This window comes from Apodemus sylvaticus, chromosome 13 (assembly GCF_947179515.1).
Source record: "Apodemus sylvaticus chromosome 13, mApoSyl1.1, whole genome shotgun sequence".
Lineage (NCBI taxonomy): Eukaryota > Metazoa > Chordata > Mammalia > Rodentia > Muridae > Apodemus > Apodemus sylvaticus.
This window is the reverse complement of record NC_067484.1, coordinates 92,142,694-92,214,782: the sequence shown is the minus strand read 5'-3', so window position 1 is coordinate 92,214,782 and position 72,089 is coordinate 92,142,694.

Sequence of the window (72,089 nt, the reverse complement as noted above, 5' to 3'; positions counted from 1 at the left end):
GAATGCCCCATTTTTTAAAACTATTTCTGTATTTGGTATGATCAGTCAAAACTATTTTTTCAATATAATTAATCCCATGGTAAGCATTTTTATATGTAATACTTTTCCATATAGGAGATTATTCCTTTAGAATAAATCTCAGATATTTCTCAGTATCAGTGAAAGTTGTGTGGCTCTTCATGTTTCTTGTTGCTCTTCACAACTCCGATGTGAGTTATCTGAGATGCCCGAGGGACTGTGCTTTTAAAGGGTGCCATGTAGGTCGCATGTGCTGCGCCATGAGCGCTTTATGCTGATAGTTCTGTCATGCAAGGGAATTGCCCAGAGACCATCATTTTCAAACCTAAAGGTGTCCTTTGCCAACTGTGGCTGACACCTCAAAGTCACTTCATTATAAGCTATTTTTTTCCGTGTATTCTTTACTGCCTATAATGTTCTATTTCATCAAACCTTAGAAAAATAATTTGCACCGCAGCCCCTTGGTTGAGCTCTGAGTTTGAAGAGGTTGTGTATCTCTCTCTTCCATGCTCCACAGAATTTCATGGGCATGCCTGTGCTGGGAATAACACCTTTGGCAAATAGAAACATTCTGAGTGGAAAGAAAGTACACTTTCTAGGAAGACTGCGAGCCTAGAGAGCGGAGGGAGAAGGGTACCAAGGAGTCCCAGCAGCAGATGTTCTGGGTGTTGAAACTCCCACCAGAACAGCTGCGGCAATGTAGAATCACATCTGGGCATGTGACGTGGCTGCATCATTACCTACCAACAGCAAAACAGCCAGATGCTTCCAATTCATTTTAAGGATCAAGCTTAAGGTCAGAACCTGTGAAAAGTCCCCACTTCCCAACCAAGAGCTTATCAATTGCCATGACAGTTCCTGCAAACGCATCCTCATGGGCACCTTAAGGGCAGATCTGGCTGCGCAGGTAGAGAGCACAGCTGCTGTGCACCCAGACCCAGGGCTCCAGGCTCCCGCTGTCTGCCTAGAGAATGAAGTCATCAAAATCCTGCCACACAATGGCTGCAGCGTGGCTTGTCACAGTGTGTGAAGCTTCCCGGGGTGGTTGTGATTTATTTCTCCTCTAGATCTTGAGGCTCCATCTCTCTCTCTCTCTATCTCTCTGTATATCTCTATCCTTGTCTGTCTCTGTCTCTCTGTCTCTGTCTCTCTGTCTCTCTCTGAGGTAAAGAGGGAAAACACACCTCTTTCTCACACCTTTTGCCTTTTGCTCCAATCTCCTACTCACAAATTTCTTCTAGGTCACTTGAGCATCTAAACACTTTCTGTTAGCAGAAAGTCGTGTGGAGCAGAAAGTTCTTTGCTCTTGGAGGTGACTACTGTGGGCTTTGACTGCATGTCTCCTGTCTCCTGTCATTGTTCTAGTGTTATTATGGATGCAGAAGTCATTGAAAACGATACCTAGGAGTTGGGAAGACAGTGCTTTCCTTGAGAGTAAAAAGACACAAATTTTATGCCCTAGAGTCCATGAAAAATTGTCAAGGTGTGACATCATGCGCCTATAAGCTCCATGCTGGAGCGGGAGAGGCAGGGTCTCTGGGGCTTGTTGGACAGCTTCTCTTGCCTGGTCAGAGAAAGGGACCAATGAGAGACTGTCTCAAAGGAGGTAGGTAGCATTTTTGAGTCAAAGCTGCCTTCTAGATACCACATACATGGACACTCATGTACACATACACATTAAGGAAAGAAGTGGCTCTTGGGGCAGGGCTCCAAGCATCAACCTATGACTGATGAGAGCCTTCAGGCATCTCCCTCACACCCTGTTCATGTTAGGAGGACAGGTCCTTGAGGGAGGACCATTCCACAGATATATCTCAGTCTCATGTGTTTCCATGTGAGCAGCCCCTTTCTAAGGTTAAAGGCTTCTCTCAGGAACAGCCTGTGTACCGGCTACCTCGACGGCGTAAGGAGAAGCTGACTAGAAACATTTGGTGACAGAAGACTCATCCTCTTGTGCTGATCTTCAGTGATCACAAGTGCCCAGAGAAACAATAGTTGCATTAGACTTGCACATAGAACAGTGCATAGAACCTTTGAATTTTGAAGTTGCTCACCTTTTTAAAGATTTGTTTTTGTTAAGTTGTGTGTACTTGAGTCTCTCTGCACAGATCAGCGAAAGAGCATCAGATTCTCTGGAACTGGTGTGACAGGCCATTGTGGGGCATCTGAGGTGGGAGCTGAGAACCAAACTTGTTCTCTGCAAGAGCAGCGTGAGCTCTTAACCTCTGAGCTTTTCCCACCCTTCACATTCTGAAAAATGCCGTACCCACTTAATCACCACATCCCCAAAGCTGTGTCTTTAAGACAGCAGCTTCGGTTTTTAGAATTGGAGGCAAAACCCTCCACATAGAGCTTGTAAATGAGAGCGGATAAGGCCTGGTCCCATCCCGTGCTTTAGATCCATCTCTTGCCTTGACGTTCAGAGAACTTCACACTGGGTGTCCTACCATAGAGACAAAATCCTGAAGAGAGATCCCATGTGGTGGTGCAGGTCCATTACCTAAGTTACTGGGGAGCCTAGGCAGAAGGGCCATCTTGTGTGACTTGGGGAGACCCTGTCTTCAAATAAAAAGCAAATGAAGACTGGAGGTGTAGCCTCCTGGTATAGCATGTGCCTAGCATGCTTGAGGCCTTGGGTCCAGTTCCCAGAATCGGGAGCAGGTGGTGAGGAGAGTAATATCAAAGACACTTAATGTGCTTTTGTGTGTGTGTGTGTGTGTGTTTCTTTTTCTTCAATTTTTGAAAAAGTCCTAATGGAGCAAAAGAATAGTCATATTAATATTGAGTTGGATCAACTCTATATATAGAAGAGAAAAGGTTCTGAAACAGTCTGAACTGGGCCGTGCTCACAGCCTGCAGGGTTATGAGTTTCCCTCACATTCAAATCTAAGTCTTTTGATCCATGCCCCCACCTCCACCCCAGTTCATTCTGGATATCTGCTTTCACCGGCAGGGCTAACCACGATTCCACCAAATCCTGGGTGTATGTTACTCAGGGCAGCCACTATCTGGCCATGGCTTTCTTCTCGTCCTCATGCTTTTCCTCTAAGCTCCAAGTCCTTGGGATATTTCTCTCTCATTCTTTCTAGAGTCTTTTGAACCTTTCTAAATACATCCAGAATTCTCACTCCTAAACCAGTTCATTGCTGAGGAAGGGCCAGCCCTGACTGTTGAACTTTAAGGCACTGATTTCTGTAGAACTCCACGTCATCGGTAATATCATATGTTAAAGCCTCAGAGTTCTTCTCTGTTCCTTGCATATTGCTTAATTCCACCTTCATTCCATGCTAGTTTCTCAATGCCCCTGCGGCTGTTGGTACACAACTCCTAAAATACTCTTCACTGTTAATTATTATTACTATAGAATAAGAAAATGCTCACCACAAGTTATGTGTTAATGCTTTAGAAATGAGTTTGTCCAACCCTGAGATTTCACCTCACACCAGTCAGAATGGCTAAGATTAAAAACTCAGGAGACAGCAGGTGTTGGCAAGGATATGGAGAAAGAGGAACACTCCTCCACTGCTGGTGGGTTACAAGGTGGTACAACCACTCTGGAAGTCAGTCTGGTGGTTCTGCAGAAAACTGGGCATGACACTTCCAGAGGACCCTGTTATACCACTCCTGGGCATATACCTAGAGGATTCCCTGGCATGCAGTAAGGACACATACTCCACTATGTTCACAGCAGCCTTATTTATAATAGCCAGAAGCTGGAAAGAACCCAGATGTCCTTCAGTGGAGGAATGGATACAGAAAATGTGGTATATTTACACAATGGAATACTACTCAGCAATTTAAAACAATGAATTCATGAAATTCTTAAGCAAATGGATAGAAATGGAAAATATCATCCTAAGTGAGGTAACCCAATCATAAAAGAACACATATGGTATGCACTCACTGATAAATGGATGTTAACCCAGAAGTTCTGAATACCCAAGACACAATTCACATATCAAATGATTCCCACGAAGAAGGAAGGAAAGGGCCCTGGTTCTGGAAAGGCTTGATGCAGCAGTGTAGGGGATTACCAGGACAGAGAAGTAGGAGGGGGTTGATTGGGGAATGGGCAGAGGGAAGAGGGCTTAGGGAACTTATGGGGAGGGGGGAACTGGGAAAGGAGAAATCATTTGTAATGTAAACAAAGAATATAGAAAATAAATAAAAAAATAAATAAAAAGAAATGAGTCAAGACTAAGAGTCTCACAATTTCTCAGTTGACAGTCTGTGGCCCTCGCAGATAGAGCAGAAGGCAGGGAAATAGCCTAACAGGTTAAATATGATTTAGAAGCTTACAGATGTGCTTAAGACGTCAAATCTCAGTCCTGGATCTCAACCCACAGGCTGGCTGCATACACCCATGTCTTTCCAGGGATCAGCAGGATGAGTCTGCAGAACCCTTCTCACCTGTAGCTGTTTAATGGGACTTGGCTTGTGACCATCTCAGGTTTGTGTTGCCCCACAGAAGGAAAGAGATTTTCCTTAGTTTTAATGTTATTTTTCTCAGTTCTGACTTTTTATTACATTGTCTGGCAAGAAATGTCTTTCACCTGCTTTCTTAAATGCCCAACTTACATTTTTGGCAAAAGAGCAGCCATGCCTGACTTCTGCAGCCTTCTTTCACTGTTCCGACTGTCACCATATGGTTCAAAGTTGTCCACTCTCCACTCTGTGTATCTATTCTTCTGTCTGGCTTTCCTTCCCCTGTACATTTATACATTTACTATATTTTTTTCTTGTGTGTGTGTGTGTGTGTGTGTGCATGATGCATGGGTATTGTGTATGGTGTAAGTTGTGCACAAAGATGTGTTCTCCCATGCAGTGGCATTTGGAAGCCAAGAGGTGACTTCAGACTGTCTCAATTGCTTCTACCCTCTTTTATTGAGAAACATTCCTCTTCCCTTCTTTTGGCTAGGCTGGTCAGCCAGCAGGGCTCATGGCAATGCCTGTCTCCTAGGGTTATGGGCTCACAGCTGCATGGCTGGCTCTAGTGTGCATCCTCAGATCTGAATCCAGTTCACCATGCTCGCACACTTTACCCACCGAGCCATCTTCCATCTTCATAGCCCTTCTTTATCTATGTTTCCACATTCATTTACTTAGTATGAAGTTACTTTCTTAAAGTATAGTCATCTACCATGTTCCCTGGCTACACACACACACACACACACACACACACACACACAGGGTATGCCCATGTATACACACAGAGAGAATAAAAACATGAAAATATTTTAAAATTATGTACAGAATTTATATTGACTTGCATCCAAAAATAGAGAATTCTTTTATAGTACTTACCTAGCATTTGGTATTATAAGGAATGTAAAGGTGACTTAAATAGGAAGATGTAGATAGATTATACACAATAATATACCCCATTACATGAGGGACCCCAGAATCTTGGTTGGGGGTAGTGTTATCAATTCCCCATAGATGTTAAGGACAAATTACAAAAAGAAATTATATAAACACAATGGAAAGCGGGCCAGGCAGAAGCTCAGACCCAGCAGCACCCTCTCTCTCCTCCCTCATTCTCTCTCTGCACTGTAAGAATGTCCTCCTGTTCTTGAAGCTATTTGCCTCAGGGCCTGCCCAGTTATAACACTTTGCTCAGATTCCCACCTTATCTAGTTTAGACAGCGAAGCCATGTGTGATGCAGACTCTGCTACAGGTCTTGCCCTACCCGCCTCCCACGGGATGCTGAGTGTCTGAGGACCCAACACCTCCATGGTCTGCAGGTGAATCAAATGTTCTTGGATTCCAGACAGCTGCGCTCTGCTCCACTCCACTCTGCTCTTGTTGTTTCTCCATTACGTTTTCTTTCTTTCTTTTTTTATTCGATATATTCTTTATTTACATTTCAAATGATTCCCCCTTTCCAGGATCCCCCCTCCCTGAAAGTCCCATAAGCCCTCTTCCCTCCCCCTATTCCCCAATCCACCCCTTCCTGCTTCCCGGTATTCCCCTACACTGCTGCACTGAGCCTTTCCAGGACCAGGGGCCACTCCTCCCTTCTTCTTGGGCATCATTTGACATGTGAATTGTGTCTTGGGTATTTCAAGCATCGAGGCTAATATCCATTTATCAGGGAGTGCATACCATGTGTGTTGTTTTATGACTGGGTCGCCTCACTCAGGATGACATTCTCCAGTTGTAACCACTTGCCTAAGAATTTCATGAATGCATTGTTTTTAATTGCTGTGTAGTATTCCATTGTGTAAATATACCACATTTTCTGTATCCATTTCTCTGTTGAGGGACATCTGGGATCTTTCCAGCTTCTGGCTATTATAAACAGGGCTGTTATGTGGAGCATGTATCCTTATTACATGCCGGGGAATCCTCTGGGTATATGCTCAGGAGTGGTATAGTGGTAGTATTATGCTCAGTTTTCTGAGGAGCCGCCAGACTGATTTCCAGAGTGGTTGTACCAGCTTGCAATCCCACCAGCAGTGGAGGAGTGTTCCTCTTTCTCTACATCCTTGCCAGCACCTGTTTTCTTCTGAGATTTTGATCTTAGCCATTCTGACTGGTATGAGGTGAAATCTCAGATGAAATCTTGTTTTGATTTGCATTTCCCTGATGAGTAAGGATGTTGAACATTTCTTTATCTCTATTACGTTTTCTTCCCCCAAATGTTTTGACAGTTGCCCAGTTGCCTGCTGTTGTTTTCCCTTTCATGTATGCATTTATAAGCATTTTGAGAATATTTAATTTCTCTCTTGTTTCAGAAAGGTCTTAGATGGGAGACTAGACTAACAGGTTTACTCTAGCAGATTTAAGAAAAATATTCTTTTCTATATGGTCCAGAAATGGAGGTGATGTGTGTGTGTGTGTGGGTGTGTGTGTGTGTGTGTGTGTGTGTGAGAGAGAGAGAGAGAGAGAGAGAGAGAGAGAGAGAGAGAGAAGAAGAGAGTGCACCAAGGTACAGACAATGCCATAGGGTTCATATTCAATTTATTGTAACTAAGAACTTCACATACTTCCAAGTCACTATGCCAGGAGTGGCCACTTGAGTTTCTGGCCTCTACGAATCCTTCACTGTGCCAGGCTCCAGTGTGGCTGGGCTAAGAGACCTCAGAGAATTGTCTCCCCTCGAGCAGCTGCTGCAACATCAGGAGTCTGGAAGGCCAGCTTCTGGGAGGGCTTTGTATAATTAATTGGGGTCTGGAGTTGGACTCCTCCTCTCTCTCTGTGATATTCACACTCACCCAAGCTGCTGGTGATGTTCTTAAGGGAAGAAAATAAATGAAAAGACAAAGACTCCTTGTCCTAGAAATCTTTTCACACAGGAATGGACTCCAGAGACCCTACTTCCCTCCACCAGCTGTGACTTGAGGGGGTCTGTCAATAGCCAACATTTTAGAAGTTTCACAGACTTTTTTTTTGAAGAGAGTAGAAGTGATACTTGTTAAAAAAAAAAAAACAAATAAAAACAGGCAAGGATCAAGCAATTGAGAAACTACCATGCACACTCTCCAGAAAAGCTGTGCTATAGGCTCAGCCTAGGATAAAGAGGAACGGCTCAGGAAAACATGGTAGGCAAACACAATGGAATACTATTTAGCATCAAAGAAAAATTCAGTTGCATAGTTTTCAGTAAAATGAGTGACATTGGCAGATATGATGTTGAACAGAATGAATGGACAAGTGGCACACGGTTTCTCTCCTGTCACAGCTGAACGCTGTCAACCTGAAGGTAGAGTGGAGAACATTTATAAGAGATTGGGAAGCTTGGGCAGCAGGAAAGGAAGGATGGGGTTGATCAGGACTCGGCGCATGTGTGTGTAGAAATGCCATACCGAGCCCCAGAATATTAGTACATATATAATACATGCTTAAGTAATTAAATATTATAGTGCCATACAAAACATATTAAAATCAAAATAGTAATATCTTTCCCTTCAAATAAAACTTCACAACATACACAACTTGCCACAGAGAAGACCCCCTTTCTTTATTTAAGTTGAGTGAAATCCCCTTGCTTGTTAGCAGCTGGATTTCAAAAATCAATTAAGGATATATCAGGAACGGATTTGTCACCACTCTTATGCTCTTTCAAACTGGTGTGCTAGTAACCATCGGTGTTGACTTGTGGGAAATGTGACATCAGAGAATTAAGGTTAAGACTTCTGTATTAGTTCAGGCAAAATGTGGCAGGAATACAGATGCTACTTAATACAAGGATACCAGTCGCTGGGTCATCCAACTTCTAACTCCCAGAGTCTCAGCATGTGACCCCTGTTGAAGTTAAGACTTTAAAGGGGAAATTGGGACCCATGATGTCAAATGGGTGGGGACCTCCTGCTGTCTCTGCTCATAAGAGGAGGAGATTTAGACATGCTGTGTGACACCAGGGATGTGGCAGCTTGTGAAGGCATGTCAGGAAGGGAGTCACCAGCAATCCAGAGGATGGATGCTACCTTCTGCCCTCCACATGTATACACCCATGTGTGCATGTGTACCTTGTACCACATGTGCATCCATATACATATATTCTGTCCTACAGAATGAAACTGAAGCAGAATTACAAACTCAGGCTGAAAGGATAAAAATATATCCACACTGGCACACATATACATACATTCTCACACATGTGTATGAACATGTTCATACATACGTGAACACAGAGAGTCACAGATATACACAGACACAGACACAGAGAGACACACAGATATACACAGACACAGATACACAGAGAGACACAGATATACACAGACACAGACACACAGAGACACACAGATATACACAGACACAGATACACAGAGACACACAGATACACACACAGACACACAGAGACACACAGAGAGACACAGATGCACACACAGACACACACAGACATACACAGACACACAGACACACACACACAGATACACAGACACACACACAGGAGCAAGGGTGGGAAAGAAAGCAGTAGAGTGAAGGAGAGTGTGTTCTGTAAGACAGTCATTTCCCAGGAGAGCTTGGGTACCACGGGATTGTCATTCATGTCATTTGAGTTTGCCCTTACCTCCTCTGGTACTGTTTAAACCCAGAGATTGTGAGAGACTCTAAGGAAGCCCATGTGTGCTTACAAATGTGATATGCTTTCTAATGGATATTCATGAATTCACTGAAATGGAACAAAAGGGATATGGAACAAGTTAATATTTCCATGTTTGATTTAACTAGCAGGTTGTACCTGAGACTCATTCAGCTGTAAGCTGGAGGCCTCATCAGGCAGAAGAAGCAGTGCAAGAACTCAAGTCTGGAGGTGGATGGCCACGCTGAGGCAGGGGTGCTCGTGCTTGTAGGGTGAGTCTTTCCTGCAAGCATGAAGCTTCTCTGGTGCTTGTTAAATACCGTATTTATGCCATGTGTTTGTATACAGTGGGATTAGGGGACCAAACTGAATCACTGCTGATAGTTGCTTGAAGGGATGTTTGACTAGGAGATTTACACAGTGTTCTTAATAATCTTTTTTATTTATTTATAGAATGTTATCATTCCAAACATCCAGAGCTGCCATCCCCAAGGAGAGATGCTTTCTATTTGAGGATCACCAGCTCTGCATGTTGATTTTCGAAGAGATAAAAAGAGCATCTGGCCACCACAGCACAGACTCACTTCCCCTCCCTCTTCATTATGCGAAGAGCGGAGGAGATTTTTTTTTTTGCTTCCTTCCTATTTACACAAATAGACAGCAGTCTGGGAGATATGTCACACTGGCATGAAGCGCCACTGATCTTGCTGGGTCGAAATGTACATGTTCCATTAACAACAATTATAGTGTGTAATTAAGGTTTGGGTTCCCAAGTGGGACTCTGTAGCTTCCTCAAATAGTCATGGGGTTAGAAAAGACATGGGAAAGTAAATATATAACTCTGTCATTCTCCCAATAGTTGCCCAACTCTTGCCTTACCCCAGAGCATCACCAGTTTGTGTGTCAAAGAATGTCTACAAAGAGCATAGCGTTCAAGTGCCCTCTACTGTAGACAGGGGCGATGCTACTATGTAAATAGACATGATTTTAGAAGAAAGACACAGGCAAGAAAAGCTATCTGAATATTCCTACACATTTATGGGGTCCCTATGTCGTGGGGTCCATAGAGCTGAATGAGGTTCAGGTTGAGATGATTTCAAATGACAACTCCTGCATGAGGCTGTTTGTGGAAGAGGTCTTTTGTAGACCTCCATTTTTAGGTTTAGATGGAAATTCTCTGAGGCATTTGTAATTTTAGTACACCCATTCATATGTATAAACAATCACAGAGAAAGGGTTAATGACTTTCAGGTCTTTTGCCTGGGAGGGTCTCTGGACACCTCTCTTCCTACTCTTCAGCCTCTAAAACTATGGTTTTCAACCTGTAGGTCTTGACTTTTTTGGAAGGTGAATGACTCTTCTTCGGGGATCACCTAAGACCATCAGAAAACCTAGATATTTACATCAATTTATAACAGTAGCAACATTACAGCTATGAAGTAGCAATAAAATAATTTTATGGTTGGGGGAGGGTCACCACAACAGAAGGGTATTAAAAGGTTTCAGTGTTAGGAAGCCTAAGAACCAGTGCTTTGGAGAGGGCTCTGACTCTGTGACAGCCATGACTGCTGATTATGACTGATACATTTTATGAACAATTATCACAGTGGCAGGGTTATAAATTATAGATTGTGATGACGCCTCCCTGGAATGAGGCAATTTCTACTGATGACAAGGTGGTTCTCAATAGTGGTCTCAACAGCCAAATCCTGAATTTCTAACTGTAGTTCAGACGCAGAGGAACAAACCCCTGAGAATCCCACAGCAGGCTCACATGGCCAGAATAGCTGTTGATAGAGAACTTCAGGACTGAGACAGGCCAGGTATAGAGGGGTAAGGAGACTGTCTGGGGGCACATTTGTATCCTCTGTGCCTGAGTGACGCATTCTCCTCTAGATTTCTTCGGTAGGAGACTAAGGTTACAACAAGGGCGATTAAGCAATGCTAATTTTTGTTACTTTTCATTTTCTAGGGGGAGATGGAATGGAAGTTTGTGTTAGATCACTGCTCCATCCAGTCAGGTGGGCAGCACCTTGATGTGTGCTTCCTTGCTGAGGGACCAAAATGGAGTAGATATTGTCTACAAGAGTGCATGGCTTTGAAGAGTTAGATGCAAATAGTACATGATCTTTATTAAGTTACTTTTCTTTTCTTTGTTTGTTTTTTCGAGACAGGGTTTCTCTGTGTAGCCCTGGCTGTCCTGGAACTCACTCTGTAAACCAGGCTGGCCTCAAACTCAGTAATCTGCCTGCCTCTGCCTCCCAAGTGCTGGGATTAAAGGCATGCGCCACCACTGCCTGTCTTTTTTCAAAATCCATGAAAGGACAATGGCTCTGGACAGAAAAGTCTGTGGATGATTTATGTAAATTTCCTTGATACCTGGAAGTGTGACTGAGGAGTGTGTTCAAAATAAAACTAAACAAACAGAGACCAAAACATAATAAGCTCATGAATCCTGACATAGGAGGTAATGTGGGAGTAATTTTGTTGAACTTCTGGTTTGAACTTACTGATGACTCTCAAATCGGCCATCTCCTTTCCCTGTTTTGCAGAGAACTTAATTTATTTAGAATATGGACTCCCAGAGAGGTAACAAATATCTTTCTCTAGTTGGAATGGTCAGAAATATCCAAGAAAATGCTTTTCTTGAAATACACAAAGAGGCATAGAATGTTTTCATCCTGCTGGATGCAATATTTGTGCACCATATGTATGCACTGGCTGTGAATGCTGTAGCCAACTGCCAGACAGAGGAAGACTTATCCCGTGGTGGAAAACAGAAGACACCAAGTCACTCGCCTCTCGCGAGCTGACCACTTCAGACTTGCTGATCCGTCAGAGTGTATCGCACACAAGCTGGTACGCTCTGGTGATGATGTAAAATGTTTTCCTCACTCTTAGATGCTTTCAGATGGATTTTCTGTTGCTCTCACATGAAAGCAGCAGGGATGGGCCCAACACTACTCAGAGCAGTGCGTCAGTGTGACAAGTCACTGTGATGTGCTTGGACAGCCAACAGTCCAGAGCGCCCGTACTGACAAGACAAACATGACATTTGGGGGTCTTCGGGATTTAGTTCTGAAGAGAGCTCAATGCCTCTGTCCTTCTGAAACTGGAGAAACTAGAATAACATAGTCTATGAAAATTAAAAAAATGGACTGTATTCTTTGACAATGTCATATATGTAAACAATGTATCTAAAATTTATCTACCACAGCACCCTCCCCTCCTTCAGGCACTCAATAACACATCCCTTCTCTTCATTTCCTGTCCTTATTTTTTGTAAGTCACTGAGTCTAGACTGTGCTGCCTATGGAGAAGTTGACTGACACTGTTGATGTGATGTGGGGCAGGAGGCCCTAACTACAGAGAGCTCATGAGTGCAGTGATGTCATGTCATATCCAGAAGGTGACATTTCACATCCCCAGTTCTCATGTTTCTTCAGCTCCCTTTTCCTTGGTGTTCCCGTTCAGTGGCAAGCACTCCATAGTCCCTTAATCTCAGCACTTTGGCCAATTCTGAGTCTGTGTTAGCTGCTCCCTTCTGTAGGGGAAAGTTTTCTAGAAACACTTGAGGGCAGAACTAATGTATGGGTAAGAACTTACACATTTAAAAGGCAGTTGGACGACACATCCACTTAGTAAGATGACACTAGGTCCTCCCTTAGGGCTTATGACCTTCCAAACCATAAAATTTTGACCAGGTTTACAGAACTCCCTCCTGAGGGGCCTCAAATTTGATACAAAAGTAACTTGTCCCTTTGTGTCAGTATTACACCAGTGAGCACACTTTGTTTGGCAGTCTGGGATCACATCTACGCAGAGTTCATTGCTAGATAAATCTACTGACGTTTTTCTCTCCCAGTGACCTCCATAGCACCTTATGAAACTCTGAAAGCTTGCCAGCACGGACGGTGGAACTTTTAAAGCTCAATTTCTCTACGTCCTACAACTAAAGTGTGCTGTGTTTTCAGACCTCACCTTCTTCCTCCAGAAGGAAACAGAGTAATGGCGGCGACCTGAGTTATTCTGGATGCCCCTGGCACATCCCCGACTCGCAGCTCATGGGGATCCCACTATCTCTCTATTCTTGTCTTGCTTTATAGCTAAGCTGCTCTTGAATAATCCTCCTGCCTCAGCCTCTCAAGTACTAGAATTACAGTTATATACCACCATGCCCAGCTGTCTTTATGTCAGCAATGGCAGCCTTTGGTAAATGAGAAAAAAGTCATGCAATCTATACATATTTATATAAATAGCATTTATTATTTTAATAAAGTATAATTTAGGAAAGTTTAATTAGATGTTTTTAATTATTGACAAATTGATTGCAAGTAATAAGCAGCTCACAAAACATAATTATTCACAGATTTTCCAACTCTGTAAATTACTGTGATGGTTTGTATATGCTCGGCCCAGGGAGTGGCACTATTAGAAGGTGTGGCCTTGTTGGATTAAGTATGTCACTGTGGGGTTGGGCTTAGAGATCTTCCTTCTAGATGCCTGAGGATGCCCAGTCTGTTCCTTGCTTCCTTTAGATAAAGATGTAGAACCCTCAGCTCCTCCTGCACCATGCCTGCCTGGATGCTGCCATGCTTCTGCCTTGATGACAATGGACTGGACCTCTGAACCTATAAGCCAGCCCCAAGTAAATGTTGTCTTTTATAAAACTTGCATTGATCATGGTGTCTGTTCACAGCAGTAAAACCCTAACTAATACAATTATCAACACCCCATTGTATTGCCAGGGTGCTTGCTGTGTATAGTTGTCTGTAGAAGACATGTCTGGCCATAAGACAGCACACACTCCATCCTGTGTCCAGCCTGTGTGTGAAGAGGTAGAGGGAGGCAAGACTCAGTGTATTGAGTATGAGATGTGAGATGTCTCCCACAGGCTCATGTATTTGGTCCCCAGCTGGTGCTTAAGTTTGGGAAGGTGTGGCACCTTTAAGAGTTGGAGTCCAATTGGAGAAAGAGGTCGCAGGGGCAGGTCTTGGGACTTTATAGCCCAGTCCGCTTCCTTCTTACTCTCTGCTCCCTGGGTGTGGATGCGGTCAGTGGCCTGAGCCTGTGACCATGCCTTCTCTGCCATGATAGACTGTATCCCTTTGGAACTGATGCTGACCCTTTTTCTCCCTTAAGGCAGTGTATTTAATCACAGTTCAGGAAAGGAAACGAAGACACCTTCTGTCAATAGCCCTGCAATGTGCTCATTTTTCTCAGTCATCATCTTTGACTTTAAATTCAGGGGAAAAGTGGTAGGGTAAACTTAACATCTTTCTTGACCCCTGCCAATGTACCCTTAGACAGGTATATCATTGTTTTGTGGGCATGAATAATACATGGAAGAAAATTTTGAAGAAATATATATTCTAAGAGCTCAGAAAAATTGCCTTGAAATACATTCACAAGAACTGAACTGGCGTACTTTTCCGTGTCCTTGGAAGAAGTGGTTGGTACCAGGAGATGTTTCACGTGGCGAATATGATACCTTGCTCAGAAGGACTAGGGTTGAAAGGTAGCCGGTCCTACCTTTACATGCCTGGTTGTGCAACTGTGACCTGGATACTTGAAATCTGATGACAAGGCTGGCTGTGACCTGCAGGATGGAGACTGAGGAAGAATACCACATAGCGCTCAGTCCACAGTCAGAATCCAATCACTGCTAAAGCATAAGCCAAGGACATGCTTCCAAGAGCATAATCCTTGGAGAACAGAGAGTGACATGAAAAATATTCTCTAAAAGAGTCATGGAGTGAAGAAGAGCTATGCTCTGATAAAACACAGTCAAGATCCTATTGGATAATACAATGAATTAAAGGAGCAAGTCCAAGGATCTAATTTGGATGAAACTTTTATAGGTGTAGTGCCCTGAGTTAGGATGCTTATTGATTAAAGTCTTGGGAAGGTGGCTTTTTGAACTTCAGTTAGGATTTCCTAGCAATGTCATGGAAGTGTTACTGTCCATTCACCTTTGGCATCTCGCTTGGACCGTGAGTTCTGTACTGAGAATCCTCACCTAGAAAGCACCTTTTCAGGCATTAAACTCAAGATCTTTCCAGATAGCAATATGGAAGGCAGATGGGCCCTGCCCTTCTTCAGTTTTCCCTTCAGCGTTGTATGTGCCTATCTCTGTAGTGAGCTCCCTGACAGAGATGAGATTCATGTGTGACTTTTTTGGTTCTTTCTTCTCTCACATCTCTTATTAGATCATTTTAGAAAAACGGGGTACTTTAACTTCACAGCTCAAGTTGTCATAGTGGTTGCCTTGTTCTTACAGAACTCACATCAGGATATACCAAGTGTCACTCCAGAGTGAAGATGAAACTGCTTGAGAGATACATTGAGATTCATCCTGAGGCTCCAGGGAGAGAGAGAGAGAGAGAGAGAGAGAGAGAGAGAGAGAGAGAGAGAGAGAGAGAGAGAGAGTCTCACATAGGACATGGCATTGACACTCATCCTGAAGCCACAGGAGGGGACAGAGAGTGGCCCCCCATACTCACACATAGGAAGGTGACAGAGAGTGACCCCACAGGACCATATTATAAATTGCATCCATATGGACTTAAACAGAAATGTTCTAGTATTATTTTTGTTCCCTTTCAAGAAGGGCCTTTCCTAATTGAGTCTGTAGAGGTGTCCAATTTATCAGAAGGAGATTCATTCTTTCTTTCTACTTCAGCCACAGAGCGCTTGAACTGTCGGCATGTGTATATCACCATTGATTAAAACAACAACTGCAGCAGATGAAATCAAGTGGAATTTGTCCTTGGAGTCAGACCACTGAGCCCCTAGCTTCCCATTTGGAAGACGTACCCATGGCTCCTTGAATTTGCTCAGTGCTTCGGTGATGTTAGACTTCTGAATTTGGGCTTCTTATTTTCAAATTTCTGAGGATGGTTGATATAGTGTTAGGGGGAAAAGCACCAACATAAAACTTCAGATTCAATGAACACATTTGTATTGTGCAGTGAATCTCTATGACTACCAGTTGTCCTCTCTGATGCCCATCCAAATGAACAGAATGTTGAATAAACTTGTCCTGTGATGACTTTCCATGACATCTCCCATGGCATGGCTGCAGCCACTCCAGGTCAAAGAGGCACTTGATCTGGTGCCACGCCTCCTAATAGTGCCACTCTCAGTGGCCAAGCATTCAAACACATGAGTCTATGAAGGCCATACCTATTCAAACCACATAGCACCATTTTTTTTTTGATGTTGGGAACTGACAAAAGTCTTTCACATGGAGGAAAGGTGGGGTAGGCATTGATGGGTGAAGGTGCACTCAGGCATAACCAACAAGCCTGAGGGAGAGAGGAGGGCAAGAGTCCTTTCTAGACTAATGTTTACTTGCTGCCCAAGTTGTCACTGATTTTGGTTTTCTGTGAAGGCGATCACTCTGCCTGTGTTAAATACTTCACCATAACTGTAGTGCTAGCTGCTGGGTTTTGTTCCCATTTACACAAATGGCTACAAATACTTATACTCTTTCATGTCCATGTTCATATAAATATTCATAACTATACATTTTAAATAATGTGCTTAATGTTTCTGAAAGATATTAATGACAAAAGGATTTTGAGAAAACTTTAACTTAATTCTCTAGAAATGAGAACAAAATTTAATGACTAAAGACACTAATCTGCCTTTTGGTGAATATTTATGCAATCTTATCTGTATTTCATGTATTATGCCCTGGGATATAGAAAAATGGGATCATGGGTAAGTCATGGGCCACCATTAGGGCACCCACAGTCCAAAAGAGCGGATCTAGTGTCATAGAATTATGGCCAGCTGAGTTGGCCATAATGCTATGACAAGTTGACAACAGGACAATGACAGGGTTGGACATGAAGCCTGCACTAAGGCTGCTGAGTGTAGGCGCTGCTCACAGGACTTCTGCAGGAAACGAACACTTTGTGTTATTCTGCCCATATGAAGAGCTTTAGCAATGCTCCTATACATTCCTCAAATACTGCCTGATTCTAACATTTCTAAATAACCTACCACAGTTAAATGTTTTATTCTGTGATATCTTTTATTGATACCAAAGCATTTGTATGCATTTTCAGATGAGCAGTTGACCTTGAAGGGACTGAGGTACTCGCCCTAAGTCATGGAGCTGGCTCGTTGACAGACAGAAGGTTGTGAGTAAGGCCACCCTAGGTAAGGTTTGTGGTTTTCTACATCACTGTGCTGAGAAGCCCCCTGATGCCATTTCGCAAGTGCACTTATTAGGGATATTGCATTGGCCATTGAGCTATTTGGATCCTCTTTCTGCATATTTCTTGTCTATTACAGACCATTCCTTCCCTGTGTATATCCTCTGTCTGTTAGGCAAGTGCTGCTGTCCCCAGCTCTTCCCTGTCCCACTCTCTCTGGGAGAACACACTGATGCTCAAGGTATGCCTTTGATGTAAGAGACAAAATCTACATCCAACTCTAAGCTCTCCCTCTGGTGGCATCTGACAGATATACCAACTAAATGTTTGGCCTCTCTTCTGGATGCTCTCAAGTACCACATAGACTCAATTCACTTTTCTCTCTCCCACTCAAAGCTGGAATTGTCTTTGTGATCTTAACCCACTTGATATTGGCACCGTCTGTCCAGACAAGCAGCATTAAAGCCACTGAGTTGACTTTTGTCTCTTCATGCACTACCTCAAACTGGACCAACATGTCTTCTTGAATTGGTGTCCTAAATCTACTTTTTGAAATTTGTTCTCTTTCTCATTCTTGCTGCCAGTGCCTTGTGTATTTAAATAGTGTCTCGAGTGTGTCTCCAGATTTCTTGAGAACACAGTGAGAACATGGGCAAGTGATTTATCTATGCATGCATTCACATATCAGTTAAACTCCACAAAAAACTTAGGGAGATAGGATTTTATCACCTCAGGAAAAAGTCCCTTTTCCTGTACCATCTCGATTAATCACTTTATAGCTCTTGAGTCATAGAATCTTCATAGAATCTTTAGTTGTTATATGGCTGAAGTATAAACATTAAACAATGAATTTTACCAATAGTCTGTAAAGAGTTAAACTTCCCCCAAACTACTGCAGTTCTACTAAATAGGAGCCTACAGTTGGATGTCTGGGTCATTTGCATAGATATAATTTATTAGACTTTTCTAGAATTAACTGTGGTAATGTCTCAGCAACAGTATCTCTGATAATTCTGATAGACTTTTTACTTTTTGTTAACTGCATGAAATGTTTGTAATTTATAAAAGGAGTTCTTATTTCCTGAAATGTTTATAAATATGGTTAATGTCCCATTTATCAAATAGCCTTTAATGAAATGAATAAAGATGAGCTGAATAGGTACCATTTTGGAAATTAACAAGAAAAAAAATCCCCAAGAAAAGAACATATTTCTTTTTGAATTTGAGTTTGAATTTGAATATGTTTGTATGGTGTCTGTATATGTTTTTTACATGCTTGTATGTGAGAGTGTAAGTGTGGGTGTGTACATTTCATTCCTCAGTGCACACGTAGAAGCTGAGGACAACCTCAGATTGGTCCTCACCTTCGTCTCCGAGGATGGATCTCTTGTCAGCCACTGACTCATCTGCATCATGACTGACATCCACCACTTGGAGTGGAACTGTTCAACCTGTCCCCATCTGCGTGTTCCAGACTCAGAATGTCTAACAGAAGTACAATTGCTAGTTTTTGATTATATGTACTTCAGAGGAGTGGGTTTTTTAAAATAGCAATAGATAAAACAGTTGTCTCTGAAACCAAAACAAGCTAGTGAGCTTCCTGGTATTTACTTGCCTCTGCTTTATATAGATGTGCCCCTGTGTTCATGGACTCAAGTGTGAGTGGCAAGCGGTTGACCCACTGAGCCATCTCCTCAGCCCCACCCAATCACCCTTTGAGGGTCCTACCTTTCCACACTGTTGCCTAGAGAATGAAGTTTCTCATGTGAATTTGGGGGGACACAGTCAAACTAATATGAGTAAGGTATTTGTTGAATTGGGTGCCTGCAAGGGGCTAATCTGGTAGACTAACGATTAGATGAGATTGGAAAGGGATCTGATTAATGGGTCTCTGGTTCATCCTTAGCCAAGGAGTGAGGACCTTGCTTCTAACCCTGGTGGTTAGAAGGGTTGAAGTGAAGGGTGTGTTCATACTCTGTTAGCTGTTAGTGGATTTTCTACTTCCGCTACCGAGTACACCGGACCCTTTGTTCTTGCCATGCTGGTGATCTTAAGTAATTGTCCATATCGTGTTGGATGGATGAGGAAAGTAGGCAACTGGAAAGCCCGGGGTTACAGGAAGGCTGCTTCTTGATCTGAGAAAAGCTAATGACTTTACCAACTAAAAGCAGAAGAAACCCATTCTGATTTTGTTTGTCCAACTCTAAGAAAGCTTACAGCTTGGAGAGACCAAGGAAATGTGACTTCAGGGGGAATGTTTACCTGAGTCCCAAAGAAGAGAGCAGAGACAGTTCCTAAAATGCTCTGAAAAAATTTTTATTGTGGAAGAAATCTGCAGTTTCTCTCAACCTGTGTTGTGTGCCAGGGGCAATTTCATCTTCTCCAAGTAACGAGTTAAGCACACTTCTTGGCAAGTGTTCCCCCTTTTGCTTGAGTTTGTCAGTGTGGAATTCTCTGAGGTCATGGTAAATTGCATTTACTTAAGTTTCTGAGGTATGGAGACTGACAGGAAAAGTCCTCTTGTTGGCTGTGTTTCTGTGTGAGTTGCTAAGAGGTGGAAAATGAGGCCAGTCACCTAGGCTTTGCACCTCAGGTGATAAATAGTGAAGTCACATTTGCAGTAGGCTTATTGGGTGACAAAAATGAAGGACACTATCCTTGAACAGCACACGGAAGGAGAAAGATGGAATTGTAGAGAACCAATAGAAGGATCTAGAATGTTTCCTCTCCTACATGTAAGGCTATATGTCTTCTTGTGATAATAATTTTGAGTTTTCATATAATTTCATGGTAACTTTGTAAAATCCAAAAAGGTGTACCATATAATGCCTTTGAAGCAGCTGCATGTCACAGCTATAGTGAGAAAAAAGAACAGTGAACACATGCCTGCTTGTGAGCTGGCTGTCTCCATTTTACAGTGTTAGATATCAGGCTGGAAATGCATGTCACCCACAGCAGACAGCACTTCCCACTGTAATTATTGTAATAAAGACACACCCTATCCCACTTTGGGTGGTCCCCAAGAATACCCAGGGGCCTGCTTCCAGGTGATTCCTGATACTAGATTCTGTCAAGTTCACAATATAAACCATCACAATCAAAGAAAATGCACAATGCAAACTGCAGATGTTATACAGACCCTAAGAGAACACAAATGCCAGCCCAGGCTACTATACACAGCAAAACTCTCAATTATCATAGATGAAGAAACCAAGATATTCTATGACAAAACAAATTTACACAATAACTTTCCACAAATCTAGTGCTACAAAGGATAATAGATGGAAAATGCCAACACAAGTAGAGAAACTAAAAAAAGGAAAAGCAAGAAAATAATCTTTTTTCAACAAACCCAAAATAAAATAGCCACACAAACATAAAAATAACATCAAAAATAACAGGAAGCAACAATCATTATTCCTTAATGTCTCTTAACATCAATGGACTCAACTTCCCAATAAAAAGACAAAGACTTACAGCCTGGATACATAAACAGGACCCAGCATTTTGCTGTATACAATAAATATACCTCAGGGTCAAAGATAAATACTACCTGAGAGGAAAATTGGAAAACAATTTTCTATGCAAATGGTCTCAAGAAACAAGCTGGAGTAGCCATTCTAATATCAAATAAAATCAACTTTCAACCAAAAGTTATCAAAAAGGATAAGGAAGGACACTTCATACTCATCAAAGGAAAAATCAACCAAGAAGAACTCTCAATTCTGAACATCTATGCTCCAAATGCAAGGGCACCCATATTCATAAAAGAAACTTTACTAAAGCTCAAAGTACACATTGTACCTCACACAATAAAAGTGGGAGAATTCAACACCCCATCTCATCAATGGACAGATCATGGAAACACAAAGTAAACAGAGACACAGTGAAGCTAACAGAAGATATGGACCAAATGGATCTAACAGATATCTATAGAACATTTTATCCTAAAATAAAAGAATATACCTTCTTCTCAGCACCTCATGGTTCCTTCTCCAAAACTGACTATGTAATTGGTTACAAAACAGGCCTCAACATATACAAGAAGACTGGAATAATCCAGCATCCTATCAGATCACCACAAAGGCTGGTCTAAAAACAAAAACAAACAAACAAAAAACCCCAGAAAGCCCACATATACATGGACACTGAACAATGCCCTACTCAATGATAACTTGGCCAAGGAAGAAATACAGAAATTAAAGGAATTAATTTTTTAGAATTTAATGAAAATGAAAGCACAACATAGCCAAACCTATGGGACACAATGCAAACAATACTAAGAGGAAAACTCAGCTTTGAGTGCCTCCAAAAAGACACGGGAGTGAGCATGCACTAGCAACTTAACAACACACCTGAAAAGTCTAGAACAAAAAGAATCTAATACACCCAAGAGAAGTAGAAGGCAGGAAATCATCAAACTCAGGGATGAAATCAACCAAACAGAAAAAAAAAAGAACTATACAAAGAATCAACAAAACCAGGATCTGGTTCTTTGAGAAAATCAACAAGATAGATAAACCCTCAGCCAGACTAACCAGAAGGAGATACAACAACAGAAATAGAGGAAATTCAAAAAATCATCAGCTCTTACTACAAAAGCCTATACTCAACACAACTAGAATATCTGGATGAAATGGACAATTTTCTAGGCAGATACCAAATACCCAAGTTAAATCAGGATCAGATAAACCATCTAAACAGTCTTATAACCCCTAAAGAAATACAAGCAGTCATTAAAAGTCTCCCAAGCAAAAAAAAGAAAAAAAAAAGCCCAGGGCAAGTTGGGTTTAGTACAGCATTCTATCAGACCTTCAATGAAACCTAATATTAATACTCTTCAAACTATTCCACAAAATAGAAACAGAAGGAACTCTACCCAATTCATTGTATGAAGCCACAGTTACACTGCATATCCTCTCTTGGAGATGGAATGGTTTCTTTCTAATCAGGAACCTGTCACAATTTCCTTTCATAGAGGACTTCATAAGAGATTTTTTTTTCCTACTTCTATCATGTTTAATGTTCCAAATAGATTTTAAAAACTGGTTAAGTGCATATTACTTTTAGCTTCAGAAGAAATCATGTATATTTTAGAGGCATTCAACTATTATAAATTATTTTGATGACTAAAAAAAAAAAAGAATGCACGTGGTATGTACTCATTGATAAGTTGATATTAGCCAAAAAACCAAAACAAACAAACAAACAAACAAAAAACTCAGAATACCTATCATATACATATGATACATCACAGACCATATGAAATCCCAGAAGACCAAAGTGTGGATGCTTCAGTCCTACTCAGAAGGGGGAAGAAAATAATCACTGGAGGTAGAGGGAGGGGTCTGGCAATGAAAGAGGAGGGGGAGGGGAAAAGGGGGCAGGACCAGGTGTGGGAGGAGATGGGGGAGATGTACAGAGGGTCAGGAAATTGAATGGAGACATGTGGCAATGGGGGATGGGTAACTGGGAGTAACTTAGCTGTCCAGCAGCCACGGATGAACTGTGCTACCTGAAAGGGGGGCTGGAAATCAAAAAGGATGGGGAGGGGCAGCTGTATTGAGAGAAGGATGAAGCCAAGACAAACGTTTCTGATTAAGGCTCAAAGTCTAATATTCAGCACTGAATTTGCATAGGGAGAGCCCATGGACCCATCCGTTGTTTCAGCTGGATTATGTTGCAAAGCAAGCTCAGAGGGCAGTCTGCTCCTGCAGGAAATTTCAGGTGCTGCAAGGCTGAAGACTCCGCCACATCATTAAGGTCCAACTGTGGCAAACACTTAAGGTCTATTTAGCCTGCTCAAGGTTGGGGAAAGGCACAAGTAGCCACTAGAAAGTCCCAGATGCCAGGGACCCAAAAGGTTCTCAGGACCCAACAGGGATGACATTAGCTAAAATACCCAACAAAGGGGAGAAAGAACCTGTAGAGACCATATCTAGTGGACAGGCACCGCCCTAGGTTGAGGGTTGGGGCCACCCACCCATCTCAAAAATACTAATACAGAATTGCTCCTGTCTAAAGGAAATACAGGGACAGAGAGTGGAACAGAGACTGAAGGAAAGGCCATCCAGAGACTGCTCAATCTAGGGATCCATCCCACATGCAGACACCAAACCCAGACACTATTGCTGATGCCATGAAGTGCTTGCTGACAGGAGCCTGATACAGCTGTCCCCTGAGAGGCTCTGCTGGATCCTGACCAATACAGATGCAGATGCTCACAGCCGACCATCAGACTGAGCACAGGGACCACAATGGAGGAGTTAGGGGAAGGACTGTAGGCTGAAGGAGTTTGCAACCCCATAGGAAGAACAACAATATCAACTGATCAGACCCACCCCCAGAGCTCCCAGGGACTAAACCACCAATCAAAGAGTACACACGGAGCGACCCATGGCTCCAGTTGCATATGTAGCAGAGGATGGCCTTGTTGGACATCAATGGGAAGGGAGCCCCTTGGTCCTCTGGAGGCAAGATGCCCCAGTGTAGGGGAACGTTAGGGCAATGAGGTGGGAGGGGTGGGTGGATGAAGGAACACCTTCATAGAAGCAGGGGGGGGACAGGAAAGGGGATAGGGGGTTTAACTGGGGAGGGGGATAATATTTAAAATGTAAATACAGAAAATAGCCAATAAAAGAAAAAAAGTTTTCTGCCAGCACCAGCATTTCAATTGGAGGGTTTTAGTTACAGAAACTCCTTATGATCACAGGGTATAGAAATTTTCTAGAATTTTCTCTTATATCTACTTTAGTTGTGGTTTTCATGTTTCTCACTTCCCTTGACTTTTAATAATTGATTCAATTTTGACCCCTTTCTGTGATTTGGACACAATTTTATTCTGTAAGCATAACTCTGGTAACTTTACTATATCTAGATAGTCTAACAAGTTCAAATTTATCTTATTTCTAAAATCTCCCCTTTATCAAAACATACAGACTTTAGAATTCTTTAATTCCATGCTCTTATACTTATTTTATTTGGGGGTGGGGTGAATTCCATACACAAATACTGTATTTACCTCATTTCACCCTGCCAAATCCTCCTATGTCTTCCCCAAGCCCTCCCAAATTCATGACCTTTCTTCTTTAATTCTGATTGTTGTATTACATGCACATATACATATATAAATGCCACCAGCCGAGTCCATTTTGGGTTTCTCATATGTATATGTGGTTAGATAAGCTATCAGGAGCCTTGTCTCTGAGCCTCTTTCTCAGCAGCGTTCTTTGCCTGTAGCTCTTCATCTAGGGGTAGGGCCATGGGAGATTTTTCTCCCCCATGGTGGCAAGTCAGCTGGGGTTGTTATTCTGGCAACCACATTGTTGGGGTTTCACGTGCACAGCATCCTGTTGTGCACAGAAGATGCTTTCTCCGTAGCAGACCGCCTGGTCCTGTGGCTATTACAGTCTTCCCACCTCCTCTTCAACATTCCCAGAGCCTTACTGTTTTAGTTCTTTGGGAATTTCATATGCATCTCCCATGTTTAGATCATATTCACAAATGCCCACCCACGCCTTTAAGACTATCGATCAATACTGATAAAAAGATTTATAAGCACAGGGTGCTAAGGTTGCCTGGTGACTGGCTTTCTTCCTTAGATTTCACACTGCTGAACTCTGAGGCAGGGATGCTGCAGGCCAGCATCCAGCACATCCTCTCTCCCCTCCCTGCTGGACTATGTCTGTGAACAGTTTCTGGTGCAAGCTGAGACTCATCAGCAGCTTTTCCTCATCTTCCTAGCCTCGTGATTTCTGACTAACGTACAATGTTACTACAGGAGAGACCGGTCTGCTATTCTGTTTCTGTATTTTGTTCTTAGCAGAGATAAAATAGAAAGTAAAATAAAAAAAATTACAAAAAGTAACTAATTTTTAAAATTCTCTATGAAATTAAAATGATTGCCCCAAGGAATTGAGCTGTGACCCTCCTTCTGTTAACATTTATGTAGGCCATTAGGTAATGTACTGGCTGGTTTTGTGTGTCAACTTGACACAGGTTGGAGTTATCACAGAGAAAGGAGCTTCAGTTGGGGAAGTGCCTCCATGAGATCCAGTTGTGGGGCATTTTCTCAGTGATCAAGGGTGGAGGGCCCATGGTGGGTGGTGCCATCTCTGGGCTGGTTGTCTTGGGTTCTATAAGAGAGCAGGGGAAGCAAACTAGTAAGGAACATCCCTCCATGGCCTCTGCATCAGCTCCTGCTTCCTGACCTGCTTGAGTTCCAGTCCTGACTTCCTTTGGTGATGAACAGCAGTGTGGAAATGTAAGCTGAATAAACCCTTTTCTCCCCAGTTTGTTTCTTGGTTATGATGTTTGTGCAGGAATAGAAACCCTGACTGAGACACTGACAAACACGGGATTATCCAGAGTGATTAGTGGCAACATTACGTAACAAGGCCAGCCTGCTTTATTTACCTGAAAGCTCGCTGACGACTGTCTGCATCATGTTATCATCTTCATGGCAAAGTCCTTTAAAGACTGGTAGACTCAGAGCGCTGCAGTGCCCCGCTGCTTAGACAATAGTTTGTCAACAATTAGTCAGAGCAGAAATAGGGGCTATGGAAAAACAAAGCTTTAAGGAAACCTATGCTACTAAGTTGAATTTTAATAGAAATGCAAACTCTTTTAATACAAACTCTTGAAATCAGAGCTTGGTTCACAATGGTCTTACAAAAATTAACGTGTGAAATCAGAGTTCAGAGGCTACCACTCCTGCAAAATGCATAGAGAGTTTCTAGTGGGAAGGAGGAGGAAGGGTGCTCTTGGGCTTTTCTAACAGCTTGCATCCATCTTCCTCTTCTTGAGGGAAAGTGTGCAAGCTAAACTCTTCCATCAGCTCCTCCAAGAACCATCTCTAGGTATGTGTGAGCTCTAATAACATTTGTGGTGTTGCTTTGCAGGGTCTCTCTCCTTAGCTGTAGCTGAGTCCCATGAATAGATAGCAGGCCTTGCCTCTTCCTATCCTATCAAATGTGTCTCTACCATCCTTAAGGGCTCACTGAGAACCTACCACAATGAAGGGCTGGGATCCAGATGCTGTATCTTTCACAGATGTTTTCAAAGACTGTAGGGCTTACCAGTGAAAAACAAATTAAGGATATACATATTTACAGAAAGGATGGTGAGGGTATGATCACATACCTTCACAACCTTCCTATTAGCTATATGGCATGAGTTCAACAGACTGGTTTTCTTTCTTTCTTTTTTCCAATCTATTCTTTATTTACATTTAAATGATTTCCCCTTTCCTGGATCCCCCCCTCCCTGAAAGTCCCATAAGCCCTCTTCCCTCTCCCTGTTCCCCCATCTACCCCTTCCTACTTCCCTGTTCTGGTATTCCCCTATGCTGCTGCACTGAGCCTTTCCAGAACCAGGGGCCACTCCTTCCTTATTCTTGGACATCATTTGATATGTGGATTGTGTCTTGAGTATTCCACATTTCTAGGCTAATATCCACTTACCAGTGAGTGCATACCATGAGTGTTCTTTTGAGACTGGGTTACCTCACTTAGGATGATGTTCTCTAGCTCCATCCATTTGTCTAAGAATTTCATGAATTCATTGTTTCTAATGGCTGAATAGTACTCCATTGTGTATATATACCACATTTTTTGTATCCATTCCTGCGTTGAGGGACATCTGAGTTCTTTCCAGCTTCTGGTTATTATAAATAGGGCTGCTATGAACATAGTGAAACATGTATCCTTATGACAAATGGGACCTCATAAAATTACAAAGTTTCTTTAAGGCAAAGGACACTGTCCAAATGACAAAACAGCAACCAAAAAAATTGGGAAAAGATCTTCACCAACCCTACATCCGACAGAGGGCTAATATCCAATATATACAAAGAACTCAAGAACTTAGACGCCAGAAAACCAAATAACCCTATTAAAAAATGGGGTACAGAGCTAAACAAAGAATTTTCACCTGAAGAACTTCAGATGGCTGAGAAGCACCTTAGGAAATGTTCAACATCTCAAAACAACCCTGAGATTTTACCTCACACCAGTCAGAATGGTTAAGGTTAAAAACTCAGGAGACAGTAGGTGTTGGCAAGGATGTGGAGAAAGAGGAACACTTCTCCACTGCTGGTGGGATTGCAAGCTGGTACAACCACTCTGGAAATCAGTCTGGCAGTTCCTCAGAAAACTGAGCACGACACTTCTGGAGGACCCTGCCATAACACTCCTGGGCATATACCCAGAGGATTCAACAGACTGGTTTTCTATCTACCATAATACTGTCCGGAATGTTGTCAAAGACCATGGAGGGATGCTCTGTAGGAGGAGTACTGGTTGACTGTAAGGTTGGGTAGAGCACATTGGTCACCAGAAGGGTTCAGGGTGATGTCGCAAAAAGATCTAGAGTTACGGTTCCAAGGCCAGGATCTTGATCCCACTTCTATCATGTGCATAAATCTGTGACTATTGGCATGCCGTTTTGAACCACTTATTCAGTAGCTCTGAATGAAAGATAGTAACACCAGAGCCATTACAAAGGGTAAACAGAAACAAAGGAGGTGAGTCAGCTTGCAAACCAGGACATGAGTATGGCCCATGTGATAAGCGTGTGCTGAGAGGCACATCAGGCTTTATAAGGCCAAAGGTCACTTTCCAGACACCCTTCAATGGCACATACCGTTTTAATATACCAATTGCGGAGTTTATAAGAAAAAGCTTTTTTGAAAAATGTCTATTTTGTGTAGTAATACCTTTTTGGCTCATTGATAGGATTTTTTAAAGGTAGGATTTTAAATGCATATTTTAAAAAATTTGTTTTCATTTTGAATTGTGTGTCTGGGTCAGGGGATGTGAGGGTTGTATGTGCATGGGAGTTCAGGAGCCTTCCGAGGCCGGAAGAAAGTGTCCGATCTCCTAGAGCTGGTGACCGTGAGCTGCCTAACCTGGCTTCTGAGAACCAAACTCAGGTCTTCAGCAAGAGCAGTACATGCTCCTAACCTCTAATCCATCTCTCAATCCAAATAAGCTAGGATTTAAAAAAAAAATCAAGAAGCACAGAGATTTTTCAACACTTGCTCCTTGAGTTTATTAATAATGAGAGAACTGTGCCAAAGGTGTATGCTTCAGTTAGAAATAATGAGAGAAAATTGTTTGCAAGGCCTACTTCGTTAAGTGCAATTAAGATAGCCTGTAATTTTTGTATTAGACTGCTGGTAGTTGGAAGCCAAATATTTGGAGCTACTCATTAAATAAATTACCTAGATTAAGGAGGTCTCCATTACTGTAAACATTGGAGGGAAAGGTGTCTGTGAAACCTGTGGTCTTCTAAAATACAGGCTAATACAAGTTGATCAACAGGTCATCCTAGACCTTGTCTGTAAGGCCCATGGGACCTCTAATTATGGGAGGGACTATTGCAAGGTTTGTAGTTAGGTTGCTGCTGTAGCTTATGGCTCCTCTGAAAGGGTGATTATCAGACAACATTAAAAGTCCTTAAAGGTCAGCTTCTTCATGTCTAGAGATTCTGAACTGGGCAAGGATGCTGTGGTAGCAGATTCAGGTTAGAAGCAAGCAATGAGCAAAACTACTCAGAAAAGCTTGTGAGTTCTCAGATGACTAAGTATTGTACGGGGACTTCATTCAAATATACATTCTGATTTGGGAGGACCTACAATCAGTGTGGTCCCCAGTGTGATGTCAATGGTGCCAGCCTACATATCTCACTAAGTGATGAGGGTATCGGCAGTAACGAAAACTTCAGTCCATTTAATTAGCTAAATAAAGAACAGAAAACGGGACAAGTACTGGTCTCAGACAATGTTTGTTCTCATTGCTTGTCCTAGTCAGCATCAGCTGTCAAATTGACACAGTCCAGAATTACCTGGGACAGGAGAAACAGTCTTAAATGAGTAATTGTTTCTACTTGGTTTGTCTCTAAGGGACTGCTCTGATGGTTAACTAATACGGGAGGGCCCAGTCCACTGTGAGCTGTACCATTCCCCAGATATGGTCTTGGGCTATATAAGGAAGCTAGCTGAGGAGGAGCTTGACCATAAGCCAGCATGAGCTGGAGAGTAGACCAGCAAGTAGCAGTGCATGGTTTCTGCTTCATATTACTGCTTGAGTTCCTGCCCTGAGCTAATTCAGTGATGGAGTGTGGCCTTAAAGTATAAGCCAATGCCAAATAAGCTCCTCCGCTAAATTGTTTTTGTTCGGCTGTTTTATCATAGTCACAGAAAGGCTACAAAGGCACTTCTCTGGAGTCAAGGCTACACTGCTTGATGTGGGCATTTCTGGTGGTCTCCAAGTTAGTGTCACCTCGAGGCTAGCTGTGCTTCATGTGTGAAGACGTGGCTGTGCTTGGTGTGAAGACATGGTTGTGCTTGGTGTGTAGGCATGACTGTGTTTCATGTGTGAAGACGTGGCTGTGCTTCATGTGTGAAGACATGGCTGTGCTTGGTGTGAAGACATGACTGTGCTTGGTGTGAAGACATGGCTGTGCTTCATGTGTGAAGACGTGGCTGTGCTTCATGTGTGAAGATGTGGCTGTGCTTGGTGTGAAGATATGGCTGTGCTTCATGTGTGAAGACATGGCTGTGCTTGGTGTGAAGACATGGCTGTGCTTCATGTGTGAAGACATGGCTGTGCTTATGTGTGAAGACATGGCTGTGCTTGGTGTGAAGACATGGTTGTGCTTGGTGTGTAGGCATGACTGTGTTTCATGTGTGAAGACGTGGCTGTGCTTCATGTGTGAAGACATGGCTGTGCTTGGTGTGAAGACATGGCTGTGCTTGGTGTGAAGACATGGCTGTGCTTGGTGTGAAGACATGGCTGTGCTTCATGTGTGAAGACGTGGCTGTGCTTCATGTGGGAAGATGTGGCTGTGCTTGGTGTGAAGATATGGCTGTGCTTCATTGTGAAGACGTGGCTGTGCTTCATGTGTGAAGACGTGGCTGTGCTTGGTGTGAAGACATGACTGTGCTTCATGTGTGAAGACGTGGCTGTGCTTCATGTGTGAAGACGTGGCTGTGCTTGGTGTGAAGATATGGCTGTGCTTCAAGTGTGAAGAGGTGGCTGTGTTTCATGTGTGAAGACGTGGCTGTGCTTGGTGTGAAGACATGGCTGTGTGCTTGGTGTGAAGAAGTGACTATGCTTGGTGTGAAGACAGCCACATGTAATTTCTTGGTCTTAATTCATACTTCTTACTTTTTCTGTTTCAAGCAGAAAATCTTCCTCAGTATTACACAGAAAATTCCTAGTATTATTTTTTCCAATTATATGCATGAAAATAAATGACTGACTTAATAACAACGGAACCTAAAAGTAAGTAAAATTCTACAACCATTGGGAAAAATGGATGCTGGAAAGATGACCCAAGAATGCTTAATAAGGAATATAACAATCATGTCTACTTTTAGAAATGTGATATGTGTATCTTTCCTGCTGTAGATTTCAATAGAGCAAGGCAATGTCAGTGTTGAACACATTGGTGATAACTGGGTGTGGGCATGGGTGCCCTGTAGTAGGCAAAGCATTATGAATATGTGTGTTAGATCTGAAAATTCTAAGAAAACCTTCTTGCTGACATGTTGTCTAAGGTTTCATATTACCCTCCAAATAAGATTGTTTTGTTGAAATTAAATGTGGTCTGGAGAACACCTGAATTTGTATTTCATGTCAAAAATAAGGGTAGTCCTGTAGACTTAACCCCGAAACTTCATAGTTGGTGCTAAAAATTGTAATTCTACAGCATGAACTCAGCTCACTGCCATATGCTTTATAACAAAGGAAGGAAGGGTGTGGTTGATGCACCACAGACTCTTAAGGGAAAGGTTGAACATTAAATCCCTTAGCACTCAATGCAGAATTACTGTGTTGGCTCAGCGCATCATCCACACAGGGGGCGCTGACAATGCAGACATGGGACCCTACTGTATTCATCTGCAGCTGGAGAACAGTTACAATAGGTAAGAATTGTCATTGGAACTTAGAGATGGATCTGGTTCTCAAGGAGTTAAGGTCTTAGACAAACAGTACAATGATATAGTATAAGCTAAATATAAACCCTCTGGGCTATTATTATCTTAATTGGCTAAAATAAAAAAGAGTAGGGAGAGCAGATAAGAATGTTGGCAAGATATTGATTGCAAATCAAGAGCGATATCTTTCTGATTTGAGCTGAGGCCACTAGGGATACTTCAGACCAAAGCAAAGTGTTGGGACCTCAGATGGAACTTCTAGGATCAGTTGTTAGTGAGAGGGTCTATTTGGGGAGGGCAAAGTCAAAGGACTGAGAGAACCAGCGATGTGCCATGACAGAATCGTTCCCTTTCTGCACTGGTGCCACCAGTGTCTTGAAGAAGCTTTACTGAAATGGCATAAGAGCCAGTTTAAGAGATGAACATTTGGTTTTGAATACTGCAGAATGAAAGAGGTTGTGTGGGTTCATCCAAGGCTCCACTGACTGCCAGGTCAGTGTAATCAAGGCACACAGTAAAGAATGGTTTTCTACATAATGAATAAAAGTCACTAAAATGTTGGTTTTCCCTGAGAGGGGGGACCATTGTTTTATATGTCAGATAGAACACTATAGGTGAAAATGCTATTGCACTGTGTGTGCAAGCCCTGCTGGCTCACTTTTTATGACTAGGATGTCCACTCATGGAATAAATGTACCTTTTCAAGCTGTGGCAAGTTCTGTGGCTCAGGCGCTCCTTTGTGTTGGTGATCTATGTAACATGACAACTCCAGTATCAAGGGCCAGTCTGAGAATATTGATCAGATTTGTGTCTCATCTTGTCTTACAGGTTTTTTCCAGATACTGAAAACTTAGAATGATTTATAAGAAAATGGGAAAGGGCAAAGGCAAGTGACTACCCACCTGAAAATCTTTCCAGCTTTTAAGAAACAGAAGGATGTACCTGAGGCCAGGGAGTGGAAGGAAGGGGCGGAAGGAAGATTGTAAGAAGGTCAGGGACTTTGCTGTGAGATTATGTCCTCATAGTATCAGACGCCACACCCATAAAGTGTCACCAACACTAGTGACTAAATGTAAGCTGAATGAGGGTGACACCAGTGACCGTGCCAAACTGGGTGGACAAAAGTCCTACATAAACAACTATAGGCAACAAGGAAAGCTGGTAGTTGTAGGAGTGGCCTTCCTGGAAGAGGGACATACCAACGACTTCCCAGTGCCGAATTATCAGCACTGAAGATAATTATAAATATCATTATATAATATCAATTTAGTCCATGTAATGATATCTAAGGACTAAATAGATTATACACACACACACACACACACACACACACACACACACACACACTACTTCTTATGTGCATGCAATAATAGTAAAAAAAAATTAGGAGCCATGGATTTGAAGGAGAGTGGGGAGGTATATATGGGACTTTTTGGAGAGAGAAAAGGGAAGAGAGAAATGTAATCAAATTATAATCAGAGAAATAAAAATTTTCAAAGAAAAAGAGAAACTTAAGAAAAAGAATGAGAAAGAATAGAATAGACATTAACTGATTGAAACAGTGGCCTTTAGGCAGCACAGCTGAAGTTTAAGGGGCCCATGGCAGTTCTTACTGCTTCTCCAATATTAAAAGACCTCAAACATGTCTGCTCTCTCTGCCCCACATCCTGGTTAGTGTTAACTCTCAATGCAACACAGCCCAGAGGCATCTTATAGAAGCCACAGTTAAACCACTGTAAGCAGCTTGGTCTGCAGATGTCTGTGAGGGATTGCTTTGACTGTTAATGCAGGAGGGCACAGCCTAATTTAACCACACAATTTCTTGGACAGTTTCTAGGTTTCATATAAAGCTATCTAACCATGAGTTAAACAGCAAGTCAGCAGATAGTGTTGCTCTGTGATTTCTGTGTCAGTTCCTTGCCCTGATCTCCCTCCATGATGAATTGTGACCTGGAACTATAAGTCAAATAACCCTTTTCTTCTGCAGGTTACTTTTCATCAGTTTTAACACAATAGAAAAGCAGCTAATACTGGTTTTAAGGAATCAGGAATGCTGGGAGGCAAACACACCAATCAGAATCACAATCAAAATTGTGCTTCACCACAATTGCCGACATGAATGTTTATGGGAGTAAGATCTTCTGGCTGAGTCCCTAGCAGAGGTCCCAAAGTCATATTCATACAAGTGTGTAAATGGCCGATGGGGTTGGAAGAGGGAAAGAAATTTGGGGGCCTATTAATATGTGAATTGTGCTTCCAAATCTGTGGATGAAGTCATCAGTTAGGCTGGGAAGATAGAGGCATGCAGAGATATGAATGACTGAGATAATCTAGACTAGTTTGGAATGTCTGAGCAGATTTGATATGAAGTGCTTACATGACTTTCTGGAACATTCCTTGAAGAAGCAGAAAGTTCATGTAAAAACATGTGACCAATGGAGAGAAGGCAGTATAGCAGTGGGGTTATGTATATGTGAACAAATGTGTTAAATAAGGGATATCCAATACTGTCCTGTACCACACAACAGCATCTGGCCAAGGATAGAGTGCTTTCTGTGTTATCCATGTAATTATAACAGACCTAAAACGTCCTACCACCTAAGTAATACTACAGAGCAACAGCTGTAGTGACAATTGTAGAATTTTAGTTTCTTAGAAAAAACACAGAAACATTGTAAGAATATGTTTTCGTTTGAATCCCAGTTATGGGATGTGGGGCCTACTTTAGACTGTCCACAGCAGCTCCACGCTCTGGCGAGGTGTGATTTTGCCAGCTGCAGATAGTTTCTATGATTTCATTACATTTGAAATTCTGGGGACTTTTTGGAGGGTACATAAATACTAGGGCACCAAGAAGTGGGGTGGGTGTGGATTTGTGTTGGTCTCAGTTTGTTGAGTAGTTGTGCACAAAGAAGAAACAAGAAGAAATTAGCTATCCTGATGGTGAAGATCAAACTTGCCCCAAGGAAGTTGATGACCCTAATCAGCTGGAGGTAGTCTAACAACAACATCACCCCTGTCCACCCCCGGCTTTATCTGTGATCTCTTCCCTCTCCCCTCTATCCTTTTTCTCTCCTATCTAGTGTTAGGGTGTTGAAAGGGTAGAAGAAAGTTGTGGAGAACAGAAGAACCCACATGGTAGCAAAGGCTGGCTACAAACAACAGTGCTCCTCTGCATGGGATGGTGCTGGAGGCAGTGAGCACCCTGCTTTCCCACTCAAATAAAAATAAAGAATGCACAATTAGACATAGTACATAGTATTTGATGATGATGATCACAAGCAATTTATGTGGCATATATGTTTACAGTACTAAACTTTATATGGTTATTTTAAGTCTACTTTACATGTTAAAAAGTTTACTGTCAAGTAGTGTTCTGGGTTGTGCTAGCAACAGCCTCATATATCTGTTTATCATGCCTTGTACCACTTTTTCTTATATTTAATTTAATCTCATGGTGCATTATCTTATATATATATATATATATATATATATATATATATATATATGTATATATATATATATATGTAATATATATATGGCATGCCATATATACATCAAAGGTGTATGTTATCGGTATAACTATATGCACACCCAGGAAGTGCAGGTTTGTTTGTCCCTAGCATATTATCTTTAACAACTCAACAATGTTGAATATAAGCTAAAAACTTGAGTATTTCTGCTCTGGGAAATGCTGATCATCCAGTAAGATAATAAACGGAACTTATGGTAAAGGAGTGAGCAGAACTCTGATCATGTGCAAGTATCTTTGGACTCATTTTTCAGATCGCTTGTATTACACAGGTTGTCATTTGGGAAGGAGTTTCTGGGAACTGTTCCCAACTCTTCTGTGGACCATGTGGTGTACAAGTCCTAGCTGAGTGTGCACATAAATATTTGGATGATCGGATGTTTAGAAAGATTCACGACTACAATGGATAAAATATAGTAGTGACATTCCTGATGTACCACAGCTCATTATGCACAAACACATGCTACTCTTATTTTTTGAATATAAAGTCTATCAAACAGAGCAGGAAAGGACCACAGGTTCTTGATGCTATCAGGGTCAGGGGTACCAGAAGGCATTTAATTGGCAACAGCCTGGTACTTCAGTGAAGAAGGCTCTGGGAGACCTGAGGCATACCCACCCCACATTTTATTTAGCTGTGACTACCACTTCCACCTCTTCCACCTGAATGTGACAGATCCAGGATTTTTGATATGATAAATGTAAACTAACAGTATTAATGCTGTTATCATACAATGGTGGTGTATGAGGCAGGAAACATACTGTACACCTACAAGAAAGAAAAGGGGCTTAGCAGAGAGAGTTTCTGTTCTGTGTTTCATGAGACAAGATAAATTTATGAGCAGTGGCATTTGGGGAAATGCACTTTAGAATTGGAAGATCAGAGGAAGGTAAAAGATGGGAGATAAGTGATGAGTGTTTTGAGAAATGGGTCAGGTAGACTCATTCCAAAACCACAGCTGGGCAATATTGTATGATCTGGAGAATGATCTGCAAAAGTCTTTAAACTGATGAGTTTATTAAGGGTGCATCAGGCCAAAGAAAAAGAATAAACAGAAAGTATCTAGAAGATAACAAAACCTTATGGAATAGGGCGTGCACACACACACACACACACACACACACACACACACACACATACCACAAATCATGCAGCAGAAGTGAACTGGGGAAGACCTTTTGAGAAAGCCAGATGGAGTCCCCAGACAGAGCAGAGGGCCCTCTGGTGCAGCTTCTAAGTGAGCAGTAGCCAGAGAGAACAGCAAAGCGGATTCTCACAACACCTAGCACAAACTGGCTGGGGAAGTTGAGGCAGGCAGGTATCAACCCCTATTGAGCCTTTTCTCCATCAGCGAGCTTCCTGTGGCTAGACTTTCAGCTTTTCCTTTCCACAACAGACTCTTTTATATCATGGGATAGACAGTGAGAAGGGAAATGATTTATCTTCTGACTATTTTCAGGGCATGATAAATAGTTTTCCTCTTGGGCTATTTCATTGCTCATTTTTCTCCTGTCCCAAAGGTAAGGGGGAACCCATTTACAGAAAAGGGGGCCTCAGAGGACACCTTGAAACAAACATGCCTGGGTCTGCAGTGGGGTCTGGGAGGGATGGAAACAACTCATGACAATTAGGAGTATAATGCATATTATGATTTAGTATTAGGAAAGGTTGATCCAACATGTCGTCTTGGACATTTTAATAGATGAATTTTGTAAGCACAGGGAAGTAGCTCTTCATTCTCGTGGTTGGTGCCCAAAGGCTTGTTCCTGTATCTTAAGTCTCCTCTATTGATGGAAATCTATGGAAATCCTGTAGGGAAACTTGTAACTTATGTCACTGTACCGAGACTATACTTGCTTCAAGAATAGGTCAAAATAAGACATTCTGCAGTCCAGTTATCAGACATAGGAAACATTTTGAACAGTACCCTTGTCCTCCATGAAGGAAGGAGGAAGTTCCAGCTACTTGATAGCACATTATTAAAATGGTTTTAGTAAAGATTATGAGATGAGAGCTGTGGTGGCAGCAGCAGCAGCTGGTCCAGCAGAAGGGCTATCAGCAGTGGAACCAAGGTGACAGGGTCCAGGCAGGCCTTGCGCCCGCTACCACTGACCTTCGCTGGCCAGCCGGGCTGCAAGCAGTGGCAGATTGATTTACAGCGCCTTTCACCCCACAGAAGCCACATCAGAAATCTGCCTCCCACCAGTCAGTTACGAGAGTTTCTCCACCATCTTGGATCTTGGGCGCCAGAGAAATCAGACAGACTAAGGTACACAAATATAACCCAAGGTCAACATTGCGGGGATCTAAGCCTGACAGGCATTGGCCTGCACCCAGGCCCAGGGCTGTTCGGGGGACCATCAGTGTGCAAACCCAGCCAGGAGGTTGTTTGCCCGGCCCGGCTAGTGTGCCACCATTTTGACTATGGGACGCCAGAGAGTTCTAGCAGGCAAAGTCAGCTAAGAGTCATAGCCCGAGGCTACCATAGCTGGAGGGGTGGGGGGTGGGGGTGGGGGTGGGGGTGGGGGTGTCTAAGACAGACAGGCCTTGGACTGCCCCCAGGCCCTGGGCTGCTCGGTGGGCCATCTGTGTGCCAACCCAGCCAGGAGATTGTTAGCCTAGCAGACTCTCCCAGCATTCTCAGGGAGCTCGCCCACACTCTGCCATCCTGTCCACCTGATGGAACCAATTAACAGTCATAGCCTGAGGGGAACTTTGCTCAGGCCTTAACCTGCCAGGCTTTTGCCTAGACTCAGGGCCTCAGCAGCTAGGCTAGCCTTGTGTGCACCAACCCAGTTGGGAGATAGGCTGCCCAGCAGAGTGACCAGCACTCGGAAAAGGTCCCGCAGCATACACCATCAGCACTCACTGAAGGAGCAAACGGGCACCGACTGGTTCACACAGACAACCTGGGGTAAGGCACACTAGGGCTCCAAGAGCACCCAAGAGGAGGACAGTGCATGAGCAATCTGTAACAGGGGAAACCCAGTCATCCAGTGTTGCAGAAATAGCCCTATAGCCTCACAGGAGGCACAAATACCAGCCAGAGACAAGACCAACTAACGCCAGAAATAACAAGATGGCAAAGGACAAACACAGGAACACTACTAACAAAAATCTAGGCAATATGGCAGCATCTGAACCAAACTCTGCAACATCAGCAAGTTCTGGTTACACAAACACACCAGAAAAACAAGATTTGGATTTAAAAATCACTGTTCATGATGCTGCTAGAAGAACACAAAAAGGACATAAATGAATCTCTTAAAAAATACAGGGGAACATGAGTAAGCTAGAAATCTAAATAATGGAAACACAAAAATCACTTAAAGAAATTCAGGAGAATAAGGCTCAAGAGATAGAAGCCAATAAAGAAGAAACAAAAGCAAAAACAAAACAAAACAAAACAAAAACCTTAAAGAAATGCAGGAGAAAGTGAGTCAAACAGCAGAAGCCATGAAAGAGGAAACACAAAAGTCTCTTAAAGAATTACAGGAAAACACAAACAAGCAAGTGAAGGAGCTAAGCAAAACTATCCAGGATCTAAAATCAGAAGTAGAAACAACTAAGAAATCACAAAGGGAGACAACTTTGGAGATAGAAAACCTTGAGAAGAAATCAGGGGCCATAGATGCAAATATCAACAACAGAATACAAGAGATGGAAGAAAGAATCTCAGATGCCGAAGATACCATAGAAACCATTGATTCATCAGTCATAGAAAATGCAAAATGCAAAAGGCTTGTATCCCAGAACATCCAGGAAATCCAGGACACAATGAAAAGACCAAACCTAAGGATTATAGGTATAGATGAGAGTGAAGATTTATAGCTGAAAGGGTCAGCAAATATCTTCAACAAAATTATGGAAGAAAACTTTCCCAACTTAAAGAGAGAGATGCCCATGAATATACAAGAAGCCTACAGAACTCCAAACAGACTGGACTTGAGCAGAAATACCTCCAGTCACATAATAAAACCCCAAATGTACTAAACAAAGAAAGAATATTAAAGGCAGCAAGACAAAAAGGCCAAGTAACATATAAAGGAAGACCTATCAGAATCACACCAGACTTCTCACCAGAGACCATGAAAGCTAGAAGATCCTGGGCAGATCTCATGCATACTCTAAGAGAACACAAACGTCAGCCAAGGCTACTATAATCAGCAAAACTCTCAATCACAATAGATGGAGAAACCAAGATATTCCATGACAAAACCAAATTTACACAATATCTTTCTACAAACCCAGCTCTACAAAGAATAATAGGAAGAAAACTCCAATACAAGGAGGGAAACGACACCCTGGAAAAAGCAAGATACTTACCTTCTTTCATGAAACCTAAAAGAAGATAACCACTCAAATATAAAAATAACATCGAAAATGACAGGAAGTAATAATTACTATTCCTTAATATCTCTTAACATCAATGGACTCAACTCCACAATAAAAAGACATAGACTAACAGACTGGATGAGGAAGCAGGACCCTACATTTTGCTGCATACAGGAAACACACCTCAATGTCAAAGACAAAAACTACCTTAGAGTAAAAGGCTGGAAGACAATTTTACAAGCCAATGGTCTCAGGAAATGAGCCCGAGTAGTCATTCTAATATCAGATAAAATTGACTTTCAACCTAAAAGTCATCAAAAGAGATACAGAAGGACACTTCTTGCTGGTCAAAGGAAAAATCCACCACGAATAACTTTCAATTCTGAACATCTATGCGCCAAATGCAAGGGCATCCTCATTCGTAAAAGAAACTTTACTAAAGCTCAAAGCACACATTGCACCTAACATAATAATTGTGGGTGACTTCAACACTCCACTCTCCTCAATGGACCGATCAGGAAAACAGAAACTAAACAGGGACACAATAAAACTAATTGAAGCTTTGGACCAATTGGACTTAACTGATATTTATAGAACATTTCATCCTAAAACAAAAGAAAATACCTTTTTCTCAGCACCTCATGATACCGTCTCCAAAATCGACCATATAATTGGTCACAAGACAGACCTCAACAAATATAAAAAGATCGAACTAATCTCATGCCTCCTATCAGATCACTATGGAGTAAGAGTGGTCTTCAATGGCAAAAAAAAAAAAAAAAAAAAAAAAAAACAAAACAAAAAAAAAAAAACAACAGAAAGCCCACATACACATGGAGGCTGAACAATAATCTACTCAATGAGACCTTGGCCAAAGAAGAAATAAAGAAAGAAATCAGAGACTTTTTAGAATTTAATGAAAATGAAGGCTCAACATACCCAAATCTTTGGGACACAATGAAAGCAGTGCTAAGAGGAAAACTCATAGTCCTGAGTGCCTCCAAAAAGAAAATGGAGAGAGCATACACTAGCAGCTTAATGACACACCTGAAAGCCCTGGAAGAAAAAGAAGCCAATTCACCCAGGAGGAGTAGAAGACAGGAAATCATCAAACGCAGGGCTGAAATCAGTCAAGTGGAAACAAAGAGAACCATACAAAGAATCAAGGAATCCAGAAACTATTTTTTTTGAGAAAATCAACAAGATAGATAGACCCTTAGACAGACTGACCAAAGGGCAGAGAGTATTGAAATTAACAAAATTAGAAATGAAAAGGGGGATATAACAACAGAAACTGAGGAAATTCAAAAAATCATCAGATCCTACTACAAAAGCCTATACTCAACACAAGTGGAGAATCTGGAGGAAATGGACAATTTCCTAGACAGATACCAAATACCAAAATTAAATCAGGACCAAATAGATCATCTAAACAGTTCCATAACCCCTAAAGAAATAGAAGGGGTCATAGAAAGCCTTCCAACCAAAAAAAGCACAGGACCAGATGGCTTCAGTGCAGAATTCTATCAGACCTTCAAAGAAGACCTAACACCAATACTCTTCAAACTATTCCACAAAATAGAAACAGAAGGAACACTACCCAATTCCTTCTATGAAGCCACAACTATGCTGATACCAAAACCACACAAAGATCCAACAAAGAAAGAGAACTTCAGACCAATTTCCCTTATGAACATCGGTGCAAAAATACTCAATAAAATTCTTGCCAACTGAATCCAAGAACACATAAAAACGATCACCCACCATGATCAAGTAGGCTTTATTCCAGGGATGCAAGGTTGGTTCAATATTCGGAAATCCATCAATGTAATCCACTACATAAACAAACTCATTTAAAAAAACCCACATGGTCATTTCATTGGATGCTGAAAAAGCATTTGACAAAATACCGGCAAACTGGTAGCCAGCATCAAACTAAATGGAGAGAAACTTGAAGCAATCCCACTAAAATCAGGATCTAGACAGGGCTGCCCCCCTTTCTTCTTATCTTTTCAATAATGTACTTGAGGTACTAGCTCGGGCAATTAGACAACATAAGGAGGTCAAAGAAAAACAAATTGGAAAGGAAGAAGTCAAACTATCATTATTTGCAGATGATATGATAGTCTACCTAAGTGACCCAAAAAACTCCACTAGAGAACTACAACTGATAAACAACTTCAGCAAAGTGGCTGGTTATAAAATCAACACAAGCAAATCAGTAGCCTTCCTATACTCAAAGGATAAGCAGGCTGAGAAAGAAATTAGGGAACTGACACCCTTCACAATAGCCACAAACAGTATAAAGTACCTTGGGGAGACTCTTACCAAACATGTGAAAGATCTGTATGACAAGAATTTCAAGACTCTGAAGAAGGAAATGGAAGAAGTCCTCAAAAAATGGAAAAACCTCCCATGCTCATGGATCGGTAGAATTAATATAGTTAAAATGGCCATTTTGCCAAAAGCAATATACAAATTCAATGCAATACCCATCAAAATTCCAACTCAATTCTTCATAGAGTTAGAAAGAGCAATTCTCAAATTCATCTGAAATAACAAAAAACCCAGGATAGCTAAAACTATTCTCAACAACAAAAGAAATTCTGAGGGAATCAGTATCCCTGACCTCAAGCAATACTACAGAGCAATAGTGTTAAAAACTGCATATTATTGGTACAATGAAAGGCAGGCGGATCAATGGAACAGGATTGAAGATCCAGAAATGAACCCACACACCTATGGCCACTTGATCCTTGACAAAGGGGCTGAAAACATCCAATGGAAAAAAGGATAGCCTTTTCAACAAATAGTGCTGGTTCAACTGGAGGTCAGCATGCAGAAGAATGTGAATTGATCCATCCTTGTCTCCTTGTACTAAGCTCAACTCCAAATGGATCAAGGACCTCCACATAAAGACAGACACTCTGAAGCTAATAGAAAAGAAACTGGGGAAGACCCTTGAGGACATCGGTACATGGGGGAAGTTCCTAAACAGAACACCAATAGTGTATGCTCTAAGATCAAGAATTGACAAATGGGACCTCATAAAATTACAAAGTTTCTGTAAAGCAAAGGGCACCATCAAAAGGACAAATCAGCAACCAACAAATTGGGAAAAGATCTTCACCAACCCTACATCAGATAGAGGGCTAATATCCAGTATATACAAAGAACTCAAGAAGTTAGACCCCAGAAAACCAAATAACCCTATTAAAAATGGGGTACAGAGTTAAACAAAGAATTCTCACCTGAAGAACTTCGGATGGCGGAGAAACATCTTAAAAAATGTTCAACTTCATTAGTCATCAGGGAAATGCAAATCAAAACAACCCTGAGATTTCACCTTACACCAGTCAGAATGGCTAAGATTAAAAACTCAGGAGACAGCAGGTGTTGGTGAGGATGTGGAGAAAGAGAAACACTCCTCCACTGCTGGTGGGGTTGCAAATTGGTACAACCACTCTGGAAATCAGTCTGGTGGTTCCTCAGAAAACTGGGCACGTCACTTCCGAAAGATCCTGCTATACCACTCCTGGGCATATACCCAGATGATTCCCCAGCATGTAATAAGGATATATGCTCTACTATGTTTATAGCAGCCCTATTTATAATAGCTAGAAGCTGGAAAGAACCCAGGTATCCCTCAACAGAAGAATGGATGCAAAAAATGTGGTATGTATACACAATGGAGTACTATTCAGCCATTAGAAAAAATGAATTCATGAAATTCTTAGGCAAATGGATGGAGCTGGAGAACATCATACTAAGAGAGGTAACCCAGTCTCAAAAGATCAATCATGGCATGCACTCACTAATAAGTGTATATTAACCTAGAAAACTAGAATACCCAAAACATAATCCACACATCAAATGAGGTACAAGAAGAATGGAGGAGTGGCCCCTGGTTCTGGAAAGACTCAGTGTAGCAGTATAAGTCAAAACCAGAACAGGGAAGTGGGAAGGGGTGGGTGGGAGAACAGGAGGAGGGAAGGGGGCTTATGTGACTTTCGGGGAGTGGGGGACCAGAAAAGGGGAAATCATTTGAAATGTAAATAAAAAAATATATCAAATAAAATAAAAACAAGTTAAAAAAAAAGATTATGAGATGAGGTGGAGAGAGTGGCTCTGCTGCATTGGACTGCTGGCTTGGATCCTAGAATCAATTAAATTATGATCAATTGTAATGATACCTGTCCATTATAAGCCTACAATATGGGCAAGGGTCAATTGCATCATGAAGGACAGCAGATACTTTAGTAGTTTTATGGATTTGTTCTGTAATGGAATAGAATTGTTCCATGGCCATAATATGGTTTATCATGTTGGTCCTATTCCAATATGTAAGCACATCTTATGATAACACTGTTGATAAACATATGAGAAATGGAGTTGAAGACACCTTAAATACATAATGGATAGTGTCAGACCACATGATGGAGGCTTTGAGCCACATGGAATTCACTTTCCTTCTGAAGGACTAGAAAACAAATGCCAGCCATGGTTTCAGCTGACCATGTCCCCACAACAAAATCTCAAGACACCAGGATTCAAAGGAACATTCAGAATTTCAATACCTCTGCTTCTGTTGATCTTATTTCCAAGAAAGTTAACACAAAGTTAACACTGTTTATGAGTCTATGAGGAGACATCTTGGAAGCCCCAGTCCTGGAAACTTCGAGCACCCTACTTTATAGTGTACCGAACCACAGTAATGACTGTAGCAGCTTTCAGAGGGTACTAGTGAATTATTAGAACTGTGAGTGACCTTGGAAACCATAATCTGTAATTGGTATCAGAAGTGAGAGGGGTCTGGTGGTCCTTACCCGGAATTCCACAGGTTCATTTTGTGATTGCATTTGGACTGTTCTTTGCTTTCCCCAAACCACACTAAGCATCCTTTGATGGTTCCTTAGATGCCATTCCAGCTGTTACACAATCCACAGTAAAACACCCTTAAGATCTTAATACAGATATATGCATGAAATAAAAAGTGACTTTAAATGTACAGAAACAATTTGCTTTACATTAATAATTCATCTAGTTTATTTGTTTCTAAACAAAAAAACAAAGAAGATCCATTCCATAGAACATTATGCACAGTTTTTATTAAACCTCAAGAAAATCTCTTAAGGATTTTAGATAATGAAAGTTACCCAATATACTTTGTGACACACCATAGCTTTCAGGACAAGATCTTTTTGTTTTTAATTCTTATTTTATTTTCTTTTAGAGTGGAGGTTGCAAATGTGGAGAGTATGGGAAATAAGTGGGTTTGGGGTGATGTAAAATTCACAAAGATCAATAAAATATTAAAAAAAAAAAAGAAAGCCACCCAAAATTCACCCTTTTTCCCCTGTCAAACATCTCTAAATTTTTTTCCCATTAAACTCAAGCTAGATGCAGGCATGAGAATGTTCTTCTCCTGGAGCAAGAGCAGGTGGCATCATTTGGTACTTTTAAATGCTATTTCAATCAGTCATTTTTCCACTGCTGTCACATGAGCCTGATAAAAGCAGCTTGCGGGAAGGAGGATCGATTATGACCTACAGTCTCTTGGGGTGAAGGTGGCTGAGTTTACATTTATCCAAGCAGGTCTTGTAGAATCATGAGAATGTTCGCTCACATCTTGGTAGACTAGGGCATGGAAAACCCAGGCTGGAAGTGTTCCTGTCCCCTCAGTGGTCCAGTTCTCCTAGGTAGGTCCCAGCTCCTAGGGTCCCACGAAAGCAATGTCATAAAGCTGGGTACATGTACTGGAACAGGGTGGTGAGAGGACTTTACAATCGGACCATAATAGTAGTGTGTGTGTGTGTGTGTGTGTGAGAGAGAGAGAGAGAGAGAGAGAGAGAGAGAGAGAGAGAACGTGCATGTATTTGCATGTGTGCATGAGTATTTGTGTGTATGTGTGTGTGTGTATGTGTGTGTATTCCATGCTCACATGTGTGTTTATGGGTATGAAAGTAGATTTGCATGCCAGGGCATGTAAGTACCAGGGATGTTTGTATTACAGAAGATAATCTGAGGTGCTGGCCCCTGCTTTCTGCCCTGTTTGCTGCAGTGTGAGGTAGATTCCTTAGCTTGTGAGCTTCTAGCAGTGCTGTCTCTGCCCCTCCTCTCATTTAGGAAATACTAGGGTTGCAGATGAACTGCTGTGTCCAGCTTTACACAGATTCTGGGGATCAGAACTAGGTCTTTGTGGGTCTTATACAGCAAGTATTCTACCCACCGAGCAATCTTCCCAACCCCCATAACATAACACAACACTACTCTTTTTCATAGGAAACCACATGCACTCTTAATTGCAGCACTCTCCAACCCAGTACATGTGTTTTGAATAAGTCAAACACATGGACTGTGTGTTTGACAAACACTTGACAGTCAAGTGACTCAGGATGAAGTAGGCAGAGAAGGCAGCACAGCAACTGCTCTGATGATTCTCAAAGAATTCACATGCACACGCTACTTACTGTAAAACCTTTCTGGAGAGCACTGGGAACCAGGGTTTCACCAGCACTGGAGAAGTCAATATTCCTGGTCCCCATTTTGCTACTGTCTCCTCCCCCATTAAACTGTGATAAAACCTAAATCAAGACAGAAACAGGGCAATAATAAAGAGATGACTCAGAGTGACCGAGAAGCCACAGAGGGATCCGGGCCCTGATGATCGCCCAGGCTTCATTTGTCTTTGCATTTTCCCATACCTTCCATGTTACATTTGAGCTGTGGTCACAGGCTGGAGGAGCATTTTGCGGATTGGCTTTTGCAGTAGGCTGCAGACATTGTGCTACAGGCTACGTTCCTCACTCCTTAGTCATTATCCTCAAATGCCCAGTTCAGGAAACTCTGGTTCTACAACTGCCTCACCACAGAAGGAAGACAAAACTACATGCTGAAAGTCACTGGAGACGGAAAATATATCCCCTTGAAAAGAGAAGCCAGGACATTCTCTAAACTTCCCAAGGTCATGATATGTGATTCAGTGAACTTTAAAAGTTTGATAGACAAATTTAAATGTTTCAAAAGGTGATGTTTGCAAATATGACGGCCCCCATTTTCCTCCAATTTTTACGTGATTCCATGAAAATAACTTGAAGATTAATTACATACTAAAAGTATTTTCAAAATGTAAATGGTAGTAGAGAGCTTGATGCTTCTGATCACAGAACAAATAAGATTTTATATACATCTGTTCAAAACTCTCCTCCAGCTGAGTGTGGTCATGCATGCCTTTGATCTCAGCACTCAGGTGGCAGAGGCAGGTGTATGTCTGTGAATTTGAGGCCAGCCTTGTCTACATGGTAATTTCTAGGACAGCCTAGGGTATATAGGGAAATCCTGTCTCAAAAAAGAACAAACAACAAACAAAACAAAACAAACAAAAAAATCCTCCCCAAAATGGGGGCCAGACAGCCTATAAGCATGCATACTCATCCCTCCAAAGACATGTAATTAAAAATGAAACAAAGACAAATAGCAACAGCATCAACAATAAAAAGATTAAAAAGACAGAGTACTTGATGGCTACAAAGCTTGCCGCATAGCTTACAGGCTGTCTGGGCCCAGATTGACAATGCCCATTTATAGATGCCTCCGAGTACACTTTGGTTTAACAACGTTTGCTATAATAGTTCTAACCCTGAGCTAATCGAGATAATTCACTAAGACTTAAAGTGTAGTACGGGAAATAGTTTGCACTGAGAGTGTGTCATTTTCTCTACTTCCACGTTTTTCATCCTCAGAGACTGTAAGACACAGAATCTTACCAATATAACTTCCTCTAAAGTTTATGTTGATATGGTCTTTTTATCAGTATCTAGGCAGCTTCTAATGTGGGAGTGGCCAACTCTTGTGGGACTGGTCTCACTTGAGATCCATGCCACTAGAGGGAGTCCATGCCAGACACTGCCTCGATGGCCAGGATTTGGAAGCTGGATGACTCAGAGACTTAGGGTAGAACCAAACAGGACAAACAAACAAAGAACTTTCTTATAATATAGACTACACTAGTCTGAAATTTGGGGGGTAATCCTTTACCTTGACAATGAATCTCTGCTTAAGTCTCTGTCTTGTTGTGATGGCCCTAGAAATTGTATACAGTCATATTTGAAGCAGAAAAAAATAGTGCATGCCTCTCTTTGCACAGCATAGGCACATAGCTGCATATAGGTCTAAAAGATGGTACAAAAGTTGACAATCATCTAAAGGAAGTTCCCATCCTTCCAAAGTTTCTGTGTTCTTTGTGGCTCTTGACTCTTTAAGAGAGCCCCAGTAGTGCTTTGTCTATCCTAACCTCAGAGAATATTTTTGGTTTAGCAAAATGAAAAATATGGGGCATTTATGCACCTGAGCATTGCATTACAAACCAAATCACATGGTTGTACACTTAAGCCTTGCATTACAAAACTGCATTGACTGCACACATTTATTGTTTTTTGTTGTTGCTGTTGTTTATAAAAAGGAGTCTAGCAGTAGTTGTACGTGTCCATTCTACCAGTGTGCAGGAACAGATGACGGTTGCGAGTTTAAGGTTGGCATGTGTTGCCAGTGAGACCCTGTCTCAACAACTACCATCCAAGAAAAAGTAAAATCCAAAACAGGAGAGGACAGAGAGTAAAAGAAGGCATACGGACATAATTAATGTACGAAGTGTGTATGTACAGAAATGTCACAGCAAATTCTACTCATTGGTACCATTAATATGCACCAGGCATTATGACTGTAAAATTAAAAGTAAGAAATAGGAGAAAGTGGAGAAAAACATTTAAAGCTTGTCTGCAAACCTATCTCATCTGGAGAGAGCCACTCTTACATAGCATTTTCTGTATTTGTATTATGTATATGCAATAAATATGCTTTCATATGCAAAAGATTATAGTTTAAGCCATTATCATCCTGTTTCCCTGTTTTGCATATTTTCACTGTTTTAATACTTTCCTCTGCGGTACACTAAAATTCTCTTAAAAAATCATTTAAAGGTGTGTGTACGTTGATGAAAAAGACCTTAGAAGATGGCCCTGGTTGAGGAGAGTTGGTTGCTTCCAGCACCTAGGTTATTCTGTGGAGGACTGCTGTGATTATCTTAACATAAAGTCCTGTTCCCACCTTGCTTCCTGAGAAGGTTTGGTTGGAAGCTGTCCCCGCTCTTGTTTCTAACCTAGTATTCCATTTTGTCTCCACAAAGTTGAATTTTCTGAAGCCCACTCCAAATCCAAAATTACAAGAGCCTTTGTTCTTCACCACACTTCTTACCCACCAATCACCCCTCAGACCTGTACTTTGAGACTGTTGAGAACTGTCCCTCCTCCCCACCCCCACAGCCCGTAGTCAAGAAAAGGAAAAATCTCCTTCAGTTATTTAAATTAATTTCCTTAGAAATAGTCAAACAGATTCTCCAGAAATTCACCAAAGATTAAGGGAGTGTCAAGATGTTGTTTTCATGTCTGTGAGATGTTGTTTTTGTGTCTGTGAGTGAAAGGGTAGAAAATAATACAGCCTAACTCTAATGACCCCAAGAAATCAGGAGTTTAAAATGCTATCTCGTTTTGTTAGAAACTAGGTAAAAGGTAACATTCCAGAGCCCGCCCTTTGTTTAGACCTAGCAGAAAGGCCTTGAATAGGTGATCCTGGCCCCATAGGGTAACTGGAAATGGGCTAAGCTTATCTTGTTTCTGTAAACTTATGCTATTACCCCTAAGCAGGAGTTCACGCAGTAGACATTATAGGAAACTAATTGGTCCACTGAGCACGGGCTTTGATAATTTAAACTGATTGGCCTAAAAACTATGGAGTGGTACAAATCGATTGGCTCACATTTCGAGGGCTCTCCATGCTAAGAAATGATTGGTTTGTGATTCGTGGGCTCTGTCGTAAACTTATAAAAGCTGTCGCAATTCGGCACTCCGGGTCTATAGTTCTCTAACCCTGCGTGGTACACGGCTATGGAACCCAGAATTCTGGAATAAAGAAATCCTCATGCTATTGCATCGAGACTGTTTCTCGAGAGTGATTTGGGTGTCGCCTTCCGGGGCGTGGGGTGCTGGGGTACCCTCGGTTTTTGGGGGGTCTTACATGAGATGTTGGTTTCACGTCTGTGAGATGTTGTTTTCACGTCTGTGAGATGTTGTTTTCATGTCTGTGAGATGTTGTTTTCACGTCTGTGAGATGTTTTCATATCTGTGAGATGTTGTTTTCGTTTCTGTGAGATGTTGTTTTCATGTCTGTGAGATGTTGTTTTCACGTCTGTGAGATGTTGTTTTTATGTCTGTGAGATGTTTTCGTGTCTGTGAGATGTTGTTTTCACGTCTGTGAGATGTTGTTTTCACGTCTGTGAGATGTTTTCATATCTGTGAGATGTAGTTTTCACGTCTGTGAGATGTTGTTTTCATGTCTGTGAGATGTTGTTTTCACGTCTGTGAGATGTTGTTTTCGTGTCTGTCAACCCTTCCTCTTGCTACCATCACAGGGTTTCAAAACTGCCCTCAGCAAAGTTGTGTAGAGCTGGGCCCTAGGTTCCTGGCAAGGCAGTAAAATGGCACCTTAATGTGTTCCCTGGTTGAGGCTTCTCACTTTTTCTGAAGGGTGTGTGTCTGCCTGGAAAAGATCTTCCTTTAGTGTTAGTTACCCAGAGCCCTCAAATATCCAAAGCATCAGGAGCTACTGGCTTATACACAGCCACCAGACTGCTGCCCCTGTGCCCGTGTTCCATCTTGTCTAAAGTGCTCAATAAACTCTATTACCAAGAGCTTAGAAAACACACCTTAGTGGTCTTGTGGCCTAAAAGAAGTTTCCCCTTGCTCTTCTGTGCTAGCAATGTTGACTGGTCAAGACTGCTTATGGGCTAAGAGCTCGCCCATCCAGGCCTGTCCAGCCTGGCTCAGCCCAAGCCAAGCCATGCTCTCCAGGCAGAACCAAATGGGGCTTTTCCTCACTGCTAGTAAAAAAATAACAAGGCCTTTGGTTTGAGGATCTGGTTGAGAGGGATTCTTTTTTGAAACATTCACAAAGCCAGCAAGAATTTCACGCCACTTTGAGTGCTCCCGGTAAAGAATTTAACAGCTGGTGGGAGTGTAAATTAGAGCCAATTATAATTTGATTGACCTGCCTTGACAATAAAACTGTCTTCCCTAATTTAAAATGCCTAGCAGGAACCTCTCTGCCTCAGTAAGGTGGTGATTTCAAAGGAAGAACAGCTCAAACTAGGCAATTCTTTAACAATGCTGACAGTAATAAAGATTTATTTATATAGTGCTTTTTTTCCCGTTGAACTTAAATAACCACGCAGTGCAGAATACAGAGGAATGAAAGAGCAGGGCCGCGGTAGAGATGTGTCTCCAGAATGGTGGTGGCAGGTGTAGAAAACATGAGAATGCTCCAGGAAGTCCCAAAGAAAGCGTAGATAAGGTGTCCAAGTTCCAACCTGGGATGCCAGTTGACATAATGGCTTTTCATAGTTTTAATTAATTTTTTAATTCAAAAGGAAGGGTTTCATTTAGGCATATCACATATGTGCTTCGTGGATGATAGTATTCTGTCTAAGCTCCACCCCACAGTTACCTGGCAACAGCCAGGTATGCCTCTCTCCATAGTTACCTGGCAACAGCCAGGTAGGTCTGGCCCACTATAAAAGGGGCTTCTTGCCCTTCCTCTCTCTCTTGCCTCTTTTACTCTCTTAGCTTCTTTCTCTCTTGTCCTCTTGGGCTTTTCCCTTCTCCCTTCCCCTCCCCCTCTCTCCACGTGGTCATGGCCGGCGTCTACTTCTCTATTCTCTCTGCCTTTCTCTGTCTCTACTACCCTCTTAAGTCTCCTCTCCATGCCCTGAATAAACCCTATTTTATACTATACTGTCATGGTCCCTCAGGGGGAAGGGATGCCTTGGCATGGGCTGCCTGAAGCACCCCCTTCCCCCATGCCATCGTAGAACATATTCTTACGCCTATTTCTCTTTTTATGATCACAACAATGGCACCCTGCGCACACCCTGGACTCCCTCCTAGCTTCTCACCACCCTTACTAATCCAGTTGCAATACTGTGTAAACTAAACATAGAATTTTAAAAGTTATTCTTTGAAACTGGATTAAAATGGCACAAGAAGAAAACACGCTTTATCCCTACTACTTACCTCAGAAGCTAGCTTATCGTTTTGCCTTATTTAAACAATATGAAGAAGGTGCACCACCCACTCTAGGCCTGCCCATTCCTGGCTTCTTATTCACCCTGCCTCAGCTTAAAATCCTCCAGGAAAGGAGCTGTGGGTGTCCGCTTTCCATTTTGCCTTGAATAGAACTCTGGCTTCCATCGGCTTCCATTGGCTTCGTTCTGGTGTAGGTGGGCTGCTGGCTTTGCAACACAATGCTCCAAGCTGGGGCCAAGAAGGGCTGAACAGCTCCACTCTTCTGACTTGGCTCTGCCTGCTAGATAGACTCGGTCCTGGGCGCATTGTCCTTTCTGAGTCTCTGGTTAAACGTCTGAATAATAGAAACAGCATCAACAACTACCTCATGGAGGATTAGCAGTGTTTACTGGAATCAGGAACAAAATAGATTGACCAGAGTCTGGCCTGTCTCTGAGAAGGTCATCCTGTTTCTCTCTGTTTCAGAGTCCACCTCTCATGTCTGGAGTTGACTGACTTTTCTCCTCTTCTCACTCCCACAGAACCTTTTGCAGTGAGCAGGCTGGGATATGGAGTAGCAAGGGTGGCGGAGGAAGCTATAAATGGTACCATGTCTTCCATTATGTGAGATTTCACTTCAGGAGCCTTCACTCCTATATACAGTCAACTGTGCTTTAAAGGCATTGAATAAAAAATTACAGATGTAAATAATATATGTGTTTAAATAACTTTGATCATGGTAGATTGTTGAAATGATTCTTTTTGTTACTACTTAGTGCTGTTCGTTTCTTACTGTCCCTAATTTATAAGTTAGATTCCATTATTGGCATGTGCCTATAGGGAAAACAAAACCCCACGGTCTATGTGATTTCAGGCACTAGGGTCTTGTCTTGACTCCTGGTGCTGAGCTTAGACCTGGTTTCAGAGTTCATTGACAGTGCTTTTACTCTCGATCCTATGTCTGTAATCCTAATATTGTTTGGGTATATTTTTTATGTTAAAGATACATTTAAAAATTACATGGTTTATATAAAAGTAAGAGAAAAGTTAAGGGCTGGAGAGATGGCTCAGCGGTTAAGAGCACTGACTGCTCTTCCAGAGGTCCTGAGTTCAAATCCCAGCAACCACATGGTGGTTCATAACCATCTGTAATGAGGTCTGTTGCCCTCCTCTGGTGTGTCTGAAGACAGTGACAGTGTACTTATATATACATGAAATAAATAAATAAATAAATAAATAAATAAATAAATCTTTTTAAAAAAAAAAAGAAAAAAGTTAAGATGTCTATGACAAGGCCATGAAGTTAATTTCATAGATATGACTTGAAAGCTCCAAGATTTTGACACACTATATAGACTTAGACACAGCCAGTGTCTAACAGAGTCATGTTATTCTCACAGTACTTACATGAAAACAGTAAGCTTGAGTCTTAGACCGTCAGTTTACTACTAAATGCTACAAATGACATTGAACATGTATCTGAGCCTTGTGCTAATAGCTGTAAATCATCAGGCATCATCTACTTAAGGAAGCAGAAGAAAGAGTATGGATTTTTATGATACTGGCATAACTGCTCTTTTAAAATCAATTCTGGATGAGGGCTGGGGTTTCAGCAAGTCCACTGTTCATATATAATGAGATCATCTCTCTATTATTATTAATGTGACTTCTTTTACTGTTTAAAAAAAATGAGAGCTGTTAAAGATCTGGCCATATGCATCCTTGTACACAACCTTGAAACCGAAATTTTTTATGGCCAGCACATCTGGTTTTTGAGGAACTTATCTATAGGAATGGTAAACAGTGAACAAGGACCCCTGTATCCAAGCCCTGGACTTCAGCCAACCCTCAAGCAAAGGAATGATGGTTTCTGAAACCAGGCTTGACTGGGTTGGGCCTGTGCAGCTGATGGAGGGGGCAGGGTGTGCAGGCAGCTGCTGCCTGGCGGACTGAAGCAGGGCACACACAAGGTGGGCAGCCAGATGCCATACTGACCCACTGAAGGATAACCACACGCAGTATGACAGAGCTGGGGAATGACGGCAGCAGATGGGCAAAGGCCTGGCGCACAGCACTCGGGGACAGGCCACTCATTTATAGCACAAAGCCCTGCGTGAGCGGTGGAGAGACAGGGTTCAGACCCAAACCAGGCCTGCAGAGGGCAACAGGCCCTGTAAGTACTCTGCATCCTTTCCCTGTATGCACTGACATGTCGTTCAGTTATCTTGGGTAGATACTGTTCTATGCCGGATGAAGCCACCGGCTTGATGACCTCCAGGAGCTGGAGGTCTAGTAGATATTCTCTGGCTTTCTGCTTGATACTGTTTGGGAATTACATTGCAGTTATTGATGTCACTGGCACTTAATATTTTTTAAAAAATCTGTTTTTCTTTTTCTTAATCTTTGGATAGCATAACTTGAAAACCATAGACTATAGAGTTTCAGAAGAACAGAAAGCTGCAAGCCAGGTTTGATGAGCTCTGTGTCCAGCGACTGTGTTCCAGGATTCCCTCAGAGCTGCCTGTTAGGGGGATTTTGTCTGTAGCTACAAAGGACAGGGTCATCTCCCCCAGAAATGTAATGCAGGGAGGATGGCACACCCTTCCCCTGAATTTTAAGGTGAAATAAATTTGTAGATGAGACATCACATTTCTGTGTTCAAAGTACAAACCCACTCCACTCCACATGGGCATGAATAGACACATGAGTATACAAACACACACATACACACATACACACACACACGATGAGCACACATAATCTCACATAAGTCTTCAAAATAATTTGATTGCTGACTAAACTATCATTGTCTTCATCATTTCTTTTCTTTTCTTTTTTTTAACTGTTTTCATTTCAATTAAGAGTGAAACCGAGATGGCTCAGTAGTTAAGAATACTTCCTGTGTCTTCCTGCCGCCATTGGCACCAGAGAACTGGGAGACTCCACAGTCACTAGGAGAGAGTCATCTCCCAGCAGTGCTTACACTTCTAAGCTCAGAGGAGTAAGGACACAGGCTTACAGGCCCACAAGAGAAACAAACCCCAGCCAGAGACAACAATACCAACTAGCACCAGAGATAACCAGATGGCAAAAGGCAAGCACAAGAACCCTATCAACAGAAACCAAGGCCACAGGGTAACATCAGAACCCAGTTCTCCCACCACAGCAAGTCCTGCATACCCCAACACACCGGAAAAGCAAGAGTTGTATTTAAAATCGTATCTCTTGATGCTGATAGAGGGATTCAAGAAAGACTTAAATAGCTCCTTTAAAGAAGTACAAGAGAATAACGGTCAACAAGTCAAAGCCCTTAAAGAGGAAACACAATAATCCCTTAAAGAAATACAGGAGATCACGGGTCAATAGGCAGAAGCCTTTAAGGAAGAAACACAATAATCACTTAAAGAATTACAGGAAAGCACAAACAATCAAGCAAAGGAACTGAACAAAACCATCCATGATCTAAAAGTGGAAGTAGAAACAATAAAGAAATCACAAAGTGAGACATCTCTGGAGATAGAGAACCTTGGAAGGAATTCAGGAGTCACAGATGCAAGCATCAACAACAGAATACGAGAGATAGAAGAAAGAACCTCAGGTGCTGAAGATACCATAGAAAACATTGACTCAACAGTCAAAGAAAATGCAAAATGCATAAAGCTGGTAACCCAAAACATCCAGGAACTCCAGGACACAATGAGAAGACTAAACCTAAGGATTATAGGTATAGACAAGAGCCAAGATTTCCAGCTTAAAGGGCCAGTGAATATCTTCAACAAGATTATAGAAGAAAACTTCCCTAACCTAGAGAAAGAGATGCCCATGAACATACAAGAAGCCTTCAGAACTCTAAACAGACTGGACCAGAATAGAAACTCCTCCCCGCACATAATAATCAAAACACCAAATTCACTAAGCAAAGAAAGAATATTAAAAGCAGTAAGGGGAAAAGGGCAAGTAACTTATAAAGGCAGACCTATCAGAATTACACCAGACTTCTCATCAGAGACAATGAAAGCTAGAAGATCCTGGGCAGATCTCATACAGACCCTAAGAGAACACAAATGCCAGCCCAGACTACTATACCCAGCAAACCTCTCAATCATCATAGATGGAGAAACCAAGATATTCCATGATAAAACCAAATTTACACAGTATCTGTCAACAAATGAAGCCTTACAAAGGATAATAGATGGAAAAATGCCAACACAAGGAGGAAAACTACACCCTAGAAAAAGCAAGAAAGTAATTGTCCAACAAACCCAAAAGAAGATACTCACACAAACATAAAAATAACATCAAAAACAACAGGAAGCAACAATCACTATTCCTCAATATCTCTTAACAATGGACTCAACTCCCCAATAAAAAGACATAGACTAACAAAAATATTTCTCATGTAAATCTTCAATTTTATCAGGAAATGTTTGTAATTCCCCCTTTAATTAATTTAGTAATGTTTTTTATGTCTACCATTTTATCTGCATTATTTTTCATGATAATCTTCAATTTTAATATGTATTTCCTCTATTTTATCAGAAATGTTTTCAAAGTAAATCTTTATCACAAATGTTTCTAATTCTACCTTCAATTAATTTAGAAAGAGTTTTTATATCTACCATTTTATATGTAAAATTTTCCACAAAATAGTCTATTTTAACGTGTTTTTCTATATATTTCTTGAATTTTACCAGATATGTTTTCCATGTAAATCTTCAATTTTATCTGAAAATGTTTATAATTCCACCTTCAATCAACTTAGAATTATCTTTTTGCCTATCACTTTATTTGTATAATTTCCATGATAATCTTTAATTTTAACATGTTTTTCTATATATTTCTTCAATTTTATCAGAAATATTTTCCATGTAAATCTTCAAGTTTATCAGAAGATGTTTATAATTCCACGTTCAATCAACTTAGGAATACTTTTATGCCTTCCATTATTACATCTATATAAAATTTTCCATGATAATCTTCAATTCTAACATGTTTAAAATTTTTAACACCTAAAATATTTCTACAATTTTATCAGAAATAATTTCCATGTAAATATTCAATTCTATCATAAAATGTTTTTATTTCATATTTCAATTAATTTAGCAATGTTTTCCATGTCTACCGCTTTACTCTTTAATTTGCCATGAAAATTGTCAATTTTAAAGTGTTTTTCTATGTATCTCTTCTATTTTATATGAATATTTTCCATGTAAATCTTTAATTTTATTATAAAGTGTTTTTACTTCCCTTTTCAATAAAAATAATAATAACAAAAAATAATACTTCCTGCAGAGGACCCAGATTCAGTTCTCAGACCCCACAAGGCAGTTCACAATTTCCTGTGGCCCCAGCTCCGGGAGCTCCAATCTCGTCTCCTGACCTCCGAGAGCATCAGGCACATGTGCAGGTACTCAACAAAATAAAAAGAAATATATATTAAAAGAAACCAAAGAAACCCACCTTTACATCAGGGTACTTTTAATAACCCAGATACAAGCTATTCTTCATGGTTCTAAGGAGCCTTCAAAGGGAGGGAGATTTAAGCATAGTATAAGGCAGTTATATGTGCAGTTATCTTGGAGTTTTGAATGGTCTGTAAGGGAATCAGGTGAAACTGTTCCCTCCCTACTTCCTGCTTTACTGCTTCACACACTGGAAAGGCTGGTGTGGCTTTGTAGAATAGCCCCAGCAAAGGAATACCCAAAACAGTTCCATGTCGGCACGTAGCTGTTGGAGAGAGGGAGTCTTCCCTGCACTGGCATGTCTACACCAGGCTCCATCATCCTTGGAAAATACAAATGACTCAGATATATATAACATCTTGCACAAAATTATAACTCCTAGCTTCATTGTCAGAATTAAGTCATGGTTAAACCTGCAAACGGACAGGCTGCATTTCATGATGGAAACCTAGGACACTTGTCTTCATGAGTTGCCTTATGAAAAATTTAAGCACAGTATAATGGAATGTGCCAACTTTCTTATCACAGACAAAAAAAGAGCCAAATAAAATGATTGTTTTTACCCTTATCCTGGGAATAAGTTTGCCAATATAAAGTGTTCGAGACAGAACACTGGGAAGTTACAGAGTATCGGGAGAAGTGTACAGGTGTTTTGGAGAATAATTTGGGATAATTTAAATGAAAGTGAATCTCAGGTCACATGTTCTTCTAATGGCATCCTTCAGGATAGTGAAAGGAAGAAACTATAGATACAGGTGACTCACATTAAATGCATTTCGTACACTCAGTGTTGCTTGTGTGTATACATGTGTGAATGTATGTTTGCATGTGTGGGGGTACATGTTCAGATGTGGGTGCACATGTGGGTGTGTGGTTGATGCTGGTTGTCTTCCTTGATTATTTTATACTGTATAAATTAAAGTGGAACCTCTCGCTGAATGCAGAGTCCACCAATGTGTCTAGTCTAGCCAGCTGGCTGGCTCTGGGGACTCTGTCTCTACCGCCTGAGTAGATTACAGCACTGCCTGGTGTTTGTGTGAGTATGGGGGTATCCGAGATGTGGCTCTCATGCTTGTAAGCACTTTACCCACCGAGACATCTGCCTAGTCCCTGCAATGCTGTTGTCGAAAGGTAAATTGTAGAGCGTTAGGTAGAGAGTTTATATTAGTAGCAAAGTTAAATAATCACAGGGTGAGATGCAGGGGGCGGTGCTTGCTTTAGCATCCTTTATTACCTGTTGTGTCTCCACCTTCACAGTAGAATAAGCAGTAAAGCAAATTCAGAGGGAAATCCATGTTGGTAAGACTCCACTAAAGAAATGGTAGTAATCTGTGGAGGGCAAGGGAGAGGTGCTCAAAGGTAACCGAGCATAGTTTTCCCTGTTTTCCTCAGCAAGGGCAGCAGACACAGTCCTTTCTCTCCTTAGAAAATGAGTTCAAAAGAGGACACCCTTCTCATCGCACACGTTGGCTGCCACGTTTTCATGCTTCTGGGAGGTGAGGTGAAGCAGTGCTGGAGGCAAGTCTTTCGGAAGATCCTCTTATCTGATGGAGAAGAGTAATATGTGCTTTGTGGAAAGCCTCTGAAACAGGTAGCTTAGGGGCCACGTGTACACTGACCTCTTAAAAGGGAATATGGCAATAAGAGTAGTGCGCCATGACTATTGGGGCACCACCATGGTGAAGTGTGTAAGATAAGGATAAGCAGTCAGGTAGGGAGAAGTAGGTAGACATAGCCACCTATAACCATGGTAAGCACATAACTTTTATCTGTATAAATTTATCTGTCAGCCTAGATCTATGACGATGATTGAAACTATTTTTATATTCTTTTTAATGCCTCTACCCATCCAAGATTACAATGGAGAAGGTTAGGGTGTTGGAGAAAAACTGTAAAACTTTATATTATTTTCATTTCTTTCTTAGAACAGGAAATGCAAAGCTCAAGACAATAGGCCTACATCTAAATGCTTTATCTTTAGTGATTAATGGTGGCCAGCAGATTCTGGGAAGAGTTTTCAAGTCGAGAACACAATGAGCCAGGTAACAATAACAGATTGTTGGAGACAATAATCTTAACATGCAAACACACAATTACCTGGCAGATTTATAGAGTTTACGTGCACGCATGCGTACACGCGCAGACACACATATGCGCGTAGTTATGTCTGTAAGGGGGAAACTTTTTGACAGCTGTGCCCTGTGCTAATTTCTTTCCATCCTCAGAAAAATTTACAGAATATGATTTTTATTTGAAAATTAATTTTTGTCTCTGTGCTGATTGTTTTTTTTTTTAACTTGATACAGATATATCTGGCAGGTAGGAATCTTAATTGAGAAAATGCCCCTAGATTACTGACCCATAGACAAGTCCATAAGGAATTTTCATGATTGGTAACTGACATGGGAAGGGTTCAGTGTGGTGTGGGTGGTACCACCCTTGGGCAGGTAGTACTAGGTGCTATAAGGAAATAGGTGAGCTATTTTTTTTTTTAAATCAGAATCCCCAACATTCAATTTACCAATGACGACTCAGGAGCCAGATGCTTGGCTGAAAGCCTGCTAGCTCAGAGACAGAGAAAGCACGCAGCTGACCTTCCCACTACACTGATGTCCCAGAAGGAAAAAGCTCCTTCTTCTCCATGTTGTCTTAAACACCCTTCAGCTCAGAGACCCTCCGTTCTCTTTCCTGGGTTTTCTTATGTTCACTTCCTGTCAACTGGAGGCTTGCTTTATCTCTTAACCCATCGCTGACTTTATTTAGCTTTTGTTTACAGAAAGCTCTTGGGGTTAAAGGCATGTGCTAGGGCTGAGCCACACCACAATAAGAAACAGATTGTTTTCCAGTTCATGACCTCAAGGTTTACAATGTGATCACATATCCTGCAACCACTATTGCAAGCCAGTGAGCAATCGCTTCTTCTCCATGGCTTCTGCTCATGATGGGCCTAAGAGCCCCTACCCTGACTTCCCGCAGTGACGGACCTAAGAATTGTAAGACAAAATAAATTCCCTTTCCCACAAGCTTTAAGCCATGTGTTTTTATCCCAACAATAGAAATCCTAAGTCAAACAGTCTCCTGGTATATAGTATAAGCCCATGATAGCAAACCAGCATACAATGGTTGAAGTAGCTCATTTCCCTGAGAAATAGAATATTTATCCCCCGTTTCCCACCTCCTTGCGTGTATTTTGATTTAGTCTTGTTATTTATCCCTAGTTGACATAGTAATTCCTTAGTATTCCAGGCTGATATAGAATCATGGCCACCCTCTTGACCCTCAACTTAGTCTTCAAAGTGCCAGGATAACCAGTGTGTACCACCATGCCCAGGTCCCTCCCCTTAGTCCATCCACTCTGCTATCTACATTTTTCACTAACCACTTATCCAGTACCTATTGAATTTCAAATCCTTTTCAACATCCTGAGAGGTAGATGTATGAAGAAAGTCTGTCCTTCCATTCCACACACTTTATATGTGCTCTGTTTGTCTCACTGTATGGGACAGGATGAGCAGGGTCTATGTCCCTCCATGTCCTCATAAGAGGATGCACAGTCTTTAGCTGCTCAGTGTAATGTTAATTGTAGGTTTTATACCATGCCCTTTACCAAGTTGAAGGATAGTCACTAATCCCTAAGATTGTCACAATTTAAATCTTGAAGACCTCATTCTATTTTTCTGTATCTTTGTTTGTTGCAGTAATATGTTATTTCTCATAATTTTAGGTCAACATCTCACAGTATTCATTTGGTTACTATAAATAATTATTCTCATATGCATCTAGATTTCTGCAGAAACTTTCCATCTCTATCTGTAAGGGCCACTGGTCCATTAGTGTTTTTACTGCAGTGCATTGGCCTGGCTCCAGTAGATAACATTGGTTTCATACAGAATGCTTTTGTGGGTGCTCCACAGTTACTGCTTTCTGAAAGATATTTGTAGGATGGAGTTATTACTTTTTAAAATGTTTTACAGAATTCAGCCATTTGTGAGGAAATTTTGCATTAGTAATTTACTCCCTTTGCTTTCTATAGCTATATCTCATACATTAATTTTTATCTGATAATTTGTATCTTTCTAGGACTTTGTTTCATCTAAGCATTAAATTAATTCCCATGAAGTGGTTCACACTCCCATAAGCCTTTTAAACCACGCTTAAAGTTTATTTAATGTGGATATATATGTGCCTACATATCATAGCCTACAGGGGCTAGAAGATGGTGTCCGATCCTTCAGAGTCTGAGTTAGAGGCAGTTGTTAGCCACCCGTCGTGGGTGCTGAGAATATGACCTGAGTCCTCTGGAAGCTGTTCTTAACAGCTGAGCCCCCTCTCCAGCACCCTTCTATTTTTACCCAATCTGCAACTAAGTCTTCCTTTTATTCCTGGTGAAGATTTTTCTTCTCTCTGTTTATTTTTGGTCAGTCTAGTGAAAGGGGATCCAAATTTGTTGACTTTGTGGAAGATACTTTCACTGCATTGGCTTTCTTTACATTGACTTTCTTGTATCTATTCTTATGTGCTTTAACTCTTTCATTGTATTAACTGTGGCTAATTTGTTACCTTAGTCAACATCTTAAGATGGAAGGCCTCTGAATACTGAAGATACAATTAGCATATCAAATGATTCCCATGAAGAAGGAAGAAGAGGGCCCTAATCCTGGAAAGGCTTGATCCAGCATTGTAGGGGAGTACCAGGACAGAGAAAAGGGAGGGGGAAAGATAGGAGAATGGATGGAGAGAAGAGGACTTATGGGACATATGGGGAGGGGGGAACTGGGAAAGGGGAAAGCTTTTGGATTGTAAACAAAGACTATAGAAAAAAATATATATATAAAGAAAAAAAAGATGGAAGGCTACATTACTAAACTGAGATTTGTCCCCCTCCTATTGTAAATGTAAAAGTGTGTAAAGGCTACAATTTCTCCTCAAGACTTGTTTTATCTAGAAGACATGATTTTACTACATTATTAATTTGAATTCTCCTGCATTATATTATTTATGGGGTATTATTTTTCTTTATGTATGAACCTTAAGGTTTTATCTCAAAGACTGTATATAGTTGGAGTAGGCATTTTTTATTCAACATGATTGTTTCTCCATTCTGATTAGAACTGGGTTGATCAAATTTCACATAATTACTGCCGTCATTGGACATAACCTCCATTTTCATAATTCCCTATAATCTTCTTGTTCTTAGTCTTGTTCCTCTATCACCATTTTCGCTACCACATTTTACATACAGATGTCAGTGTACTTTTGGAAATGATTAATTTTTAAGTATGTCTTTGAAAACATTTTACAGTGGCTCATTTATTGATTTCACTACTGATCTTTAAGTTGTCTCAACCTTAGATTAAGAACTATTTAAACACAAAGTGGTGATTAATGCAGTTGCATCTTGTTATTTTATAGTGCAACCATTGCCTCTGCTATGCCATCACTGCCTCTGCTTTGCAGTTACTGCCTCTGCTGTGCAATCACTGCACCTGCTATGTAGTCACTGCCTCTGCTGTGCAATCACTGCACCTGCTATGCAGTCATTGCCTGTGCTATGCTATCACTGCATCTGCTATGTAGTCACTGCCTCTGCTGTGCAATCACTGCACCTGCTATGTAATCACTGCACCTGCTATGCAATCACTGCACCTACTATGTCAATGCATGCTACACACTCAGACCCTTATTATGTGCATTTTGCACATGCCCACACCCTCAGTATGTGCATTTTCTTAATCTTTTGCAGTTGCTGCAACTGCTATGCTATGTTGTATACCCAAGCACTCAGTATCTCACTATTGCTTTGAACAATCTTATAAAGTCTTTAACATAAAATAAATAAAAAAAAAAAGAATCTTCAGTCCTCCACACATGTCTGCACGTGGTAGTGTGGGCTCCCGTTGTTTGATCCCATGGTCTGCATGACTACAAGATGCCATTTCCTTTCATGTTTCTCACAATGTTAGGTCAGCTATCAAAGAACTTTCCTGATTCTCAGTTATCTGGAAGTGTCTGTTTTCTCTCTGAACAATGTGTTTTGTCTTTTTCTTTTTCTTTTTCTTTTTCTTTCTTTCTTTCTTTCTTTCTTTCTTTCTTTCTTTCTTTCTTTCTTTCTTTCTTTCTTTCTTTCTTTTTTTACTAGATATAGGATTTACCAGTGGAATTTTTCTTAACCTTTGAGCACTTTGAGCATATTATTCTCCTAGATTTCTGGGTTACAATGTCTCTTCTAAGAAGTTGTACTCGCTGCTTTGCAATTGCTGTGATAAAACACCCTAACCAAGGCACCTTGGAGAGGGAAGGGCTTATACTGCTTCCTGTCCAGGAGTGATAGAGTCTGTCAAGGTGAAGAGGAGGCAGAGGCCACTGACGGCTGCATCTTGGCCCACACATGGGCAGCAGGGGGGGGGCAACTCAGAATGGCAGAAGCTTTTATGCTCTCAAAGCCTGTCCCCAGCAACACACCTCCTCCGACAAGGGCACACCTCCTAAGCCTCCCCAAAGGGTGCTACAAACTGGGGACCAAGCATTCAAATACCCGAGAATGTGGAGACAGCTCCTCCAAAGCACCACGACGACGCTGGCCCATCGTCTCAAGCACCATCTCATTTGTACAGTGTGAAATCACTCACCTCTGTCTCGCTCGTCCAGTGGTTTCTCTGCTCGCTCTTCCTCAGTTTGGAATCGATCATTTTGCTCTGCTTCTCCTTGTGTTTAATTTATTTAATGCTTGTCCATCAGATTCTGGGAGATTTTAGTTTTAAGAGCCCCTTTTCGTGGCTTCTGCTAGGACTTACCATTCACCTACCTCTGTTAACATTCTTGACATCATCTGACAGCAGTTTCCTTCTCCTTCATTTGTTCCCATCTTCGGATGTTATCACTGCCACTCACCTGTGCTCAAATTCCCTCTTATTCAGCCAGTTCGGATTTTCAGTTGATCCCTTTTAGGAAAAAAAAATGGTTCTTAAGCTCTAGAATTTTCATTTTGTTCTAGTTTTCATTTCTCTGTTGAGACCCTTCATTTGTTAACAAGTCATTAGCAAATTTTTGTTTAGCCTTTAAGCATCCTTTTCTTAATTGCTTGAGAATTTTTGTGGTACCTCTCTAAAGTCTCATCTGCTTGTTTAACCTCTAGTTCAGTCAGAGTCAGTTTCCAAATGTTTCCTGTCTCCCCTAGAGCACGTTCCACGCTCCCTGTTCTCATGCTGTTTGTTCTTATAGACCTAGTAAGTTACTCTGTGGAAGTGGTTTCCTTTCGGTTGTAACCAGTGATATCTCTGTCCATTAGATTTTTCAGTTCTGTGTGTGCCTGTGTGTGTGTGTGTGTGTGTGTGTGTGTGTGTTCATTTGGGTTGGTTGTTTACTTCCAATTCTTTGAATAGTCTTGATATGTAACTAAGGCTGTCCTGGAAGTCTGGGTCTTTCCACCTTGGCCTCTAGTGCTGGGGTCACAGACGTGCCACCATGCCTGGAGTATTTTTACTTCTCAGTCTTGACGTCCATAGCCATTCTTTCATTGGTTGTTATTTAGTGTTCAGTTAATAGTTGTGGCTCCAGTCTTGTCCGAGCACTTTGAATGCGTTAGACTCTACACTGTCCCAGCCAAGCTGTGTGTGGTCAGGGCCCCCATTTGAGGTCATAGCCAGTGCTCCAGTCTCCCTGGCTTTCACATTTTCAAGCACCCTCAGCTCTCCCCCAGATATGTGCCATGCAGCAGTCAGCCAGGGCTGTGCAGAGAGTATTTCCCTCTGAGATTTCCTGAGCCCCAGGACTGCTTGTTTTCAACATTGCAATCTTGGTGTAGGAAAGCAGAGTTTAGGGTTTATTATGAGCAACCGAACTTGCCATTTCCAGCCTTAAATATCCGGCTTCTTCTCTGTGCCCTAAGATAAGGCAAGTCTTTCTTTGGCAGGGAAATGTCTTTTGGACAGAACAGGCCTGAACTGGTATGCTGTCATTCTTGCCAGCTCTGGGGAGGGGGTGCCTCAGCTGCTACCTCCCTACCTAAGCTCTGTCCTTTTCCGAGTTCCAGAGTGAACACTTCCTAATGCATTTTCTGCTTTTGGAAGGTTTTGACCCTGGAGTACACTTTTATAGAAAAGATAGTCTGGGGTCATGGCTGTATCTCAGTAGAAGATTGCTTACTCCACCCTGAGTTCAACCCCTAACATAGCTGAATAAGTAGGTAGTGTTCTCGAATGCACATTTAATTGCCCGGCCTCTGTATGGCTCAGTTGCTAAAAAAATTAATTCCGCTTTTACAATAGAGCTGTTACAGAGTAGCATTTAATAAATATGCTTGGAGCACAGTTAATTTTGACTTTTGTTTTTACTGTTTTTGAAACAGATTCTCATGTAGTCTAGGCTGCTGACCCTGAACTTGCCATGTAGGTAAGGATGACTCTGAATGTCGGATGCTCCTGCTTCTACCTTAAAGGCTGGGGTCATAGGCATGTGCCACCATGTCCAGTTCTCGGCTACTGGAGAAATGCATGTCATCGTGAATGTCAGGCAAGCCATTGAACCCCATGTCTCTGCTTGGTGGCTTACTGAAAGCCAGGCTCTGTGCTGAAAATATTTTAAAGTAATAAATTCTGTAGCTTAGTATGATCGGATCACTTTTTAGGAGACCCATGTTTGTTGAGTGAATAAATTAGAAGAGAGAGAAATTTTAGGGGAACAAGACGAAGTTTTTCGAGCTTTGTTTTAGCAAAAAGAATGATTTATGTGAACTATTTTCTTCTGTCTGTCAAGGTAACAGAAATCTCTTACTTTCCTACCCCCCAAGAGAAGCCCATAAAGGAGGGCAAACTCACTTATTATCCTACATAAAGAGGCAGAAAGATTCCAAAGTAGATAACCCGTCTCCCCCAGTCTAGTTCAGATTTACGCTTGAGCTTGTTGGTTTAGGGGTATAAACAGACACAGCCAGCAGAACAATTACCATGGCGCTTTCAAACACCAAATCTTCCTGCTTAGAGATTTTAAAGTGCTAGCTATGAAGGAAGCCATCTGGGAAGAGCCAGACAGTTGCCTTTTGGGTGGATTACTTTGTTACTCCCTCTAAAAACTGTATCTAAAATGAAACTGTGTATCAGAAGTCTTAGACTGGCCGCCTGAACTCAGCCCAGCCTACCAACTTGCTTCCTTTGGCCTAAACAGTGTAACAAAAGCGAAGTATCAATTGAATTAGCGATTTCTAGGCTAGGCAGATGGCTCTAGTGTGTTTCTCACTGAGCTCAATGAGACCCCTAGGAACCCAAGTCCAAAACAACTAGGCACGGTGATACACTTGCTTTCGTAGTCTCAGCAACAGGGAGGCAGAGACAGGCAGGCCCCTGGGCTCCTGGGCTCCTGGGCCAGTCAACCTTGGCTACTTGCCTGCCAGTGATGCTGGGCATGGCGGCACATGGTGGTAGGGACATATAAGCAGGTCCTTGGGGCTTCTTGAACAACTAGCCTGGGCTACTTGGTAAGTTAAAGGCTGTGAAATACCCAGCATCAAAGTTGAAGGCATCCCCTTCCTGAGTGAATTACCCCTGTCATTAGCTGGAGTCGTCCTCTAGTCTCCATGGCTTCACACCTGCACTCACGGAAACACACACACACACACACACACACACACACACACACACACACAGAGAGAGAGAGAGAGAGAGAGAGAGAGAGAGAGAGATAGCAAAAATTAGATCAAGTAAAGTTAGAATCCAGGGAGGAGAATTGTGGTTGTTACGTATCAATCACATAAAGTAAAATCACCACAGATGAGATCCTTCCATCCATTTATTCATTGGCTGTCCAGTCACTCAGCACATGTCTGGACTGAGGGGTTCAACCCTCCCCTTCCCCCAAGAGCTGACAGATAGCAGGAGTCCACCCACAATTAAACAGGTGCTCCATGCAGAGTCCGCAAAACAACAGCGGCTCACATTCCTATAATTTTTGTTCCACTAGAAAGTTTGATAACTCCATTTCTCAATCTGCCGGCTTCCTAGTAATATTCAAATTTCTATGGTAGTTGATTTAAAAGCAACTTGTGGTATTTGCAAAGATTTTCACATGCTGTTAATTTAAAAGGAGTAAGAGAATTTGTGAAATCTGAGACATTTTTAGCTGTAATTGGGCTGAACAGCCTGCTTCTCATAAGCAGAAACTTCCAAATTAGTGGGAGCAGGCAGCTAATTATTACAGGGACTTGAGGTGACTTGGGTCGTGGTGCCGTGGGAGGCTATCACTAGAGACCAAGTGGACATTCCATTGTAGACCCTTGTTAATCGTTCAGTAATTAGAATAAAATCCACGCCAAGTACCCTACATGGGACTGAGACTCCAGGTGTGCAAGTCCTGATGCTAAGACCTGTAGACAGGAAGGGAAGCCCAGGTTTTCATTTAACATCAGCTGATCCCCACACTGCTAGCATGTGCCCGTGGTGGTCAGAACCAGTGCCCTGATCACTCTGCCTGGAAGGCCCAGGCTCTCGGTAGAAGGACCTGGAGAGATGAAGGAATGCGGACACTTCAAAGGAAAGATTTGAGTGGCCCACCTGGGACTGTGCCCCCGGCTCCCGGGCTCCTGGGTGGAACTGTGGCAGATCTGTGGCAGATCTTTGGAAGGCGCCTCTCCCCTGGGCTCTCAGCATCCTGGTAAAGGCAGCTCTGGTGAGCCATCCTTTTGGTGTTGATGATTTGCCAGAAGTTAGACTACTGCTCCCCCCTCCGACCCATGAACGACGACGGATACCCCGTTTTCAAACATCAAGGAGCATGCACCATCCATCCGGCGTGTGCAAATACCCAGACTTAAGGAGACAGTGGGGTGCCGTGGAAACAAGAACGCCGAAGGGAATCGGGAAGCCTGGGCATCCTCTGCTCTGATGCTGTACGACATCAGCCACCCCCATCCACCATTGCTGCCATCTCTGTCCATCCCGGAGGGAAGCCATGGTCTCCGGGCGGAAAGACCTACAAGAGCCCAGCTACGGTTTAGGCTCCCAGCTCTTGAAGAGGCCCCCTAAGGATAAAGAAAGAACACACACACACACACACACACACACACACACACACACATACACGGATACAGAAGTCTTATTAATCAATTGGAAAGGCATTGGAGATCTGAATTAAAAATAGGACTTATAAAGTGAATCTAAATGAGGCAGTCCAAATGGAACAAGCAGGCCCACTGCCGATTACTAGGGAGGCTAATCGCTCCACTTGCCGCGGAGAGGAATAAAATTGTGGGAGTGTGAAGTGTGTAAAGGATTCTACCGCCTTCCTGGGGTTCAGAGACCCGCAGTAGGAAGAGAGGGCCTCTCTGACAGTAGAACTCCTCACTCTCATTGCAAATTAGAAAGCTCTAAGGAGGGTTTTAATGACACCCGTATTGGCCCCTCCTGAAAGAGACAGCCTGGCACACAGCGCCACCTAGCGTCCACATAAAAAACTCCCTGGCAATCATCTTGGCCGTAATTGGCCCCAGTAACTTCTATGAAGTAGGGCAAAGAAAATAAATCCATCAAAGCTGCCTAACAGGGAGGAATGCCAGCTGCAAGCAGTTTTGACTCTTGATGCCTTCAAACGCCAGGAAAGTTAATCCTTGCCTTATGTTTCTTTCTCCGTGCCCAAAAGGCAGTGGAACTAGTCACTAAACCCAGGGAGGTGAAGCAGGTCACTAGGTTTATAATGGAGTTGGTAACGGCTTTTCATTTTTTCTCTGCATCCTGGCAGCAGGAGATAGGCAGCTTGTTATAACTGAGAGGGGGCTCCTGGCAAGCCTGCTTGCTGGGTGGATTTCTGTAGGCGGGGGCTCGCTGGGAATATTATAACCTCACAGAGTCACAGATTTAATAGTATTTCTTCCACTCCATTCAGCACAGCGCTGAGTTACCGCGACTCTGGCTCTGCACACACTGCCGACATGCTTTGTTCCCTGTGAGCCTCGCGACTTCACCGTCCCGCTTGGGTCCTGGCCCCACTGTTCTCCCTGCTGCCGCCGGCTCTCCAGACAGCTCTCCCCTGCCTCCCCTCCTTCCCACCTGGTTCGCGTCTCCCTCTCCATTCTTTTACGCCACCCTCTTTGTTCTACACCGTGGAGATAGCTGTCATTGTGGAGCACCTACCATGTTCCAGGCACCAGGCCAGATACTTCGCACGGAATTTGCCATTTGAGATGGGTTCTCTGTGTGTTGGTGGGTTAGGGCCTGAGCTGCATGCGAGGCAAATCGGGGTTGGAGCGTCCTCTCTCTCCAGCTGTTCCCAGGCTGCCGTGGCGCAAGTGCTAACACCCTGACTGCTTTCTCTGCCCTTTATTCTTAGGGAGTGGACCGACATGGTTTAAACAATGTGGTGGGTGTCCTAGTTTTGTTTCTGTTGCTGTGATAAACACTCCAACAAAAACAACAACAGCAACAACAACAAAAAACAACATGATGGAGAAGTATTTATTTAGCAAAATTCCAGGTTACATTCTATAGTAGAGGGGAGGTCGAGGTGAAGCTGAAGCTATTTCACATCCACAGACAAGAGCGGAGGGATCAACACAGACGCTCTAGTACTCAATTTCCTCGGTTCTCGCACAGTCCAGGCTTCAAACCCAGGGAAGGGTGCTACCCACCGTGGATGGGATCCTATGTGGATTAAAGCGATCGAGACAGCCCTCCACTGGCATGCCCACAGGCCAACCTCATCTAGACAGTTCCTCACCGAGACCCTATCTCAGTTGATTTCGGGTTGTGTCAAACCGAGGGTTAGAGTTAACTACCAGATGCCTTTCAGGAGACCTGGGCGTGTGTCCAGGCCCTTTGCTCCCGCCCTTATCTGCTCGGAGAGAAGCAGGGATGCACTCTGGCTTGTTTACCTCCTTTCCGGTTTTCACGGAGCGGGGTCTGCCTCTGGAGAGCATGCGCAGACCGGAGACTCACTGAGGGCAGCCTGCTTGCCATAGACCCAACCCACAGCCTCCACGACTGTGGCTGGACACAATGTGTGGCATTCTTGTGCCCCTGTCCTGGCCCCGGTGTGTTCTTGGTGGTGGCGCAGACTCCTTAGAGCTGAGCATCTGTTACTAAATATGAGGCAGTGGAGTGGGGAGAGCTGAGCTGCCACTTCAGTTGATTCAAACTCAAATGAGTTTTATTGTTGTTAAGGTAGGGGTGTGTGTGTGTGTGTGTATGTGTGTGTGTGTGTGTGTGTCCAGACATATATATTTTTTTTTTTAGTGCAAAGAATGTTCTGGGGCTGGAGAAATGGCTCAGTGGTTAAGAGCACTGACTACTCTTCCAGAGGTCCTGAGTTCAATTCCCAGCAACCACATGGTGGCTCACAGCCATCTGTAATGGGATCCGATGCCTTCTTCTGGTGTGTCTAAAGACAGCTGAAGTCTACTCATATATATAAAATAATTTTTTTAAAAAGCAAAACAAAACCTACCTTTAAAAAAAGAATGTTCTCTATTGGCAACAAGACAATATGGGCTCTGTTCTGGACTTAGAGTCTTCAGGCTTGGCCACTTGGAGATATAGTCCTAGTCTTTCATTCCCCATTCGCAGTCCAAGTTTCCCAGACCGAAGGGACTGTGCTCTGGAGGCACCGGGATGAGGTGTTTCCACCACGGCAGTGAGGTACTGCTTCCTTAGTTTCCCCACGTGAAAAGCCTTTGCATTGTTTAGAGATAGTAAACTCATGGAGCATGTGCCTGAGGCTTACCTCACCCTCCTGACCACTTGAGTAAAGACAGAAGTGCTGTGCTCAGTAGGCACTGGACAGCCAAGATGCTGAATTTCATCATCACCACCACCACCACCATCATCATCATCATCATCATCATCACCACCACCACCATCATCACCATCATCATCATCACCACCACCATCATCATCATCACCACCATCATCATCAGCACCACCATCATCATCATCACCACCACCATCATCATCACCACCACCATCATCATCATCACCACCACCATCATCGCCATCATCGTCATCACCATCACGATCATCACCACCAGCACCAGCACCATCATCATACTGAAAACAAAAGCTTGGATTCTGGAGTTGACAAAAATATTTTCTTTTTGATTGTTATATTTTAAAACTCTTGCCTTTACAAGAGTGTTCCTTTCTGAACAACCGTGAGGAACACGCTGACTACCTTGGCTTTCTTGAGAAGAATGGCATCCTGTGGGCTATGGAGAGAGGGTGGAGCTTCAAGTCTGGTGGGGGTTGACTTTGTGAAGCAGGCACGTGGCTCCCATTCTGAAGACAGGAAAATGGGATGGAGGGAAAGGCACTTTCCAGCTGTGGCCTTGATCCTCTCCAACCTCTTCATCATTTTGGGATGCTTCTGCATCATGCCGTGCTGCTGTCTCCCTCGCTGTGGTTTCTTTTTCCTAGAGGCTTTGGTATACTGACCCCTCACCACCTATCTAGACACTATCTATGCTCTGAATGGCCATCACCAACCCCCTTCTGAGCTCAGCTTCAACCTTGTCTTCTATGGAGCTGCATCAGGTCGGGACTGGCTCAGAGTTATAGAAACGCAACGGCTGGGATAGGATCTAGTGAGTGGGATGTGTGTGAGCACCAGGGGTAATGCTAGCAGCTTGGTAAGTGACATGTCTCCTGATCTTTTATATCACTTTCATGGTGAGTCCATCTATCTCAGGGAAGACCATGCTTATATTATCTAGCCCTGTTACACGGGACATTTAGTGAGTGCCTGCCCTGACCCTGTACCGAGGAATGTAGGAGCAGACACGGTCTGTGCCCTCGTGCAGGGTACGATGTAGGTAATAGCCTTGCCTGCAAATAGAGGGTAAGTCTGGTGCTCAAGCTAGTGACCTGACAGGGACTGCGGGCTCTCTGGTCTCTTTCATTTTAGAATTTTTATCAGATTCTTTGACGGCCAGGGTTAGATATGCCCAGGAAACACACTATAAATGTGATCTTGCCAGAAAGAGTTGCATCAGGACAGTCGTTGCCAAATGGTATTTTAGTGGCTTGCTTTCTGATTCTTGAGGATTTGCCGTTGACCTTCACGAACTTTATGAACTTTTGTACATAGAATTTCTTTCTGAAAGGGGGATTCATGATCTTGGCCTCTGAGAGTAGTGAGTCTTCACCTTGGTCGTCCTGTGTAAGAGGCATCAATCAGATTCTCACAAACCCTGGCTCCTTTTTCAAGTGCAGTTGGCTACTCGTCCACACTCCTTTCCCAAAGCCTCAACTGGTTATGTTTTTTTGATTGGAGTCACAGTCTGGAAAATTTCCCAAGCAAACACAGAAGCGTTTCTAATATTGGGGTGCTAGAGAGAAAGGATAGTGATATTCAGAGAACTGCAAGTCCTTGTGGATTGGAGTCTACCCTGCCTTGTTTTGTCTTTCTTTCTTGGCAATGTTCTGGCTTTAATAACATAGTTACATCTTAAACTTAATGTGTATGTAGTTGCACATGTGTGTACATGTGTTCATATATGTGTCTATATGTGTGGGG